Source organism: Columba livia, chromosome 4, assembly GCF_036013475.1.
Source record: "Columba livia isolate bColLiv1 breed racing homer chromosome 4, bColLiv1.pat.W.v2, whole genome shotgun sequence".
NCBI classification, from domain to species: Eukaryota; Metazoa; Chordata; class Aves; order Columbiformes; family Columbidae; genus Columba; species Columba livia.
In genome coordinates, this window is record NC_088605.1 from 58,523,083 (window position 1) to 58,574,874 (window position 51,792).

Below are 51,792 nucleotides of genomic sequence, written 5' to 3' on the forward strand. Positions count from 1 at the left end.
GTTTCAGTCCAACAGAACAATCACTTTTAGCCAAACGTATTTCTGTAGGCATAGCAGTTACACTAAAGATTGATGCATGGTCATGCATTTCCCTACATTTTTTGCCCTATATATTTTCCATCTCTATAATATTTCAGTCGTTTGTACATTCACATAACTCCCTGAGATAAAATATAATTATCTTTGCTATTTTATAGCTGGTGAAAATGAGGTACAGCCGGAGTTACACAGAGTGTACCTAGAAGGGCCAAGTGTGACCCCCCTGAATGGTGAGTCCCAGTTCAGACAAGACTAAATTTCCTCTTTCACACGAGACAGAAGCTCCAGGGGCCAGACCAAGTCCCCGACAACTATCAGCATGTGAGCTGTGCGTCCATCTCCCCTTTCCGGGGCGCACAGGGGACATTGCAGCAGATGGATCTGGGGAGACAGTCTAGGACCTTCCCCGATCACCAGCTAAGGCAGCAAAACAACAAACCTCTCTGTCCATTCTAGAGATTTTTAAAAAATAATCTCCTCTTTCCAGAAAATAACTCATTTCAGATGCAAATTTTAACTGATACCTGATTCTTAATAATTTATATTGCCCTTTATGAAAGTTTTGAGACAGTCATGTGATTTTCTTCTGCAGTTCTACGTCATGTTACTTCTGCTGTCAAAAAGCAGCAAATATTGGGGTTTTTTTCCCCTCTTTCTGCTTTCCTGGTCTTTCATCTGCTTTTCCTAAGGACACAGAGAGTTTAAGCACAAATGGTTTCTAACACTTTCATTATATTGGGAAGGTGAAAAAAGAAAGAGGAGCAAACTCTGGAGTTTGCAATGTGTACCACTACTATAAAACCCCAAAGCTGTTAACAGAAGTTCAGCCCTCAGAGGATCTTCCAGAGGGACGGAATAAATCTATTGACTTTCAACAGTAAAATGTTGCTACAACACCTCTGGGTCAAGATTGAAAACAAAAAGTCTCAATTTCTGTAAACCCCTCTACCTGGTTACATTAAAAGATCTACCTGCGTATCTACCTACACTTACATTTCATACGGGAACAAACAAAAGGAAGGAAAAAGAGCTGGCTGTCTCAGAAACTGAGCTGGAATCCCACATTTCCAGCTTGCTTCCCCATGTGGTCACTTGTTTCAAGTTCGCAAAGGGTGAACCCAAAAGCCCGAACCCAAAAGCCCAGCAGTCCAACTTGGCTCTCTTGTGTTATTTTTTATCATATCCAATTTAGAATGAGAATGACATCTGTGCTTAGGCATTCAGAATAGCTTCCTTTTAAAATTAAACATAGCTGTCTTTTAAAAATATCAAATTTTGGAAACACACTAGATAGAAAGATTCCTCCGGCCACAAGTATGCATAACTTATAATCACAGTCAGACTTCAAAGATCGTGGCTTTACACCCACACCGGGCTTCTTTTTATTGCAATACTTCTCTAAATAACTAATTGCCTGCTAAGCCTTATATAAGCAATTTACACTTTCCCTTTTATTCTTCATGGGGCAGTTGACGTAATGCTGAGAGCACAACTACCAGCTTAACTGACAGCAACACAATTTTGGTCAGGTCACTTGACCCCACTTTCCCAGGGACTTGAGGTGTGTATAATGACTTCTCTCCTGTTTCATCATGCTGTGAAGGTCAGTTGAGTAACTTTTACCATGTTCTACTTAAGGTCTAATTTAGCAGCTCCTGCCAAGCGACTATTCCTTGCTAAGGTTGACCATGGAGAGTTTAGTAATGTTTTCATTGGTGCTCTACTCCAGAAACCTGAGATTTTGTGCAGAAACTGCATGAGCACTGGCAAAAATTCTGCAGCTTGACTTGCACATTCGCTTCCGTGTCATTTCTGGGGCCCTGGTGAGACACAAGTGACTGTATGTATGTCAGCTTTTTGGAGTGGTATTTGCACTCTGCTGGAGCCTCCTTTCTTCTCGTCCTGAGCAGCACGTTTCTCCCCAAAGCTACAACCAAGGGAGGGGACTGGGTGGTCCCAGCCATCTCTTGTCACCATGCTCTGAAATGATGCCAAGTTAAAGGTTACGGGCACCACATCTTAGAATGCAGATTGATCCAGACAGATACGAGATTTCTGAAAGACAACACTAGGCTTGTGTTTCTGGCACTTTCTCCCACCCAGACTCTTCTGCTGAACTTCTCACTTAAGAAAAAAAAAATCCAAAAAACCCACCACAGAAACTTTCAGCCATTTGTTATTAAGTTACTCATCTAAAAGACAATAAGAGACGGATTATGATAACAAGATCACCAAAAAGTGAATATTTACTGGCACTCTCAGTAGATCATGCTTATCTTGAGACAATCCAAAAGCATTTTCTTGTATAGTGAGTAACTTTTTTAAGGTCAGCATTCAGGTTTTCCCAGAGTGCAAGACATTACTTGTGGATCAATGGCTCCCTTTAGACACAGCTGACATTGCAGCGTATTTCTGTTTGGCAACGTATAAACTAGTCACACAAAACCAACTGATCCAAATTACTACCAGGTAAGTAGAGTTTACTTTCTAATCACCTTGTTAAGTCAGCGTTGTTTACTGACATACAATTACATTGATACAGGCACTAAAAATAGTTCACCTAGATTCTTCTTTAAGGTCAACCCTAGAAACTTATGGTAGCTGTTTCAGTTTCTATGAGCTTTAGATCTTCCTGGAAAGCCACCAGCGCGTCCCTCCCTCCTGCCGCTGGCTGCAGAGGAAGCCTGGGCAATCTGACCTCCTCTCTCAGTGGCCTAAATTAGGCAAAATGAGTACTTTTACTCTCTTCACATTCCCAATTTCTGTTTTAAGGTTACAGTAACTTAAAACTCCTGTACAAAGCCTATCTGTTGGTAAAACCACACAAAAATCAACAGAGCCGGTTATGTCCTGTTGACCGAAGGTTGTTTGAATCCGCATTAACCACTCCCCCAGGCTGCTTTATAAAGTGCTATAAAATAGGCATATTTTGTAAGTTTTATAAATTTACTTTCTTTTAAGACATTATAGTTCTGTTGTTTATTTTTAATTCTTCCTGACTCCTATAAATATATACAGGGGTGTACAATTATCATGGGTAACTTTCCCAAAGTGTAATGCAAAGTGATCTGGGACTCTGCTCAAGGAGCTTCATCCATCTATCCATCTAAATATCCATCTATCCATCTTCCTTCTCAACAGTTTATTCCATACTCCTCCTATCTGATCCATGCCAAGTCCTCTTTCTCGTTTCCCTGGGAGCCCATGTTAACTCAATCCCCAAGCCAAATTTGCAATATAAGGACCCATCTCCGTTATGTTTGCTCCTCTCATGGTTAGTTGCCTTGCTTTGTTTTTATACTTCATATGCATTTTATGCATCATACAGAGATGTTTATTCTCACCTTCTCTCACAACAGTCAAACACAAGGAAATGACAACTCCAGAAAGAAATAATTCTCAGCACAGCATTCCTAAAAATGCTGCGAGAAGCGCAGATGGGGACAAGGGTGCATGTGTAGAATGAAAGCCTACTATGTTGAATGATGTATCAGTCCTCCTAGTAAATCCTAGGGAGGGACTGAGCACCAAAACAAAATGGCCAGGCTTTCCTGGGCTGGATGTAGTAAGGCATTTGAATCCAACCACAAGCAAGCAATCCGAGCATTTCTAGTACCTAGACCGCTGACAGCCAGGGAGACTGAAGTGTCTAAGGAAGGGAAACACTCTAAACAGGCTGAAACGCTCAAGGATTTTTGCTGATTAATAAGTACTGTCTGGAGGATACTGTCCTTACTAGCAGTTCTGGCTTGTTCTTGGTTACCATATAAAGAATTCCCCAGGGCTCAGTATGGTTTCAGGAACTCACATGAAATACAAATGTGCAGTCTCCTTCCCTGAAGCCACGTCACCAGGCACTAGAGATGAGCAGCCCAAAAATAATATTTTGGAAAGAGCACTGCCAATCCACCCTTCGTGTGAACAGTTTTCTCACTGGCTTGCCTTCAGATATTAAAAGTTAAGATACGACAGCCCTCTAGGCAGCCTTTCCCTCTGGGTATAGTTAGCTCAGCTGTTTGCTAATTTGGGTCTGCTGTGATGTCCTCTGTCACTCACCAGGCAGAGTTTTGGTTTCAAGTAGTACATTTAGCCAGCTTGTTCCTGAGCTGTAGCTTTTTCTAAATCTGCACTTTTCCTTGTGCACCTATTCAGAAGAGACTATTCTATTTCTTCTACTTGCTTTTCTCCCCATAAAAGGTATGTTTGGCAAAAAGTATTTCCCTTGCCTGTGTCAACCATTTCTAAGCGGGTACTTCCTCTTTTAAAAGTTTGTTTCCATGAGGCACGGTCCAGAAAAGAAAAGCTGCTTCCCATTTGCAGAAAAAACCCCAACAAAACACAACGCAAAGCCACCGTTTGTCCTCCCTCCCCTCATGCCCTGTGAGCCAGACCACGAGGCTGTTTTCCATTCCTCTGCTGACAACCACGAAAAATGCTTCCTTGTGCATTTATTTGGCAGCAGGTAGCACTCATGCTCCTCCTCCAGAGGCAAATCCTGCACCAGGTGTGGGGACCCTCGTGCAGCAGCTTCTGCACACTGGCAGAGGAAGGCGGGGAGCTGAGGGCACTAGTGGAGGCCTTATACTACTTTTTGCAAAGGAAGAGTAAAACCATCATCGTATCTATGCTTGTAACACATGCCCTGAGAAAGACATCAGTGTTAGACCTGGTTGGGCAGGCTGAAGTACCGAAGATCAAGGCTGCAGCTCCAGGCAGATGTACCGGCACAGGTACGCGGAGGAAGGGATGTGCACTACCTGTGAGTGGGTGAGCTGAAATAACCCTCAGCTCCAAGGGCAAAGCTAGACAATAGAGTAACTTGAGACGGACAAGTTTTCATCTGTAAACCTGAAGCATTCCCTTCCTCTGAAAAGATCCAGAAAAACCTCAGTCCACCACCCTTTGGAACAGTGAGACCCAAGCAATCCAGGATGCCGAGCTTTCCCAGAGCACTCAGACTGCCAGCATGCCTTTTAATGGCACGTGAGCATCACAAACTCATGGCCTTTCAAGCTAACACTACTGGCAGTACAAGTCTGGTACACCCTCAATCTTAAAAAAAAAAATAAATATCAAAATACAGTAATAGAAGAAGGAAGAAAGAGCTTTATTACATGTGAACACAGATCAAAACAATTTTCTATGCCTATAGGGGTTTGAGGAAAAAATGCAGCAAAACATAACTTTCAATTTGATGTAACTGATGAATGATTTACAGGCTATTTGTGTAGCAGTACTAAGCATAATAAAGTCTCATCTTGATAAATCAGCTCAAATTCCACTAGTGACATTAACGAATCAAGAGCAGGTCAGCTCCATTCTTAATGTTATTATCATGGTGCCTTCTGTCTGCTAATGCAAGTTTTAACATCTTCACACATTACTATGAGACAAAGACACATGTATTTCCTTAGTGAATTAATTAGATAGCAGGATTTTGCATCCATCTCCCCAATCTCTTCCACATTCTGGCTTTCTGAAAGGATGTCTGTAATAAATGGAAGGACAAGTACAAACACTCTGATAAAACTGAGCCAATTTAACATGCCAGCACTTCTAGAAACGGAAGGCTTCCCTCTCCCCTTCTGCAATTCCCTCTTCTCAACCTCTTCCTTTCGCTGCCCAGCTGTGCAGGTCACCCCCTCCCTTGCACTGACCCCAGTACTTGCCCAATTGCAAAGTAGCTTGATGCAGTTTACTATCCCAGCAGAACTTTAAAAAAGCCCAACACCCCACCCCACACTGTTTTGAAAACAAGCCAGAATACCTGTGGGATCATTCAGCAGAATAGGAAGGCATTTAAGTGCTTTAAATTGATTTAAATGCAGCCACGAACACCAAAGCCAGCTCAAGGGAAGAGGAGAGGATAGGATGATGTCTCTCCCTTCTGATAGCTGCAAGTTGCTTGTTTGGCTTATCTGCCTATGAAACTTTATCTTAAGATTCTATGACACATTCATGGGCTTAAGAATCACTAAAACCATCAATTGGTCTAATTTATAATTTGAGTTAGTCTCATTAGTTCCTACACACAAGTAATTCTCCACGTGTTCAGTGTGCTGGTCAACGCTCACCTGCAGAAAGGGTTGGGCACTGTGTTATGTCTAATACCTATTACACATCTTAAAAAACTTAAACCACTTGTAACATCAAGAATCTTTAAGATGACAAAAGAATTAATTTTTTTCATACCGTGTTGATGAGCTTATGTCTCTGAAGCAGGTGGGGGGTCTGGTCAGCATGCAGACTCCTTACAGCTTATTTCTAAGTACGTGTAACTGATAGGGAGACAGGGTACAGATAAAGGCTGAGGAGAAACATCTTCTACAGCCTCTTAGAGATCATATGGAAGAGAAGGGGGACTGAGAAATGTACAGAAATGTACACTGTGGAATTTAGAAACCTTAATACAAGTCCTAGCATGCTAGTCTGAGTGTTTTTTTTCTCTGCTTTTAAAACAAACAAACAACACAAACAAAACCAACTGGGTAGTGTCAACAACAACTAAAATTTCTACAAGGCTACAGACTACTGTTTAGTACTAATTTTGCCAAAACAGAAAATTATGTAAAAAACTATGCATAAAGCTGTATTGGTCAGACACTACCATAAACACGCTCCCTGCTCTGAAGAGTTTACAAAGAACTCCATCAGGCACTCCCCCAAAAATCAAACTACTTTCTATGTAAACAGCATACTTCAGCCCCAAATTTAAAAGTGCTTATTAAGCTGCACATTCACCAACTTCCTATCTCTGCATTAATCAAATTTTAAGTAGACTGAGGAATTAGATGACGTAGCATGAAGCTTTATTCCCACATGTTTCATCTTCTTGGAGAATTCACAAATAGTTGAGGCATGAGCAAGATTTGCAGGTGTTTATAGGCTTAGGTTCTCACTTGGCAGCCACCGTCACAGCATCCGAGCACCTTAAGAGCTAAAATCACCACTGTCAATCACCTCTCCTTCCTTCCTTCTTTCTTCCTTTCCTTCCGGTAGGCACAAATTACCTGACTTGGGTGACTGGGCTGGAGGGAAACGGAAGCAGAGCAACCCAGGAAAGCTCACAGGAGGAGCTGAATACTTCATGCCAAACACCCAGAGCCTATGGTCATTCTCGTGCCTCTTCTGACACACAGCTCCGAAGCCAAAGTCCAGCTCACACATTGATTCTGGCTCCTATACACAAATCTTCTATATTTAGCGCACACATCCGTGGCCACAGCAAAACACAACTGCTGCAGAAAGCCATACACGCACAAGCAGAACCATCCCAGACTGCCGGGGATAACCCAGCAAAGGGCTCGGAGCAGCAAGACGGCCAATGTATGGAAAAGGGCCTCATCAGCATATGGGACATCAGTGCAATGATCTTATAATGACCTGTATTGCTCAGCAGGCAATCTGCAGCAGGTTTGAACCAGATGGGGCTTTTTCAGGGTGTGATCTTGGTTCTTGCTAATGGAAACAATCATGCCTGGCTGTCTCGAGTGCACAGTTCACTGTGGAGGAGAGGATGAGATGCAAACTCCTAACCAGAAGCAGATGGAAACGTTTATTATTGTGGTCTTCTGTACTCACAGAGCCATGGGGGTCTAAAGGGTCTGAATGCCAGAGGTTGACAACAACTCTCTGCAGTGGGGGATGCTACGGAGCAGGCAAGTTATCTCAAGCACACACCTCTTTTCCAGCAAGAAATCAAGCTCAGCTTTTGTCCACTGCTGTTGTATCAGAAGTTCCCGGTTAAACAGCAATAATATTTAAAAAGTTTTTGTGACATACTGGTCTTCCTTGGGAAGACAGGAGAAAAAGGGATATTATCATATTCTGACTGCTTTATTTCCTTATATTATTGTTCATAAAAATTGTTTATGTACACAAACCCCTGTACAGCTTAGTCTTGTGACTACATATACATTTTAGTAATTATCCTCTGGCAGCCTTCCTCCCTCATTTACTGCTCCTCCCTAAAAGAGATCCAAAACAGGAAGGATCTCATTTTGTATCTGAACATGGAATAAGACGCTCACCAACTCTTTTCAGTAAAGAGAAAAGATAAAAATCATGAGATTACTTTACCATATAGGCTACACATTCTTTGGTGGCTGTGGAAATCACTTAACACTTCTTTACTCGAGTATAAAGAGTGTTAATCTCTTTCACCCTTGCAAAGATTTCTGTTATTATTGAATGGAAGCTATCAGTAAAAACAATGCAATGGGAAAATACCAGGCTCGGTAGGAGTTGGCGAGCACCAGACATAACTGTGGGAGCGACTCCCACAGAGGACTCTGGCTAAGATATGCCAGTTATGCATTTTTATTTTATCTTCATTGTAAACTGGATTTTTGACAAACACCCTCCCCCCACACAAGGTTATTGAACTAATGAAGTGCACAAGGTATTCTGCAACTGAAAAAAAGATTGGCAAGTGAGGTTTTTCTTATGATTCTTTTAAACTAATTGGCAAGACCTAATACTAATTTGTATATTTAGAGTAACGCTTATCCTGGGAAATGGGAGTTCAAGTGCTTTACAAAGGCACGTTCCCTCTCCACGGGTCCCTCGCTGGTGACCCCCCTTGAGGGAGAGGTGATGATCTGGAGAAGAAGAGCACCACGCCAGTGCACTGGAAGCCCAGTGTGCCCACCTGGCCCCAACAGCAGAAGTAATAAATCCGTCAGTTTATAGCTGCATTGTTAAAATTCAGCATGATGTTTCTGCCTCAACAGAAACTGTAATCGCTGCCAGCGTCCCATATGAGCAGCATCGCACCTGAGACCTATCTGGCCTCACTTTTTCACTTGCTATAGGAGAGACGCATTGAAACGAACAAGTTTAACTCCCCAGCATCTGCTCAGCAAATGCTCTCATAAATCAGGATGCAGAATATAGTATATTTGTCACACCCTGAATAGCAATAGTCATGCAAGATGAAGAGCAGGGTGAAATCTTCAAGTCCGTGGCAAGACTCCCATTAATCTCAGGCAGGCCTGTATTTTTATGCAGATTGTTACCAGATGGTAGATTTTAGGACCAAGTGACAAACAACTAAAACAAAAAACGATTAACTGATGGGATAGCTGCATTAATTAATTGTATGCATTTAATAAAAATGACACAATATTCACATATCTCCCAGCAACAACTATTACTGCCCTCTTAAAAGTACCCATTTTCATTGAGGAAAAACCCAAAATTCTTCTAACCAATGAACAGATTCTCCCTCAAGCAAGCAGATTTTCCACATCAATTTGATTTATTTGATTTTAAACATAAAGATGTGAGGTTTTTTTTTTCGTTACGTAAGTCACATAGTTTATTTAGATGACCAATTTTTGGTTGAAACAGTGTGCTGGAATGGCACTTGCTAGCTGATCGCTGCCCAACAAGTATACCAGCTGTAGCTAGGAATGGTTTATTATTAGTCAAGGATGTTAAAGGAATTAGGATCTTTGTAAGCATGTATTTTTCCCAACTGAACAAAGAAATGCATTAGCTCTGACTTACAGAACAGATTATCTTACTTTTGCTTAGATCTTTTCCCTATGTGTTGGATATAGTATTTTCTATTAGGAGTGACAAGGCTAAAACCTGGGAGTTTATTCCGAAATAATACTGCGGTATCATAAACCAAATTCAAACCAAACATCAATACCATAAACCTAGAGGTAATACTAAAAGTTTATCCTCAGCTTCACTGTGGCTGTGGCTTTTCTTTAAGCCCTTACAAACAATGTAATAAAGGTATTGTCTCCAGACAGTTATTCTTGAATTAGTCCAAGACTGAGATGAATTAGTATAACTTACGCTTTTCTCAGGGTGATTGTTTCACATTACCTGTGTATTTAGGAAGATTAATTTACACTGGTCACATAACTAAAATTCTTCTGTGACCCTAAGGGACAATTCAAACACCTTTTTCTCCTCCAAGCAGCACCTTCACACTCCATAGGCGAGGTTAGCAGTTCACTGAGCTATCATGAGAAAACTCAGATTGCTTGGCAGCATGGTGAGAGATGTTTTACCCAGGACACAAATGTGAGATACTCTCCCAAAGTTATTTTGAATCTGGTTTTATGGGTCTGTTTAGATGGAGCCGATAAGAAAATACAGTTTTCTAACATAGTAAACGGATTATTATTTTTAAACTGCTGGCAACAAACTCTATTTTACATCTTAAAGACAAGTGAGTCTCTCTTATTCATGCTACACCACCCATGAGACTACAATTTCAGCTTCAATAAACTATCTCATAGTCTTGGCTCTGAAGCAAAGACAGACACTGAAAGATTATTAACAAAAAGGGTTTTTAGCCACTGCTAATAGGATTTTGCCTACATACAAAGAGCCAAGAACCACCTTGATTATACCATTGACCTTTAAGGTACTTGTAGCACCAGCAGTCGGCCATTTATCCCGACAGTCCTAGCAGCAGCCACTCAAAGAGGGATGCTGAGCAACTTGCACATTAAAGGCCTTCACTTGGCTATTTAACGCAAAGGAGAGACTGGACTATGGATGCAACTCCAAACCATAGGTAAACAATAGTTTAGCATTTCCTGCAGACTCCTGCTTCATGTTATTTTCCTCCAAACTACTTATAGCTGAGCTTCAGCCATGCGCTGAGTTGGAGAGAACCCTACAGTCCCAACCCAGCCCCCCATTGCACAGTGCTCCAAGACAACACCGAATAATTTGATGGGAATGTCAAAAGATAGCAGTGTCATTAGTGCTCTCTACTGGATAAACACATAATTACTCCAAAATTAACATCGGGGACCTCATTAACAAAGTGGTGTAAAAACACTGGTTTTTAGAATTATAACATTTGGACTACATTTATAAAACCTTATACTACTCAAAGCAAGTTAAAACCTTACACTGAAGTGCAAAGGATGTACATAAGTCTCAAAACCAAAACACAGCTGAAGCTGCAAATCTGGTATCTGAAGGTCAATTGGATATAAACCAGGCAAGACCATACAAGAATATTTGAGTCACTCTAGTTTTAATCAGAAATATTCCTTCCTATTCTTCACATAATACATCAATATGCACAAATGAATTTACAGCTAACAACTGAGAAGTTCAATTTCAGAAGTTCTTCTGCCTTCAAAAGTAGTAATGCATTTAGAAATCACAAAACTTTCTTCATCACTTTTTCAAACCCTACCAATACGGAGCAGACTTCTACTTGGCAGGCCGAGTTTGCTGTGACTTCCAGGTGAAAAAAACAAGTGTCACCATTTCTGCAACGCAGCCCCCTCCCCATTGGCTCCAACTGAATGAAGAGAGTCATAATTTGCTGTTCCCTCCAGCCAACACTGCCTCATGGAGCCCCACCAGCACCAGAATGGTTGTGCTGCCCTGTGGTTCAGCATTACTCAGAGCCAAACACAGAACACCTGATTTGGCATTGAAGCCTTGATGGTTCAAGCACCTGCACCACAAACCTTTCAATAAAAATGAGTAGTGATTGGCCTTTGTGAGAACCTCTTAGTAATGCAGTTATCTACAAATACATAAAGCGCACCTACCACTGTGCTACTTCCTTCTACCAGTGGGCACACTGATTTCTCATCAGTTCTTAAAGGGTTGAAGAAACACAAAATTTTTCAGTGTAACAGCTATTTGCCTGAATTTTTACATGCAAATCGGAGGCTTTACAGAAAGTCATGTCAGGTTATGTAGATGCAGTAGTTCATTTTAAGTCTTTTAATTGCATTTTTGTTGTTTAATTTTTCAGATACATTTAGAAAGTTAGTTTATTACAGTAGCATTTAAAAGGTAACCAAGAAAGAAACACTATTACGTACAGCCCTGTACCAACATCCATGCAGTGCATTAGATAGCCTGTGTACTGGAGAGTTTAGCATCTGAGTCAACAAGGCAGCTGCAAGGGGCATGAGGAGGGGGAAAGGGAACGGGAAGAGGAAAAACACAACACGGATGATGCCACAGCAGGAAATATTTCATAAGTATCATGATAATTTATTCCACAATCTGTTCAGGGACGAATAAGATAAAAGAAAGAGTTGTCAGATGGACAGGGCAGAACTGGTGAAAACCACTATTGAATGCAGACCTGGGGAGAAATCTGACAAAATTACAGTTTTCTCTGCCTTGTGATTCTGCAGTTTCCCTTAGCCAGTGAGTGTCTGGCTGCATCTTCTCAGTTTTTAATGAAGGCACTTAGAGTAGGAGGGGGGTAAAGAGAAGAATCTTGCTGGGTCCCAGTGACCTGAAGGAGAATATCTATCCTAAAAAATTGTGGGGTTAAGGAGATATCAGGGATAAGGCTATTAATGACATCCTATTACATGCACACCTTTTTATATCAGAGGCTACGCATTGTCCTTTAAAAAAAAAGGGGGAGAATATTCAGGCAGAAAAGTTATCTGGAAAAAATTAAGGAGCTATCTCCAAAGAATAAGTTAAAAAGACAAACCCCCAAATATTTGCTTTTGTCCAAATTTGCTTGAATATAGCGCAGATGGATAGGAGGCTAAGGCATCAGCTTAGGTCATATAATGAAACACAAATAGGTGGCAACTACCATGACCAGATTATCGCTATACCTTTTCCTACATGATTTTTCTGTATGTATACATGACAGGTGAAGTTGGTAAGGTTTTCTTTAAACATCATCTCCTTGGTCTGAAAAAAAGCACGAAATTCACGCACTCTGAAGCTCTTGCTCACGTTTCCTCCCAGGTTTTCTTTCCTCTTTTTAAAAATCCCCTGGTTGTTTTACTCTCACCAAATCCTCTCCAAAGCTGAGCATTCATGCTCATTCCCAGAATGTGGGCTAGGGAATGTGAAAGAGCTGCTGCTCTACAGTCCATCCTGGTCTCTCCCGCTCAGCACACCCTTAGCACAAAAAGGGACCAAGATAAATATGAACTGACTCTGAGTTTCAAAGCAGCTTTGTCAAGTAAGCGTGAAGTTTCTCCCAGTTTGTGGCTTTACATGGTGCATTCACAACTGAAATACTGATCACAACACACAAACGTCGTATTAGATTTGCACCCAGGAAAATGAAAAGTTCCAGAAAGAAACACCCTGCTTTTCCATATCAGGGACTAAAGGAAACGTTCTTCATCTGACTACACCGAAGTCTGTGGCCTGCGAACAGAGGGTCCATTTCAGGCCTAGCCTACTAATGCAATTTGAGTGTTTCCATATTTGCCTTCCACTGTAGCACAGCCCACAAAAGCACGGGAGCAGCAGCGCTCTTGTAGGCTGCCACGCAAGATCACAGACACAGCCCCCAGGATCCCATGCCAGGAACTGATCCTCCTCCCGCAGAAACATCAGTAACTGCTTTTAAGAAGTTAGCTACTTGAAGCCTGTTTGTGTCCTATTCCACATCCTGAGATTCATATTGCTTATTATCCTCATACATGTTTCCATTCTCTTCAATCCCTCAGTGCAAAATGCAGCAGACAAACACAGATAATGAAATAATCCATCTAATTGCTGTTTACACCACGGCCAATTCCTTTCCCCAATGAATTCTGCGTAGCTGCTCTTTTCATGGTCTCATCAGTAGGAGACACCTCTTGCAGCCCTAGGATTTTGCAGCATAGCCAAGAACTAGCAGCTCCTATTGAAATCAAAGCTTTAAAAATAAAAAAAAATTACTGTTAGGTCCTTTGTTATGTTAAAGCTTGACCTGTCCTTTACCTTGGCAGCTAGGAGGTTCAAGGTACCTAAAGAAAAACTGAAAGAGCTCAGGTCAGGAACAGATCTTCAATTAGTCTGAATAAGGTCCTGGATGAAGGGGAGGTTCCCATGACTTCATCCTCACACACAGCACCAAGCTCAATCCCAAAACCACATAAAGGCAGCAGAGGGAGGTGTAGGCACCCAACTAGAGCAGACAACTTCAAACTACACATTTTAAGGGCAGCTCAAACTTTTCCTTTCCCTCCCACACAATTCACCACCCAGGAGTAATTTACCAATTATAACCAGCCTGTTAATTGTTTGAGTCTCCTAGGTATTCTTGCAGTAAAGAAAAACAAGCAAACCCCCCAAACATCCTTTCAGCTTGCAGTCTGGGAGATCTTGAAGAGAAATACACAAGTTGAAAACAGCCTCAGAGAACCTTGTCTTTATTTACAGGAGGCCTGAATGTTTCTGTGCAGTAACTTCCATTTTTATTGATAACTGCTGCATTTTAACCAATGATTATGTTCTTCAGTGATTGCACAAGTTGGAGGTACTTCACCTTTGCAGATTTAAGTAACATTCTTGACCCAAACAAACAACTTTGGCAGATAACTAACCAAAACCCCAGAAACCAAAACACCCTCCCATGCCAAGTTTACAGATTTTTCTTCATCTCCACTAAGAACACAAAAAAGAAAATCGGTGTGCTCTACAGTTCATTCTCAGTTGGAGTTCAGCAACAAGTGATGGATCTGAATTTGACAAACGTTTAACGAGAGTGGTTTGGGTTACGCTTTGATTCCACTTGAAACATTTCAATGAAGACTGCCCTCTCCCCTAAAGAAAACTAGTAAGTTTTGCTAACATCAGCTGAGAAGACAACTCAAATGAAACATCGTCATATGGCTGTAACTGAAATACAGATGAAATCCAGCTACTGCCAACACTTGGTTCTCTACATCTATTTGGCTCATTAAGAGTTCTCTGCTTGGACTTATTTTCCACATTTTTGTGTGTGATCCTTCAAGCTGAGATTTACAGAAATAATTGACAATGACAAAAAACCTCACTACTATATTTGACTTGAACATCTATCTTTCAACTCAAGCCAAACACATAAAAACGCAGGTACTTCCAGACACCTTCTGAGGCATTTAAAAATTGTATTTTGACTCCTTGATGCAGTCTGACATGTGTACAGTAAAACAGTCATTTGCCCCAGCCATTTTTAAAAACTGATATGAAATGCTATTAAATATTTATGCCAGTTTACAACAACGAGATTTAAGAACCAGCATATCACAAACATGACTTCAAGATTGTGTAGTCTGTAGTTCAGCAAAACAAACACCATGAAAGATACAGCAAAAAAATTAAATAACATTATTTTAAGAAGTTGAGCACTAAATATTATAATTCTTTAGAGAGCACTTGGGAAGGGGCAAGTCAATTGAAAGATGGTACCAACCTTTAAAGCCAAGTACTAACACACTCCTGTGTTTGGCAAGGGATATGCCCTTCCCTCAGAATCTCTGCAAACCACTTAAGGCTGATGCCTCTTTTTATATCATTTAACACACACTGTAGGAAAACAAATCGTGAAATAGTTCACAGCCCTTGCACCAAATTTTATAAGAACTCAGAATGAACACAGATCCAAAAAATGGTCATGCAGCATAAAGTAATAACAGTCTAATTTACTGAGTAAAATTAAGCATTACTATGAATAGGTCAATTTTGATAGCTGTTCCCATCAAGTTAAAACACTTTTTTCAAGACTACAGCCTGGAGAAATGGTCTCCAAAGCGAGGTGTGTGCAACCCAGTGGGTGTGCAAGACAATCCATCTGGATGCAGGATCAAAGTATTTTTTGTGCTATTAATAAACAAAATTTTAAATAATTTAAAAATAGTGTTTACTTCACCTCATACTTTATCAGAAAATTTCTACTCTTATGTATGTACATAATATATTAGGACAGTAGTACACATATCATTTATAAATAAATATACATATATTGAGTGCACACACTTAAAAGACTTTACTGATAGGGGTGTGCAATCGAAGAAAGTGTGGAGACCACTGGCCTCAAGGATGCTGTATGATCCTACAGCTGTTAGCTGTAATCAGATATCCTGTTGCTGAATCCAGTTTTCAATGTCAATCTGAAACATTCTCCTCAGCAGCATATTTCCCGTTTGCGCATTGACAGGTTTGGTTTTTTGCTTTCCCACGCACCAACTCCATGTGCAACCACCCGAGCTCTGCGAGCTGCTGGCCACAGGTGCCTGTCTCTGTCAGTGCTGCCCCAGTTACACACTCTGGGCGCAGAGGTGTCACCGAGGGGGCTGGGGACCATGCCCCACTTGAGCCAGCACCTGAACGGTGGGGCTGGATGTTACACCTCAGATTTCTCCTGCAGCCACTGCTGCAGAGACAGGAGCTGATGCAGCACCCCAAGGTGACTGCCTCTGGCCACCCACAGATGCAGATGAAGGTGAAGGTACCAAATAGCCAGCCAGCAAGGCACAGGTCACAGGCTACAGCTGCTCTTCCCCTTAGTGTCCAAGGAAACCAGCCAGCAAGTAACCCGCCGTTTCAGCGCATGTGGTAGGATGCTGTTTGCCAAGGCAGCAGTGGCAGGCTGTGCATTTTGACGTGCCTATCCCAGCACTTTTACAACTGATGCCTAAAAATTTTACCTGCACTGGAAAGAAAAGGAACAAGGAATGTGTATCCTGAAAACACACACTTGCCTAGAATCCAGCAGACCTAGAAAAAATACTTCTGTTTCTAAATAAGAAAGCAGTATATCGTATCTTAAAATGTTCATCTCTGCTTCACTCTGGCTAGTTTTTTGTTTTCCCTTTCATCTGGATACTTTAATTCAAGCAAAAGCAAGACTCACAGTGAATGGAGGTATGCACGTGCGTTCAGAAAACCAAAAAGCATGTGTGGTAATCCGGTGCTACACCACACATCACAGTCAGCACCCTGATCACAGGCCAAGTCTCCTTCACCCACTTGCTGAAAGAAGGATACTCACTAGCTCTGAAGTCCATGCAGAAGGTAGGACTTGTGTAGGTACACAAGCCAAACGGTGCCACACAATTTTCAGTTCTCAACTGTTACATTTGGCCTGACACCTATGTAATTGAAGAGTACATTACTCATAGCTGTGATTTCAGATTAAGCTAGACCTATAATGACTGGCTGCAGAGAACATGAAAGCTTTTAAGATAATATATTCCAACCCCTTGTTTAGATCACAGGTTATTTACTTGCCCACTGAAAAACTCCAATGATTTACATTTGATTACAGCCTACGAAGTATTTCAAGTATTACAACCCACTACATCTCATAGCAGGTTGTTATCAGGGTAATCACCCTCACGTTAGAAATTGAGCACATTTCTTTGGCTCACAGGTCTTCCTAGCTTTCACTTTCTATAACGCAATCATTTTTATGCCACTCTCCACTACATCAGAGACCAACAACACCCAAAATTGAGCAGTCAACTTTTGTTGTTGTTAGATCCTAGTTCAATATTCCCTTCATCTACATGTTAAATCTTTGAGCCTTAAAACAAAAAAATGGCAGTGTGTCAAGATGGGAAGCCCAACAGAAGAGCCTACCTCTAAGAAGGGACTAGACCTGACCTCCCGTTTATAAAGACTAGTTGCCTACTATTCAGACTCCACTTTGCATTTAAATTCTTTCACAGATAAACATGGCTCTTTCTTCAAAGCAGATCTCTGCCTGGAAGGCTGTTTCAGAATTAGTTCTAGTAACTAGGAACTTTGTTTCTAACCTAAATTTTTATTTACAGAACCTTCATACCCACTTGCTGTTGTTCTACCACTCCTTTAGCTCAGAGTGCTTCTGCCCCTCACCTGTCACTAATACAAAAAAACCCCACAGTAGTATTCTGACTCCATAAACAACCTTATTGCTACAGAGTGTAAAAAAAGAACAAAAAAAAAAAAAGGCTTACCCACAAAACTAAACTTCCAGAGTATACGGAAGATAGAATATTATTTAACTTTCCAGATTACGGAACAAGGGCGAAAAGAAATGAAGAAAAAAGAGCAACCCAGAAGTTGTGACTTTAGTTATCCAAAGAAGCCCTTTCTCTCCTGATCCTAGAAAAACAGTGTTTAGACACTGTAATCACTTGTTACAAGGATGACATTCACCGCAATCCATTGTAATGCTCCACACGAAAAAACTGTACAAAATGAACCGTATGGAAGAATATCAATACAACTCCACCAAACATTAAAACAAAAACCAAAAGACAATCTCTTGTTAAAAGGAAATAGGATTTTAAGAGACATACCAACCTTGAATTTGGCACAATAGTGTATCCTTCATGAAAGAAAACAACAAAAAACCTGAGCTTCAGAAACAGCGTTACATATTTTGTGTCTTTGTATTGATTCAATTTAGAGGGAAAACGAAGTAAGAATGGAGCCAAAAACATCAATAAACAAACCAACCAGTATTCATCCACAGGCAACAGAAATTCAAGTACCATATATACACTGTTCTCTCACACTATGTCCAGAAGATAGAAGCATGCAACACCACTACTGTAAACAATGACAACAGATGTATATTTTAGTGTGAAATACTTCTCCACTTCCACTAGTCTGATCAAAACCTTCCATGTTAGGCATGAATCAGCCTATGATGGTTGTCAGGTCAGCAAGCAGGCTTGCAAGTAGGTATTGTGAACTTTAAAAATCAATTTGTAAAACCCAAAGTAACCGTGTCAACAGTTGGGGATTGGACTAGATGATCTTTCGAGGTCCCTTCCAATCCCTAAGATTCTGTGATTCTGTCAACAAAGGTCAACAAGTGGAAAGAAACAAGTTATTTTCAGTTTGAGACACACCATCATTTTATACCTAAGGAGATCCAACCCTATTGGCATTACTCACATATAAAACAGCCATATTTAACACCTAATTTAGATCAGGCAAACAAGGGTGTACAAAGCCTTCTAAGAGACCATGAAATAAATTTAGTACAATAGGTATACAAAACTCATACTGTTTGTTATTTTTAGGTAGGCTACATAATTTGTATTTTTACTATGAGAACATAAAAACAAAACTGACCTTTACAAAACTATGTTTTCATATAGAGCAAACCCACTTGCCCCTGCTTCTACTTACTAGTGTTTTAAAATGAACAGTGAATTAATACAGAGAGACAAAATACTCCCATTGTAAAGCAAACAGTAGACAGCTCATAATTTGGGAAAGGAAAGCCAAATTAACCTATCATACAAAACATTTTAAAACCAGAGCTAATTGGCAGAGAAGCCTAAAAGGCAATAAAAAAACCAACTCTCTTAGACTGGAAGTTATAGAATTTCAAGGCGAAGTGAGCTTTCAAGAAAACCTCATCCAAGCCCAATGAAATGAGAACAGTCTTCACGCCAGTCTCATCACATTCCACATTTCCCCAGCTGAACCCCCAGCTCAGAGACCTACAACTGAGACAGCAATGAAAGCAGAGCTCCGAGCCGAGGTACCAAACAAAGCTTGGAAACTATTAAAGAAATTAAAGCGAGCTCTCCAGCTTTCTTGAGCAGTAACGTGTGAATCTGTAGCAGAGGAAGCAACATTGTTTTAGTGATAATATAAAAATAGTTTGCAAGCTAAGTTACCTTTCAGACTAAACTCCATATATTTTATATCATATGAACAAGGTTAAATTTTTCTCATCTTATGCTTTTTAAAGGCATTTTCTTAAGAAATTTGTTTATTTTGTACAGTTAAGCTAACACCTGCCAGGTTTGCATGCTTTTTAAGGATGCACTTTGTCACCTAGTAGAATATAAAACCACAGCAAAACAGTGCAGAAATTTGTAAAAATACTTTAAATAAAAATTTACACTTCACTATAAGATTATTCAAGTTAAGAATTAATCACCAGATTCATCAGTGCAACTCCTTTACTTCTTTTATCCTCATTGCACAAAGTTGCTATTTCTGCCAAGACTGAAAGAGTAGTTCCTCAACCTCTGCTGGCCTAAAAAGCAAACGCTGCCCCATAGACAGCATCATTGTGGTCTTCTGCAAAGTGAAAACCTCAACTCACCAGAAACTTCTCACTACAAGCAAAATGAGAAGGCAAAATTTCAAAGGTCTGCTAGAAGCACAGATCCTCTGCAAGGATCAGGACAGGCAGCCCCTCTGTGATTTCACAAGCATAGCTCGGTATTTATGACCAGCTTTTTTCTTCACAACGCAGGCCACGCAAGTTATAGATCACTAGGTATATTTTTTTGAATCAAAAATAACAGACAAACTTACTGCATTTCAAACTACCAGATTTTTACTTCTGGAAACCTAACAGCTTTCTATAAGTGTGTTGATTTCTAATACTGATAAAAAAACCTCAATATTTTTTCCCCTTTTCTGCAGCCTCAGAAAGTTCATTTTAAATTACAGTACTGCAAGGCACATACAGAATCTCTTCCTTTCCAATATATAGCAGATATATTCCCTGAAATAATTTTAAAACCCTCAAAACAATTAGAAATGCTACAAAGTTAGTAATTTCTATTTAAAAACGTTGTTCCTACAGAACATGCAATCTTTTGGAAAACAACTTAGCAAGTATTTATAAATTATTTTTAATTCTTTACATTTATACTGGAAATACATTGAATAATTTCTAATCTGAAAAGCACTGTATCATGTCACATTTAAATTATTGCCTTCATTATAAATTGCATCATCTCTAGAAATCCAGAAAGGTACCGGATTTGTAAATAAGTGGGGGTGAGAGATTATGTATGCAGGTTAGACCATCTGAAAGGATTTCCACATAAAGCAACACCAGAGTAAAAAATGAACTTTCTTCATTCCATGGATGAGGACAATAGAAACAGATGTAAGTGCGTCTGTTCAGTTTAATGCAGTGTCGTTAGCAACTACTTAAAAATCTCTATTTTCTGTCTTTTGGGCAAGCATCTCTTACTATAAAAGCAACTGAATTTTTAAGAGGTAGTTTTTTTTTTCCATTATGCGCTTATTTATTTCAAAACAGAACCAAAAAAAAAAAACCAAACCCCAACATTAGCTTTTGAACAAAGATCAAGTCTCAAAACTTGGTACAATATCTGACAAAGTTCAATATTTTAGTTGTCCTCAGCAGTAATGGGCTGCTTTGGAACCAGTGTATTCCAGGTTGTCTTCATAGTCAAAAGACTAATCTACCAACTGTACTGAACCCACCCCCTCCTCCTCCACCTGTTGGTCCACAACTTCCCGGGGGGTCATTGTCATCAAATCCATTGGGTCGGAAAGAGCACGAGGCTGAGGCAGCTTGAAGTGCTTGTGTTCGAGCACTAAGCTCCTGCTCCTGAAATGAAAGAGTAAAGACAATTTACAAAAAAAAAAAAAATGAACAAACAAAACAACACAACAACCCCCCCCCCCAAAGTCCTAGAAGCACCTTATTTCTAGTAAATCCTTTTAAACAGTCTTTAAAGCAACATTACTAACTTCTGGACTGCCAAGTCTGAACGGCTACTTTGTTGAACATCCACAGCCAGTCTGAGATGGACAATTTCAATGAATGTCAGTAAGCCTACATGAATCATAGTTAAATCCATTTAAGTTTATGCCAGAACTTTATAGCAGCATGTGATGTTACTGAAGAATCAGACTGCTGATCAAAGCTTTTGAGATACATTTCACATGAATTTTCATCCTAGCAATTTAAAGATGCCCTTGTTCTTAGTTGCCAAATGGAAAGGTAAGACTGTTAAATGAATATTAATTATTTAAAAGCAACTTTTTTATTCCACTCAGATAACTGTGTAGAGTAACTAAATACTCAGATGAAAAGCCAAAAAGATGGAGAAGCTATTTAGATTCCATTCAGTGCAGCTTAACTTCCAAATGTTATTGCTTTTACCAACGTTAAAATTGAGTTAGCGGTCTCAAACACTATAAAATCAGGCTCAGCCGCTGGAAGAAGTACCTGCACAAGTAGCAGAAAGAAGCAAGCATCGCCTCCTGCCAGCTGCTTTCTCAGCTGATTGCCCTGGTGGCTTCTCTAGACATGTAAGAAGGGGATGAACAGAGGCTTTTCCCTCATTAGAGAGATCATAACCTATTTTCCCTCTGGCCAGCTAGCATCACAAACCTTGCAGCAATTTATTGTCTTTAGTTTCCCTTTCTCAAACTGGCCATGCACTTCGGAAACTGGAAGGCAGGTGTTAGGCTCTGGAAGACTGACGCGAAAAAGACAGCAGATCCATACAAGCTTTCTTTAGGAAACAACGTGGAAGTATTCAGGTGCTAAATCTCATACCGACAGTCTCCTTCATGTGACAGTCACTACACACCTCGCTAAAGGCAACAGGAGCAAATTTTAATGGGGTTTTGGTAATTACACACGTTACCTTGAGTTGTTCCTTCTCCACCTCCTGGTGAAAGCAAGGAACAGAGCCAAGAGTCTGGAAGACTGTTTCTATTATACTATCATGAAAGCACTACACTTAGTCTCATCCAGGTACTTTCACAGGTGCTAAAAATAGTACTTGTGTGTTTAAATTGCTCTGTCCTCTTAGAAAAAACATAGCCCAAGTTTAAAACTAAGGCTAAAACTAATCTTTTACACTAAAGACTGAAATGCATACCCATTTCCAAAATTATGTAAGAGATATTTGGAGGATATTGCCTGCACAGATATGCTGGCTGTATTCCTGAAAGACAGTATTATGTTATCTCCAGCAATATGTTGATTCTCATGTATCTGCTAACTATAAGATACATCAAAAACTAAGTAAATTTACTAGGAATAATGAGGGAATATGAAGAACTCACTTCCAGTACCAGAAATCAATGGAAAAATTGATTAAAATGGCAGGCCTTGTAGGAATAGCTTGTTGAGCTGAAAAACTACACTGCAAAACTGTTTAGAATAGAATTCCTTCTTAAAAATCAAACAGTGGGAAACTCACCACTGTGTATTTTTGTAAAATATTTTTGAGACAATGTTTGGTTTAATGCATCACAGAACCAGACCAAAAATGGGAAAAATGGGAGTTTTTCCTTACTCTCTCTTTCACTTAAATCCCCCTAGAGAACCATTTTCTGGCAACTTCTTATCTTTTAAACCCCAGTAGTTGAGTTTTACCTAAGAAACTGTACTATGAAAGAATACAAGCATCAACAATATCTTTGCAGATTATGCTATATTAAAAACTGTAGGCAAAAGGAACACTAGAGTCTTAGGCCTATTTTTTTTTCTGCCAGCTGTAGATAAAAGCATTATTTATTTTCATTTGCCTTACTGCAGTTATTGAATAGCACGAGGTTTTGGCATAGCTATACACCTAAACTATTTCATGTATGTTTCATATCACATACCTTTCAGAATACCAATTAGCTACAACATGATTGTTCTGTCACTAGGCTTCCTTTGAGGGAGGGGACAATTCGAGAGGAAAAGCACAACTACGAAGATCAACATCATGTGAGTGATGTACAAGAGATGACTCCCACGGCTCAGGCGCCGTGCATCAGCACATCACGTTCGTACAGAGTGTAAATGACTTGCAGCTTTTATCAGCCACTTAAAAATACTGTTCAGAAGTAGCCAGAATGCACCGAGAATAGGATAAACCTCATCTGCAATCTCAGCTTCATTGCTATCATGTACAAAATGTTCTCCGTAATGGATGAAAAGTATCTCTATGTATGCACACACTCATGAGAAGTGTGGAGTAGTGATCAAATTACCAATTCCAAAAGTTTCTTGACAGAATATTAGTAGTAAAAACCACACGCTTATTTGTGTCTTCAATGCTAAAAGTGAAATTATTTAGCAGCTTAAGATCTTTCATGCTCCAATCCTCCTGTTCAGTAGTTTGAGCTAAATGAGCACATTTCTTTCTTCTCTCAAGGTATATACTGACTTGATGAATACTAACCCTCATTAAATGGTTCTAGTATAGCAGACAACACTAGCATTTTTTCAAGAAAAATCCTTGTTTCTAAAAAAAAGGTCAAGTGTTTTATCCCAACAAATTCTAAAATCAGGTCTGTAGACCTTCATAGTCAATACAGTTCTCTGGACTAAGAAAAATGCAGAGCATTCCCCCTGCTTTCCACTTGTTCCCAGAATAAGGTTTTTAATTTGTTTTAACTGGAGCAGGAGCTACCCACATTGCATGTTTTGTTATTTCAAATGGAAACACTTTTGTTTACCATGTGGTAAGCTGGTATGCAATAGTAAAACAAAAGTAATAAGCTAGAGATTTTTTGGAACATTTCTTCTGAAAAGTAAAGGCTTTCTCAGGACAGAAAAGTATTCTTAACTTAGCAGGAAAATACTAGTTTAGAACTCTGAACGACAATAAAATGCAACATCTCAAAAATACAACCTAATCTAGTGAATCACAATATTGGTACTAATTTGAGAAAAGCAATAACTGAGCATTTCTAATCAGACTCATTTAAATTGAGAATAGAACAAGATCTCAACAACCCTGAGATAGGCAGAGCACTACAAAGGCCAACACTGAAGAATCCAAAATTGAAAGGTAGGTAAAAGATCAAAAATCAAGAAAATAAAATGAGCAAAAATACCCCACAAAAAACCACTAAAACCCAAACAAAAATTAAATAATTGGATTGTTTTGTCATCTGGAAGACACTATATTTCTTTTTTCCCCTTCTTAATTCTGAAAGAAAGGTTTTCAAGAAACTGTTAACTTGGCTTTCACTTGTAAATAATAAGAGAAAATTACTCTGTGCTTTATATAACTTCAGGTGCAAGTTCTGTAGAGAAAGCTTTAGTCTGGAAGATTATGAGAAAACAATCTGCGTATACAAGCAAGTGACTCTAGTGTTTACAAAATCACATTGATTTTTCACTGGTTCTAGGCCTACAGCAGCATTCAAAAAGCCTAAAGTAATAATTTCTTACCATATTCCAGAAATTTCATCAAAATTGTCTTTATAATATTAATGCAGAATAACATATTTAAGAATAACTTCATTCTTGAACAAATTATTTTCTTAATACCCTGAGAATGTTGCTTGTTCCATATGGCTAAGGCATCTCTACAGATTTGAAAAAAAAAGCCTCAGTTAATGCATACTCAGATAGTCACCTATTCCATTATTAACACTAAAATATGTGACTGCAAGAACTGAATTCAACAGGAAAAATATGCAAATAAGAACAGTTACTACGATTTATATTCTATGTGGATGACACTGTTCCTTCTTTAAATGTTTGGCTTAAAAAAAGGCTACAATATCACTGTAGTTGTTGTACTACTTTTCTGCAGGTTGTGTTCTTAAAGCAGATTTTTTTCCCCATTACTCGGTTACCTAGATGCTGCTGCAATTATATAGCTAAAATAATCTGTCTTCAAGTTAGAAATTTCACAATTAAAGCACTCATGCATCAATGGAAGTCACAGCAACTGAGTGAAAACATGTCAGCTGAGACTGCTGCTAAAGAAACCAGTTTTGTTCTACCCTATCCAGTCAGGAGGAGAGGCTGTTTGGGACACAAATGCTTTAAGCACAGAGTCTGACAACAGGACAGTTGCAATTTAAACTCTCTGTTCTCTTGTTTATGTTTGTAAAACACAGCTGTTACAACAAATCCTTCACAGTGAGACTTAGCTGTTCTTTTCTAATTTGAATTTACCTGTTTTTCTAATTTGAGTAGTTCTGAAACTCCTACAGGGACAGCTTAACTGAAAGAGCACACAGTAAAATACACCTTTCATGTTCCACCACCCAGGTCGTGCAGTAATGTTCAAAGGAAACTACATTTATATGTGGGGAGCAGTGATTTTTTTGTAACAGCAACTGAAAAGAGACTACAGTGAAGTGAATTTCTCAGAGCACAGGGGATGTGTGGCTGGCAGTGCAGGTCCCACAGAGGGAGGCGAACAGGCAGAGAAGGGAAAACGGAACCTGGGCACGAGCATCTGCTCTTCATTTATTTAAAAAAATACACTTCAAAAGAAAATGTGCTAATAAGAGCACTGCTAAGAGGTTTCAAAGTATGCTTTAGCTACTCTGGTGATTTATTAAAAAGGCAATGAAAACTAGAACTGTACAAAAAGCCTCCCCTGTATAGAATTACAAGTGGTTAAACAACCTATGCAAGCATCTCCACTAAAAATCTAAACTGAAAACAAGCTTAGGCCAGCTTCCTTTACTCTTCCCATATAATGGTGACAACCTTACCATGATGCCCGTCTAGCAACATCAAGATGGAAGTCAGGTTGGTGATATACAAGGTTAATATTCTAGAATACTTAATAAATTTTTCTTCCTTTTAGACTGTCTCTTGTGAGTTTTAAGGAGACCACTCTCTATATACAATTTCTGTCTTACCTGCAAGTACAGTTTGTTATCTTTTGTAATTGCATCCATGAGGTCTTTTTGTAGGGGAGGGTCTCCATTTACCCAGAGTCCATTTGCTGAATTGGTGCTGAAGCCACTGGTGCTATTCTGTTTTTTGTAAAACAGAACATAAGCAGTGTCCTTTGGAAATCTACTGGTAATTTTCTGGACTGACTGAAATGAGGTAAATGTCACTCTGCTGTCATTGAACAGAAACCATTCTCTTGGCATTTCAGGGTCCAACTCATTTTCTAAAACAGTACAAGGACTCTCCTCTGTCAGCAGCTTAGCCTGAGGAGAAACTAAAGAAAGAGCTGTAGACTGGTGGCAGAGTCCTGACGGCCCTGACCCAGTAACATTTCTAGCATATGAATAATAATGTCCGCTTTCAGAGGATACACCAGAATGCACCACCACAGAGCTTAACGTGTAGGGCACTAGTTGTGGGCAGGTCACTTCATCAGCACCTGATGGCTTCAGTTTTTTAGCAAGATTTTCTCCAATATCAGAAATCTCAACACCAACAGACCAACTGCCGGAAACCACAGCCAGAGGGCATGTTGCTCTTTTGACTGGCAGTTCCAAAACCAGTGGCAGAGACACATTGTCCAGGATTTTGCGCCTTATATGACACTTAGGATCATAAGAAAATCTCAAAAGAGTGAGAATGAGGTATTCAGGTTCCTCAATGATTTGCATAGTTTTCTCAGCATTCTGTAGAGAGGCACACTTTTCACAATAATACTTATTGTCTCCACTGAGGATCTCAGGTGCCAGAAAATAATTCAGTAAGTCTGTAACTGATGGAGTGTTTTTACCTACTAGCCTCTGAGACATATCCCCATTATCTTGAACTTTGTTGAGTTCTGAATTTGTGGTATTCTCAGAGTCTGGCTCAGTAGAAAAATCTTTTATAGTTCCTTCATTCATTACTGTGTCATGTCCACCATTTGCTTCCAAATTATTGAGAGGTGTTTCTCCAGCAGGACTAGTTGCTGTAGTGTTAGTTTGCACCATGTAGTCATCTTTCACTTCAGAACGTTCCACACATTTTGGGTCAACGTTCTCCAAGGAAGTTGGAGGGCAGAAAGCCAGAGAAAGATCTGTAAAAGCTTCTTCCTTTTGAGATGTACTTTTGCAGTTCAAACAGCATATAGTAGTCTTCAATTTTCCTCCAAACATCTTCTCTATCAGAGTTCTTTCTTCACTTCCCACACAAGGTGCTTCTGCAAATACCTGTGCTTTATGGACAGCTTCTTGTGTCTGGGACTCTTCATTTGTTGTACCTTCAGAAGTCTTTGTTGAAGACAACGCTTTCAAGGTTCTCTCTTCTTCATGCAGCCTGAATACAAAGAAAAAGAAATTCAAGTAGCTGTGCTATTTTTCAAACAAATATTGCTGCACCACTTCAGAGGTTTTTTTTTTTTCCAATTATGTTGAAAAATACAGATGGTAAAGTGGCTAGAAGTGTCTCATGTTAAAAAAAGCTATTTGCTATTTTTTATATAAACAAGTTGAACCATACCAGTCAGTACTACCCAGAAGACAGTATAAGAAAAGTACAAATGCATGTAATACGGGTCTCAATATATATAAGTCAAAACAATGGATATACTAAGAGAACTGACAAGTATTAAAAAAACCTGACAAACAATGCTTTTATTATTTATCATTACATTATCTTAATAAATCAGTTCTCCAACTGACTGGTTCTGTATGTCAGATTTTGTAAGAGAACAAGTAGCTATTTATATAGTGCCAGACTATTTCCAAAGAAAAGAAAAGGTCAGGAATTTGCAGCCAAGAAAGTTAAGAAACTACAGCAAGAAAAATCAAACAAAAAAGAAAGACACAATTATCACAATTTCACTATTGAGATAAACTTCTCCAGAAGCGGAACATGTCATAAAGCAATATTGCTTAAGCCACATCTCAGCAAAATTCTCAACGAGCCAAAATTAAAGAGGGCTACTAATAAATTTCTATTTGTTTGTTTTATCTGTGCCACAGTTCAATTACTTGCTTATTAAACTGGTTATAAATGCAGGTACATCTCTTCATGACTTATCTGACTCCACCAACGGGAAATTCCAGATGCACAACTAAACTGCTTTCAGCAACCACATTAATTTTAAAAACGGGACCATGACTAACATAACACCCAAGTTTAGATATGTTAAAATGGAACATTACTACCACTACAACCTGCTTTAAATGTGGAGACAAGATGGCATCCAGATTTTACCACAGATTAAACCTATGAAGAAAAGTGTTTCATGGACCATGCAGAAAACCAGAGCCAGTCAGGAAAGAGGCCCAAAATTCCTGGTTCCCACTCATGCAGTAGAACTGTAACATGACTGCTCCTAAGAGATCAACAGTATGTGATAAGACTGTAGATTCATTTCCATTAACGGCACAATAACTGTACCTGTCTAGCAGGAATCTGAGATATTCCGAGCAATCCTGCTGGGATCGAGGGGTGAACCACGGTGGTCTGGAGGCCTCAAAGAAAATTCTAGGAGCATATGCTTCCCTCTGTTAGCATAAGAGAGGAACAGATGAGGTTACGTAAGAATTTCTTAAGAAAATTGGTTGTAGTAGTTGGATATTGACCACTGAATTTTTGATTACATTATTCTAGAGGAGCTGTATTAAACATATGGCACATGTAAACATTTAAACCACTCAATCATAGGAGGAGGGACCCATTAATTTTGTGGTAATCACCTCTAGTACAAATATATAAGTATTGGATCCTGCAGGCAAATATTAAATGTGTAGGGAGTGTAAACCAGAGATGTTATAACAATAGTCACTGTGTTCTTGCTGGCAAGCTTAAAAAAATAAATGTTCTTTCTTCAGAAGAAAACCAGTATTTCATATGCACCGATTTATTCCTAAGGTGATTCAGCCTCCCAGCAAGTTTATTGCTAGTAATCAAAGAGAACAAAAGTGTCTTATGTATTTCTAGCACTAGCACAATATTCCCAACATTTAATAAAGTTCACTTGAGAATTTGAACAGAAATAAAATTTAGTTTAAAAATCACTGCAGAAAGTCACAGTTTATCCTAGAAAGTTGCATAGTCAGCTCTCATACCAGGGTCTTATCTGGATTTTTAAAATTTTGACTTATCAAAGAAAAGCTGTTACTGCCCATTTATAAAACCAATAAAGTGCCACAATATTCTTCTTATGAAAAACATTTCTCTAAATCCATCCATACCATCTGAACGTTTGGACTCATTCCCCTACAAATCTATCATATTTATATCTTTAACATACTCAACAGGACTCCCATGGCATCATGTTTGTTCCTAAATTTTGCTATACAGATCTAGACTTAAAAAAAGCAGATGAAATAAACTGACATACCTGGGTATGGGCCAAAAATGCAAAAAGATGCTGTAATTTTCTCATTAGTGAATTACACCCATTTAGATTTAGAGATAAAACATGTCTTCTAAAACTGGAAAAAAAAAAACAAAAACCTGGCATTAGTTTCCTTGCTAGATTTCTAACAATGCAGTTATCATTCCAGCTCAGATATTTACTTCAATTTAAAGAAAGCAAAACATGAAACCCTACCCTACAATACCTGGATTCCACTCTAGTACTGATGAAAAACTACTATAAAGTAGGAACTAACTGTACAAAACCCTATTGTTTTAAACATTTAAATGTGTAAGAACAGGCTACAGACAAGCAACAAAAACATCAGCATAAACATTTTTACAATACTGAAGGGAGCAAGGACAGTGAAGAAAAAGGGACTAAAGGACTTGTCTACGATATAAGAGTGAGAGATATTATTGCCATTAATGGAGTTGGTACTAAAAGGCTACTGTTAGCTCAATGCATATACCTTTTGGTACTGGACAGAAGGATGAGGATTTTTAATGGCTAAAACTGCAACTCCACAGAGCTGGACTTCAACAAAGCAATCAGTAACTGCATGCAAAGAAACCCACTAAGCTCTAGGAAGCGAAAGACCTCAAGACATGTTAATATTCTGTGAAAAGCAAGAACGCAACAACTGCAATGGTGAATATACAATGAAAAGTGCTGTTAAAACTGACTTACTCTGTAGCCATAAAAAGTGCCTGAATAACGCTGTTCATGTAGCAAGTATTTCCTAAATTAATTAGACCTGTCTTCCCCGTTTCAGACTTTCCAGAAAGTCTAGATAGACAAGATGGCAAAGAACTGGATTGAGAAGTCCAGGCACTCTGACTGAGAATCAACTTAATTTTCTCTTCACTGGGTTTGGGCATATCCTGCAAGAGAAACATTTAACATAGTTAATAGGGTTTTGTATTCGCTTTTATAATAGGTCCTGCCATTCAGTAGTCTTGTATCTTCACTTGCTCCCATATTCTCCTTGAGGGTCTTGCTGTACCTGATAGCCTAGAAGATACAACCCCTCCCAAGCCCTCTTCTAAACTTTTCTTTACTCAACTCTCAAATTACAGGAATAAAGGGGCTGGTGGTCACTTTTGACCCATATATTCACAGAATTCTTTCTGCCACCAAAAACTACCTCTCGAATTTGAAGCTTTAACCGACCCCTAAATCATCCTTTATTCTGCTAGAAATACATGCCGCCTCTGTTAAATCACAATCTAAGAATGAAACAATAAAGTCCAAAAGACTTGCAATTAAATTGATAGGGGATTTTTAAACTTCAAAACATTTAGCTACAATACTACTGCTATCAAATCAGTCAGTAATACCCAAGTGTTTGTTTGGGGTTTTTTTTTAGGGTTTATTTGATTTAATTTATATTTTTATATATATATATATATATATATATATAATTTTTTTCTTCATTTGCCATCTATGGAATTATAGCTTTCATAATTGGACAAAAACAAACAAAAAAACCCAACCAATAAACACAAACAACCAAAACATTCCACCACCTTAATATTTCTAATATACCTTAATAGCTTCCAGAATGGGTTCATAGAGCTCTGGAAATCCTGAATAATGATACATCATACAGTGTATCAACTCTGTTAGCTGCATCAAGAAGGCTGTACTGGAAGGTAAGCCATCTCTTTTGAAGGACTGAACCAAACTGACCACATGTGGGACAATCTGAATGGGGAAGAAAAAAAAAAAAGCATTAAACAGCAATTGCATATTTCAAGTTTTTTTGTTCTACAAACAACTTCACTGTTTCACACCTGTCAAATGACAGAGGACCTTTTGTTGTCTTTGTAGGACACGGCTGAGAAACCACGATTAGAAAAACATGCACTATTCCTTACCCATGACAATTTTCAAACAGCACAATTCGTTTTTGAATGCTCTCTTTAGCTCACATATCAAGTTATACAACTTTATGAAGTTAGAAAATGCATGTTAAGATTTTAAATGGTCAAGTGTCCAAAGTATTCATCATATTAAGTACCTCAACAGCAAACATCTTGTTTTTGTGCCACCACTAACAGTGCAGTATCCTCTTCTAATTTCACGGATACAGTTTTTAAAACAAAATCTCTCAATTTTTCTTCAATGGAATCTAATGCTTGCGATATGAAGCCAAGGAACATATTCATCCTATTTCAGTCTACAAGATGGAAACTGGCTCACAGCTCCACCTAGTGAGAGAGCTGGGCTAAATAAACCAAGACATCAATGTACATCGAGCTAAAAAAGCATTCCACAGATATGGTAATCTATTTGAGGATTAGTTCAGATTAATTATAAATCAGAAATGTTTACTCCACCTCCTCCAGTGCAGCTCTGTCTGTATTTTTAAATGCATAAGACTTTAATATTAGTCTTAGAATATCAAGTAGGAAGTTATTTCAATGCAGTCTTAAAGAGTAGGGACTTCTCACTGTGAACCAATATATTTTTGGATACCTCTGTCAGTTTCTAAGTGATCAAAATGCATTAACTGTGAAAAAAACTGATGTAATCCTTTCTTACCACAAATGAGTTTACAAATTGTTCAGTAGGAAAGACATGAGATAAAGAACAGCAATTATAAGAATATAATGATTTTAGGAAAATGTACCAATCACAAGAACTAATATACTTCAAAACACCAAAGTAAAAGTGCCCAGATGCAAAACAGTCATTTGCTGCTTCTTCATATATCAGCTGTTCTGTAAGCATAAGGAATATTTTTACATCTTGGAGAAAGAAACCCTACTCTTTCAATAAGGAAGATATCCACTGTTTAAAAATACCAAGAGGAAGCAGTATGTACTACAAAAATCAATAGTGGAAGCTGCAATTAAAAAAATTCCCTCGTTCACTTTATAAACGTGGGTACATGGCAATGAGAAAGAAATTGTTCAAGCCCAAGCATGAGATTTGTACAAAGCAGATCTGAGATACGATAATTTCGCACACAGAAAGCACATGGGAAGACTAGAAAAAGTACAAGCTCTCTTCAATTGAGAGGCAAATTCTTTCTTACAGCATGCTGCATAATACAGACAGTTACACTTTGAATACATACAGAGTTACCACTTTTGGCTTGAGGTTGAATTAAAATTTCTTATGTTGGTAGGCTTTTAGAATTCCATAGTACACATCATGGTAAGTTCAACACCATAAGTTCAAGGCAGTGTTTTTCTTCTATAAAAAACCCAAGTCATTTATGCAAACAACGCTCAAGCATAGGGAAGGGGAATGTTAACTCAGATGAATTGCAAACCAAATTAATTTATATTCATCAAATGTGCATTTAACCATTTCGCATTCAGACCATTTATTATAAAAAACTAGCTTAAGTGCAGGAAAACTTTACAGGATACTAAATGACAGCAGTAGCTCAAAAAATGACAGTGAAGAAGGCTGTTCAAAATGGTGGGAAAATGGTCACGAAATCCTGAAGGCAGCCGTTTACACAATACTGCATGCAGCTTATGGTAAGAGTTTTCCTTGTTAAAGGAAATGCCTATTTCTAGAATAAGTCTTCTCATATTTTACATTTTTCTTGTGGATGTTTTGTCTCTCTCAGGAACAAAGAAAAAAACCAAGACAGTAAATATATTCAATGTGTTGAGCATATTCAAGGCTACTTGGCTGTTTCATTTGCGACTCAATTTTCTATCCTAGGCCAAGACTAAGGCAGCAGAGGGAAGAGAGAGAAACTTCAGACTTCTATCATTATGAAACTGTACCAGGCATAAAGCAACTACTCAGACCCTACTCAAAGGGTTTGTGATCCCTCAGGCCCAAGAGCCTTGAAGACAGCTTAGAGGAACAGTGTGCCAGGCTGTTACTATCGTTAAGTCTGAAAGACACATATTTCACTCAAACTTTAAGCTAAACACTGAGTACAAGAACAGGGAAGGCACCATACAACTTGCTGTACTAACATGAACAATCATCATCATACCCCAGTATCTACCACTTTAGCTGGTGAACTGCATTTCGAAGAGCAACCATTAAAAACAGTATCCTTCAGTTTGCCCATGTATACACTGAAACACAGATGTGCAGCTTTCTTAAAGTCCCATACTTGGTCTTGTGCACCTATGCAGGTTATATAGAGCAGATAATTGGTTCTCTAAAGAACAACTATTTGGGGAAAACAAAGGCTACTTGCAGCCCAGCTTTCTCAGTTGACTTTACACAACATAAAATGGATTTCTAGAAGTATATGATCAAAGACAGAATGCAGTCCTCACATACTACTACCAAAAATATGTAAATACCAGAAAGAACAATGCTTGTTTCCACTTACAGATTAAGTGGTTGAATCTGGAAGTTAGAAAGCCTAGCGTTCTTATTCTGTAACCTTGAAACAAAGAAGAAATCCAAGCGCGTCAATTCTGTTACTCTTCAGGTGCACCCACTTCAGAAATAACAAGTGAATGACATTTCAAAGAACCGAAAACCATTTATATAGTTACTTACCAAATGAAAAGCTTCTGGAGAATGCTGAAAACTAAGCAACATGTGAGAAAGGACAGCAAGGGCACCAGGCCTCACTAGAGGAAACCAAAGTCGATTAAAGACCTAAAAAAACCACATTTATTTCAGTAAATCCAGAAAGTGAAATTTCCATAAAAATGTAAACAGATTCCCAAATGCACAACCATTTGAAACAGTCATTAAATGCAACTGAAAGCTACAGATACATCTTCTTTGCAGAATACTACGATAATATATGTTGCAATACAAAAGATGCTATGCAATTGCATAGCTGTAATAAACTCCTTTCCCTCTCCTTCAATTTTGAATGTTCTTTTCCAACCTACCAATTCAATCTTAAGCAGAGTGACATCAATGAGGATGGTAAACTTCTGGACTGCGGCCAGTCCCTTCAGCAGTGCAATCACCCATGTTTCCACATGCTGAGCCAGAGGCCAGGACAACCAGTCTATCATTCTGAAAATTTAATGAACAAACACACAATCAAAAACAAAGGAAAAAAAAAACAATATACCACTTATTTTAACCTAAACAAAATATTCTATATATTACCCTGATAGTTGCACACTTACACAGAGACTCACAAGTAGTAATGCAAGGATGTTAGCAAGTAGGAAAATAACTTTTATTATATTTCAGGTCATTTATAATAGTGTTCTAGTTAAAACATTCAACATAAATATAAAAAACCTGAAATATATAAGCACATAAAATTACATGTTATGTACTCTTGTTATTTAAGAATATGAAACCTGGTTTTATAGACATTAGCATTTTTATTTTGAGTAAAAAACATACTACTTTTTCAAAGGGCCTGTACCTGGGAACCTCCCATTCTATACCTTTTACCCCAAACCAGACCAAAACTGACTCTTCAGTTTAAATTTGAAAAGGAAGCCTCTTGAACTTAGAACTACATTCCTGGAAGCCAATTCAAACACTCTCAGTTAAAGGGGTAAAATCTAGTACTTTTAAATACATTGCAGCAGGTGTTATAAGGCTCTCAAAATAGCCAACAGCAGCCTGCGGTCTAACTGTGCCCCAAAAGGAAGAATTTCACTATAGTTAAGAAAAAGGCAAAGTGAAAGGACTTTAACTGTGCCTAGAAAATAAAGTGAAATATCAACAACAGAAAATAGAGGCCCTTCTATCCTTTTAAATTCATAGACAATTTACCCCAATACTTAAGGCAGACAGGTAGATTAGTTGAAACAATTCTAAGACACAGATGATTTCATAAAGCAGTACCAACTAAACCATGAAATTTAGGCTTTGTTTTTCTGATATTTTACTTGGCAATATTTCAGATTTTCTTTAATTTTTCACTAGATCCCCTTCTTCAAATCAGAGGAGGCATCACTCATTACTTGGAAAGAAAAAATTTTCACCATGAGGGTGGCCAGACACTGAAACAAGTTACACAATAAGGCTGTGGCACTTCCAGCCTTGCAGAAAACTCAATTGCACAAGGTCCTGAGCAACAAAGTCTGACTTTGAAGCTCGCCCTGCCCCAAGCAGGGCTGGACCAGATGACCTTTAAAGGCTCCTCTAAATATATGTAATGCTACGATTTTATTCTATAATTCAATGAAAACAAGAAGTTAGAAGTATATTACCCCTCTTGTGAAAAAGCTCCTGATACAGATTATTTTTTAAGATGATACATTCTAGCACAGAGCTGAACAGGTTACAAGTATCCAGTCTAATACACATAGCTGTCACTACAAATAGGCACGATCTGTGATAATCAACCTGAAGCAGAACTATCAGTCTCCATGTTCTTCCTGGAGATTAAAAAAAGCTCCGACTAAACTGAAATCAGGGTTTCAGTTCTCACATTCCAAACTGAAAAGAAAATCATGGTCTTTAGCAACACCACACATGTATTCTGGGCATGCTGTATTATCATAAACAACCCAGAATTTACTAACAGTTTCTAACATTGAAAGGCTTCTCTGAAACAAGCAATCATTAGGACTGCCTTTTTAACAATTAAACACAGATCTTACTGGGTTTCTTCCATGTTACTACAAAATAAAGATTCAAGAAAAAACACAGCAACATCATAACTGCCTGAAATTTACACAAAACTCTCACTTGCTCAGGTTGTTAAATTTAAACTGTTTATACTGATCACCCTTTCAATATACTTTCTAAAATGGCAAATCAAAAAGTAGGTAAAAATTGTTTTGTTTTTCTGCAAAGAATTAACCTAAAACTAGGCTCCAAACCTCACAGTCTTATGGCCTTCAAACCTTCCCCTCCCTCCACTCCACCATCATAGACTTGATATTTTTCAGCTGTGACCCAAACACCTGCACAGGTAATTTAAGCCTAATGACAATATACTTGGTTTTCTTAATTAATCTTTCAGACAAGCAGAGTATCCTATGGATCCCTACATTAGAGTCACTGTTCTAAAATATCTGATTATCATCTTTATACTATATGCACTTTCAACCACATTGACTCAGAAACCCCAAATGAAAAACAGCACTTTTGGGCAAGAGCTGGGGCTCCCTGTGTTCTATCCCATCATTCTGGATATGTGATGAGCCATCCTGTGCCACCACTAGTCAGGATAATTAACTACTAAACTATTCAACATTGTTACTAATAAGACAATGGCTATCATTTACATATGATTAACCTTGTAAAAAGAAGCCTCATTATTTGTATAACAGATACAGACAGAATTCCCATTCTTAAAATCTGTTTCTGCTCTTAAAAGCAGAATCAATGCTCTTAAGGGCAGAAACAAAAACTAGAAGGGGAAACAGAGCTTAACTTGCAGAGATGCTCGAGACTGTCCTAAAAAGCATCAATTTTTTTTGATACTTTCATGATTCCCCAGCTTGGCACAGAATACCTCGTTGGTCAATTTGGGTCACCTGTTCTGTCCACCCTTCACTGCAAGTATGACCCTTTTACAACCACTCACTTGTGGGATATCAGAGATCTAACAGAAATCTTGGCTGCTACAGCAATAAACTACAAACTTGGGCCTTTTCTGCACACAATTCCTACTCTTAGCTCAGTAAAACTGTAAACAGCAGGTGTTATCAGCTCTGGAGCTGATTCTGTCTGAAAAATACACATCCAACTTCAGAAAAAATGTAGTTACTTATAAGAACTTAGCTGAAAGAAAAAATAAAAATCACTAAAAGAGACTTGGTCTTGTCTTAACCAAAACCAAGACATCAGCAAAGATCAGAGATTTTGTTACTAAAACCACTCTGCATTGCATTTACTCAGCTCCTGCTCTGCTGCAATCAATAACCACACTTTAATACGATGGCAGATATTAATATGGGACATGATGCTCACAAATAAAAACAGAGGAAGCTTTTTGTGTTTGACCAGATTAAGAGAACCTTAAAGGCCTCAAGAGGACCTTCTGCCTCACATTATCCTAAAATGAGCAGGTCTCATCATGGATATATGTGTGCAAACAAGCACAGTATTTCTGATATGTGTGGATAGAACAAGTTTTCTCAGTGCAACATCAGACGGTACCTTCTTTCTCAAAAAATATCTTCTTAACCACATCAGACAAAGAATCTGGCAGTACAGGTTACAAATCTCTCATATTCAGAAAAACTAACCAAACAAAACCAACCAACCAAACAAAAACACATTAAAAAAAAATCCTCAGGCTCCCAGGCACCCCCCAAAAAATTAACATATCTTACAATATTGTACATTTACCAACAGGGCAAAGGGCCTGGTCATGTCTGGAGTTTTTCTTGGCAAAATTTTCAGTTTTTCTTGCCAAAGATCCCCTGCTTAAAGTGCAAACGAGCATTATATGTGTTTGGAGACTGAGCATAAGCCATCAACCTCCTCTGAGACCCCTGAAGCAGAGCCTTAAAGCAATCATATATTCCAGAAGAGATTTAACAATTTTCTGCTTTTTTTTACTGATGCTTCAGGTAAGATTTCATGAGACAGCTGAACCAATTAAGAACAGCTCAATGATGCCAAAAAGCAAGCACCTTTTCTTACACAAACTTGGGTCTAATATAAGCCCCACTGAACAGACACAGTTTGTTAGTCTTCTAACTACAGATTATTTACTTATTTGTGTTCAACTTCAGGCAGACTCTGCAGTGTCATGAAAGTTATCCTTAGTAAGGGAGCAACAAGGCCTCTAATTTGCGGTTGCCAAAGCTCTGCTCTCATCAGGAGACCTTGTTGTGCCTGGAGTTCTGCACCTCCTGGGAATGATGCAAGCCTGATGACAACACTGTCATGCGGTGCTCCAGACATTCCAGCTGCATTATCCACTTTACAATTACCACAGAAGAGAGTAATTACTGCAAAGGATTGACAAAGGTAGAAAAAGAAACTGGATACAGTGTTGACACAAGGGTATCTCCAAACAAAAATAACAAGGGGAACCTAAAAAGTTAATTCCATGGAACAGAACTAGATGTTCTTAAAATCAAGAATTACTTCAAAGAATGAACAAGGCAAGTAAGACTGTACTGCCCTCTTAAAAACAAGAGGAAAACACCTACCACACAGCTAGTATTATGAAAGAGCACTTATCTGAGAATAACAGCTCCTATTACACCCAAAGCTCAGCACTACTTCCCTAAGCAGAGGCACGCAGAGATGCCATTCTAAAGCTACAATTATACAATCACATTATGTTGAAGCAGGTAATATAAATGTTAAAGTTACACTAACATGAAAATTTATCACCAGTATGTCACTGGTAAGTTATTAACATCCACAAATCCTTCTGAATTTTCAATCTTTGAATTTCAGATCGGGCAAGCAACTTCGCTGAAATCTGTTCGACTGAAGCAGATTCAAGTCCCTAAACAATATTTCTTAACCCAAATTAAAATATCAATGCTGCTTCTTCTCATTAATGTTCTCAAACGAAACACAGCTTCTCAATTTAATGTAAGTATGAGGAATGTTTTCGGTGTGAAAACTCTGTATTTCACCAAGATATGTAAGTGCAACACTATATAAATGTGCAAGTATTACACTACACTGACATGCATGTAGTTCAAAAACAATATAGCAGACATTAAATTCTTGAAAAGACTTTTTCTAAAAACCACACATTTCTGACAGCCTGTTTAACTGTGTTACTCAGTTTTTTACCATTCAACGCTCAACAAGAGATTCTTCCATAGGCTTTAAAAACACTTTCAAAGAATTTCAAGGCCTTCATCTTCCTCCCATTGTCATCTTTCTGCATCAGTATTGTTCAGACTTCTGAAGATACCAACCAAGAGTACAATCGGAATCACAGTCCATTAACCGTGCCACAAATCTCAATGTTTACCCATGTTGAGATGAATGACAAGAAGCACAACAAGCAATTGTTTTTACATCATTCTGACTCTTCTATTATTCAAAAAAACTTCTGAAGGTTTGAGTGAAGATAGAAATAAGAGGCTGTCCGCTGTGAATCCTCCTAAAGACTTTCATTCCCTTTATAATTAAATACAGTACCTGCACAGAGCTTGGGTCATACTTGCATCTTTCACATTTGGATCTGTAGTAAGGCTCCTGATGAGTACTGTAATCATCTGTAATGGGATATGCTGCACAAGACTTGCCAGTGCAACAGAAGGTTCGAAGGAAGTATCTGTAAAAATTGCATGTGACATAACATAATAAACTAAAAAAGAAAACCCCACAGAAAAAATATGCTTTGTTTTCTATCCTACAAGTCCACCATTGCTATGAAGTTTTCAGATAGTTAGTCTACCCTACATCTAGCATTCTAGCATTCTATTATCACAAACCAGAATAAAATAAACATTTTTCAGTGGTTTCAGTACAATGAATAGCATTGAATCACAAACTCCTTTTATTCTTACAGTAGCCATGTGAGAAAGTGACAGTCAACTTCCTCCTCCACCCTCAAGGGAACGGAGAAGCATTTCTGTTCTAAAAAGAAGTATCATACGATTGTTTATCGTACTTGATATTAAGCCTACTGATCCAACACAGATGATATTTGCCATACATCCTAGCTCAACAACTGTCTGCTAAACACAGCGGTTATGGAAAAATATGTTATATTGTTAAGGCACTTTCCAAAGTGAGCTAATACAGTACTGCATAGATTCCTGAGGTCAGAAAGGACCTATTTACAATTGTGTCTACATTTCTCAGGCAGTGAACTCTTCTTACAATACCTACGTTTTCTATATTTCCTACACATCCCCCAGTTTTGTAGACTAAGCAGTTCCAAGACCTAAGGTATCTCCTAGAGGAAGCAAGGAGGAAGAGTAGCTTCTGGTACTGAGAGTTTCAGTTTTTCGTAGCAGGACACCCAAAACTCTGTTCTTGTGTACCATTTAAAGCATTGTAGTGGGAGTTTTACCAAAACCCATGCAGAGCAAGCGCTAAACAAATCACCATTTCTCCTCTACCACTTTTTTGGGAAACAGAAAGGATGGCTTTCACCTCTTGCCGACCAGAAAGCTGCATTTTAGTATCTGGGTAAGGAAGCTACGGCTCCAAGGCAACATCCGCAAAGCTACTGATGCTCAGCGGTCGGGTTTTCCTTTCCGCCGGCACACCCGCCGCTCGCGTTATCCCACACCCGTCCCGCCTCCTCCCCCCGGGCCCCGGCCGCGCTTCCCGGCGGGCGGCGCTCACCGGCGGCGGAGATAACGGCAAAGAGCTCCTGCAGAGATGGCAGCAGCGTGTCGGGCTCGGCCTTCCAGACGCTCCGCAGCAGCCCGCTGACCTGGGTCACCTGCGAGACGTAGAGGCGCAGCTCGGCCTCCCGGCTGCCCTGGCTCTGGAAGTGGGCGATGCTGCGGACCAGCTGCTGGCAGAAGGCGAGGGAGAGCTTCCTGCCGCGGGGCAGGCACTGCGGGAAGTCGCCCAGCAGCTGGCACAGGCGGGCGCAGAGCGGCGGCGCCGGCCGCTCGCACACCAGCCGCAGGGCCTCCACCTGCAGCAGCTCGAAGAGCTCCAGCACCGAGGGGCAGCTCATGATGAGGCGCAGCCCCGCCTGGATGTAGTCGAGGATGGCGGGGTCGCGGCTGCTCAGCTCGCCGTAGCCGCGCTGCAGGAGGCCGAGGACGAGCCCACGGTTGAAGAAGGCCTCGAACTCGTCGCGGTGGTAGCGGCCGTAGGCCTCCAGCACCTGCCGGCCCACCTGCCGCTGGAAGGGGTCGGGGCCCTGCAGCACCAGCCGGGTGCTGAGGACGAACATGGCGCGGCACTGCGCCTGGCTCAGCGGCGTCTCCGCCGACTCCACCACCCGCCGCACGATCACCCGCTTCAGCGGCAGCGGGTGGGACGAGCTCACCAGCCCCTCCAGGATCTTGTCCATGGCGGGCGCTCCGGGCGCATCGGCCCAGCGGCGGCGGCGGCGGACCGACCCAGGCCTGGCGGGAGGAGGCCGCCGCCGCCGCCGCCTCCCCGCGGCCTTCCCCTCGCCCCGCCGCGCTATGCCGCCCCGGCGGCGGCCGCCACTCCCGCGGCCCTCCCGCCCGCCCCTCGCCCGGGCGGCGGCCCCGCTCCCCCGGGCCCGGCTCGGGCAGCACCGCGGCCCCAACTGCCACCGCCGAACGCTGCCCCGCCGACCCGGAAGCGCAGCGGCACAAACAGGAAGCCGGGCCGGGCGGCCACCACGCGTGCGCCAGCCGCCTGCGGCACGCCCCCTGCGCACCGCTGCGCCAGCCAATGGGGAGCGAGGGCGGGGCGGCGGGGTGGCCGTTAGTGCCGGTTGGCGGCGGCTCCTGCGTGCCCCGCGGCGGGCGGCGGAACCCGGCCCTGAGGGCCGGGCCGGGGGCGGTGACCCAGTCAACCTGGGGGTCCCGGGCGGGCTGCGCTCTTCCGAGGCGGCGTGTATCGTACAGCTTTTGGTTGCTCCTCCGTGCGCACAAGGTCCCACCGGGCCCCTGGCCGCCCAGTCTCAGGGATACACCGCTGTGCTGAGGTGATGGCCAGGCCTATCCCTCCTTTAAGCGGCCTGCACAGCTCGTCTTCTCCTCCCGGGGCGAGTATTTATTGCTTTATCGCTCGTTGTCGCCTGTAAGCACACTTAGAGAAGCCTTTTCTCTTCAGCGGTTTAACGAGTAGCAGTTACTGTTGATGTACATGTGCACATTGCGAGGGTGTTCCCTGCTTATCCTTCACTTCGACCCGGTTTACCTCCAGTTTCCAATGCTCAAATTTTGTCAGCGTACCTTGCATTTTACTAGAGTATGCTTCCAGCAGAAGAAAGAGTCCCACAATTTCCAAGAACTGTGAAAATTATCTCTTGAGAAGGAGGTAACAACAAAGGTCACAAAATCATGGTAAAACTGTCATTGGCAGTAGGCATATCAAAAATCAAAGTCCACCTTAGTCAAATATAATCCTTTAGGTCAGCTCCCTGGGTGTGCTGGCAAAGCCCTCTCCTTGGTTCTCTGTTTCTCAGTGCAAACACCTTCATGCAACGTGACTGACTAATACCTGTAATTTGACATAAGGGAAGTATGGAAAATGAGCCTAATTAATTCCCAATAATAGTTGTTGTGTAACAGGTGCAGAATCTGAGCTGGAGTTTAGGTTGTCAATAGATACAGTTGAGGGTAACAAACAATACCCAGAAACCCTACAGGGACAGCTGTATTATATTACAGCTGTCCAAAACCAAAACATGAAACCAAGAAGTTTGCAGTTACTTGAAAATTGAGCCCATTGTTTATAAAATATTACAGATGTTTAGTTTAAAGTGTTCAAATAACCCTAACTTTGCTCCACTGTGCTCCAGGTTTCTGTTTGCTCTTCACAGATGTAAAATACAGTTCTAGAAATCACTGTACACAAAAAGTTGCAATTGCTGAATCACTGTATTTAGTGTAAATTGCATTGACTAAGGGCTTTTTCTGAGAACTTTACAAACATCAGAGACTATTGCCACCAATACCTTAATTATCTGAACTATCTTTGTAAAGTGTACTATATTGGAATGATATCTAAATAAACTTTTTTCTTTTTCTTTCTCCCCGCCCCCCGCTAAAGGACACCATAGTTAATACCCATAAAAAACTTAACCTTGAGGAAGGTGCTGGATTACATAGTTTGTATACCTGTGGAGAATAATGCTTTGCTTTTCATAATCTGTATCAGGATTTTTTTTATTATTATTTTACTTAAGTTGATGAGTACAATTTCTCCTTTTTTTTTTTTTTTTCCCCACAGTGCTATTCATGGTATCTTCTGAAGCCAGAATGGGAGAGGAGTCTTGTCAGGAGTCCAACCAGAACTCTGAAAGTAAGAGGGTAAGAACTGAAATCAAGATGCCATGTTTGGGGAAGGGTAAATTGAGCCGTTAATGTGGAGGGAGTTTCATGTGGAGAATGAAAGGAGAAAGAAAGTTTGGAGGTGTCAGAAACTCCAAAGGTGCTCAGATGTGTCAGGGTGTATGAGACAGAGAACAAAGGAGAAGTGGAAGAAGGTGGGTGGTATAGCAGGCTTGTGGGACGTACAATGTAGTACAAAAAACAGAGGGATGACAAGAGGAGCAGTTGCCATGAACGGCAGAGAAGCAAATGCAAAAGAACTGGAATGCTCATTTGAAAAACTGGAAACATACTGACGGCTTGCAGGCACATGGAAATATGGGTAATGCAGAAAGCATGAGCAGCTGCCGATTAGCAGCATCAGAGCCTCTTGTGAACTCAGAGATCAAAGGTCTGAGCAGGTTTTTTGTGCTTTGTGTAGTGTTGTAGATGGGAGGGGAGGCAGTGCCTGCTGCTTGGGCTGAGGGATCGGTGTTCCCAGCAGTCCTGGAGCATTATACCTGGCAACCTGATCACAACGATCAGTGCATAGATGAGGTAATTTCTCCAAAAAAGCCACAGAAAGGTCTGGAAAACTACAGCCCCAAGAAAATCTTAATTTGATAGCTGGAACTATATAGTTGGAGGGAGAGTAAGGTACCTCTAGCGTAGGAGCTTGGAAATAGTATTCTTGTTTGCATCCAGATTACCAAGTATGCATAATCCTTATTTAATGAATTTATTTCAAGTAATAGAATTAGCAATGAAAAACAAATGGTTAAGAGTTATGATGATTGTGTCACTGAGTATGTTTATGTCCTCAGAGCTAAGGATTACCTGAGCTGTGGGGATGATCCTAATTACAACCTTACTATTAGATAGGCAATTATCAATATATAATTATGAGATAAATTTTGGAACACAGACTGTTCCTCTGTTTTCAGTGAAAACTAACTCCTATATATAAATATATCAGTGAGTTGTGAAAAATGAAAAATCAATGAAGTATTCAGTGAATAAAATATGTTTTTAAAAGTTTTCCCTGAAAAAGAAAAAAAAAAACCAAGTCACGTTTCATCAAAAGCAAATGCTATTGACAAATCTGAACAATAATCACTCTTGTTGTGAAAGAGCACAAATGGCAGCAGAAGGTTAACCATAGTGGCATTTCCTTCGTGACTCAAAAATCTTAAAGACAGTAGGGCAGAAAGGAAACTTTTTACTAAGAACCCTGGATTAAACATATCCTGTCAGCCTACAGACGTTTTATATCTTATGCACGAGATGACTGCTTTCTAGTAAAACATTTTGTAGGTAAGGGGGTCATGCTGCACAGCCATCCTAAGGGCTCTATGTGCAACATTTGCCCATTCCGTATTCCAGCCACATGAAGAAGTCTAACATGCTGGACTTCCTGCTGATGCACAGAGGTATCCATATTGGAGGTGTGTGGGAAATTATGGCAGGTCCATGGATTCCCTGACAGAAGGTATGGGAACAGAGATCAGCCTTGAAGATACTAAGGTTTATCTATGAGAAGGATGGGAATAAAGGAGTATCTGAAGATATTAACATGTACCTATGAGAAAGAAGGGAGTAAAGAGTAACATTGATGATAGCAAAATTAGCCAATGAGATGTTACTGCTGTAACTTGTAACCAGTAGTGAAGAGACACATGAATTGGTAAAACTGTATAAAAATGCACTTGTAACAATAAATGGCATCTACTACTTTCATCCTGGAAGAACTTGGTCCATGTCGTTTGTCCATCTCAACCGCGGCACAGGTACAGTGAATTCATTCTCCCGGAGAGGTAGGATCCCCGAATATCTGCAGTAGGTTTAGGGTGTCTGATATTGAGCGTCATGTGGCTTGACTGTGTGGTTGCATGACTGCTAAATCTAGTGCAAGACGGGCAAGGGGAGCCCTGGGGAGATGGCGAGCAGGCCTCCCTTCTCAGTCACAGCTTGCTGGTTGCTCAGTTTCACTGTAACATGAAACTGCACCATGAGTCAGGAGCTCCTGAGTGCTAATCATGGCTCTGATATCAACTCCATCTATGGCTGCAAGCAGCTTATTTAACTGCAGGGTTGGTGTCTGTCAAGTTTGAATAGCAGTAGCTAGGTACTTGAGAGCACGGTAAGGTTCAATTAGGTAATGTTTATTGAGTATTAATTAAATATTTTAATTTCCAAAGTGTTGATTAAAAATGCCTGAATGTAGAGTCATCATGTTCTAGTTGTACAGTCACATGTCCCAAAGGTTTATTCATCTAATAAACATCAGGGCACAGGTTTATTTATCCAGAAATCAAGACAGCACAGCATGTGTCCCCAGTGTCTTACTGAAACCAGTTATCATGATGGAATTGTTTATTTTTGAGGAGAGAAACTTTGATTTGAAAGAGCTGTTTTGTCTCCTGTGGATACAATCTGTCACAATTCAATTTTGCATATATAGTATATGTATTTGCCAGGTAAAGAAGGAATATCTGACTGAATGTGACTTCATTACTATTTCTGTATTAGTTTTCCACTGCATTTGGTATTCAGAAGACCTATGTAGTAATTGCCTTGAAAATACTGGGCATCCCTCCCTAGCTTCAGCCAAGTGACTGACTATTTACAACTCTAATTAAACGCTGCAGTTCAGTGATGGCGGGAGACTTAGGTAGTTCCTCAGCATTCATGTGGCAATAATGTGCCTAGGTTATTAGGTTGAGATGCTAAAAAGTTGAAGATGACTCAGGCCTCTGTTGGGATTAAGAGACGTACAGTGGATTGCAGGGCCAGAAAGCTGATGTCTTAAAAGGCAGGCATATCCAAATGAGATAAACTGATAGAAGCATCCCTGTGGTCTAGCATGCCTCAGATTAAGTTTGGCTGAAATACTGTGTTTCAACGGAGGCTTCTTTGCTAGATAATCTGCCCTCTTTACTAAGTACCTTGTCTCAGTAAGAGGTTCAGCTGGTGCACTGTGATGAGTGTATTTCATATTTCAGTCCTTTTACTCGAAAGAATAACTGGCAAATCTTTGTACAATGTCTTTCTCTCAGATCTCCATTACACGAATAAACAAAATTGCTTGTTACTGAATGTACTATTCTAACTGCTGTCTATCTCATTGCAGACCCTAAAGAAAGTGAATGTACTAGCCATGGTGAAACAGTGGTGGTTAGATTGATTTGGACAATTTGAAACTTAGCTGTGCATTAAAATCTCCTTGATTGCTTTTCACTTATGTCTTTATGAGATTTATAATTATGTCAGGGAAGTACCCCAGAGGTCAGAAGGGTTTAGGGTACCTAGACATTAACTGCAGATACCCAGAGGCAAGGTATATGCCAGCTGCTCATGTTTCACAGCAAGACGCGCATAAATTTTCAAAGCCCTGACAGCCTAAAAAGTGAACTTTTGGAGGCCCCATATCTCTTCCTTTTCTTGCACTGCACAGAATGTTCACAGTAAATGTCCCAGATTTTAAAGTCAGCATAAACTTATTTATGTTTAGGATGCATAAGGCTAGATGTTTGAATGTGGAGAATCAAACTGTGTTATGCCAAAACCTCTTAAATTTGTGCAATCTTTTATATTTTTTGTTTGTGCAAATGCCCATTTTGCATGCATACATTTGCAATACAAATGCAACTTGAGTGTGTTCATATGAAAATGTGGCATTATGTAGGAATTTATATGCAATTATACATACTATTTTCAGGAAAAAAAAATGTAATGGTGATCATCTCTTTCAAGTACAGACTGCTCTTAAAACAAGAAAAGCCGTGGTTATATAAAGAACTTCCTTTGATAAATGATACATTTGATAAAATTCAGATACCTGCTGAGGAAATAGCCTGTTTATAGAAATGAAGTTATACATCAGCCCAGCTATCTGACAGGAAGTAATAAAAGTAGATTGCCTGCAAGGTCATTTGTGACTCCAAAATTAGACAGAATATGGACTGTGGAAGTCAGCTGTGAGGCCATGGCAGAGAACAATGCATACTTCATTGAATCTGCCCCGAAAGATGTGTCAGATATCACACCTTTCTCTAGAAAGAAAAGATTCAGTAGGTGAAAAGAATATTAAGCATTGTACTTCACTGCATATTATGCACAACTGACTTAACAGGTTTTTCACTATGTGATATTTCTAAAATTTTAGTGAGATGTTCAGTGGTTACACATGCATCCAAATAGATAAAAATTCTAATTTGTAAAAATATGACAGCATACCGAGTGGAAAAGTAGTAAGTTTAGCCTAAGTTAGACTGCTGTTTCTTTTATCAGTTTTTAATAAGACACTAGACAGAACCAATACTGAAATTCTTACAGCAATTTGCTGACACGTCTGCCGCCTAAGGAAGGTGTAAATTGTATTATGAATCTCCTATTTTTATTGCTGTTTCTTCATATGAGGAGTGCAAATCACCTTTCGAACTGGCAGGTTTCTGCTGTCTCCTTCTTCATGTATTATCCATGTGCATTGTATATGATACTATAAAAGAATGTCATTTGTCCTAGACCAAAGTTGCTCATGCTATCAGATCTTCTGGATATATATATTCATATATTCATGTATTTTATGGATGACATTTGAAGGAATAACTGAGGACCAAATGCACATTATCATTAAAAACAAATCCAAAAATATATTTGAAATCCAGAAAAAAAGTAGGAATTTAAATTTCACGGGACAAAAATTTTATCCCTGAGGGATATGACCATGGCTTGATTGGTGTGTACCTTAAAAGAGGTGTTTCACCTTATTAGAGCTTGGGGTTTTGCCAGTATTAAAAGATGTATACATTGTGTGAGATATCAAGCATCTCTATGTACTTTTTCTAGTTATTACATCACATCTGTAACACTTTTTGCAGTATCCCAGCATTTTGGCTTGTAGGAAATCCTTTGCCTTGAGCTAGTGGAACAAAATGTGGACTGTGGAAGTCAGCTGTGAGGCCATGTGAGGCCATGGTATATGCCTGGTATATGGGGGATAAAAGTATATGCCTGGTAATGTGGGATAAAAGAAGTCTCTGTTTTCAGTGGAACTACTGTGATGCTCAACTGGTCATCATTGCCTGGGACTTTTCTGCTGTATGACATGTGCAGACTCCTCCCAAGTGAAGTCTTGCATTTTGGTTTGTTTCTAGTTTTGCCTTGTGTTTGCTACAGCATATAAGATCTATGCACCATTTTTAAACTCTAGCTGAGGTCTTGGTGCTTTTCTTCTCTTAGTTCTTTTTGGGGATTTTGTTTGGGTTTTTGTATAGAATACACAGAGTCTATATTTTCTCTTCCTTCCATAGTGCTGTCATTACCACTAGTCAGGCTTCATATTTAATGGACTGTATGACTTCCTTTGTTCTAATTATTTTGTCAAAGTTTAAGCATTGCTTTTCACAGGGTCTGAGAGTTTTGTTCTAGGTCATAACCATGACTTTCTTTTTCCAGTTAAGTCATCAAAAATCCAAGATGGGATTGTTAGTAGTAAATCAGTCACAAACTTCTCTTAGCATCTTTTGTTTTGTTTTGTGACGTATTGTTTTTTTCTCTGTTTAAAAATATGCTGCTCGGACTTAAAGGCAAACTTCAGATGTCTACAGTTTCAACATTAGCTTCCTTCTGATTCCTGACTTTTTCCTGACAACTAGTTTCTTACAGTAGTGAAGCAAGTAATTGTTTAATTTATTCATGTTTCATTTTTATAAGAGTGCTGATAAGTCCCAACTCAATATTGCCTTAGTTATGCTTACAATACTCTGAATTATTCAGTAAATACTCTGTGTCAAAAGTGTCTGACATCCTCAGTCATCTGACTGCATCTAACCTACATGCCATGGTGGAGATACCCAGCTTACTTTCAGCCTGAGCAAGTTTGTCTGCACCCTGCCTCAAATAATAAACAATACAATATTTTCATTCATAGGGGGACAGCTGGGCTGCTGCTGCTTCTGGCACTGAAGTTTGGCCACCATCAGTTTAAATATTTCTGTACTGTGCTTTGTTGTGGGGTAGGTAGGTCCTTCATTGCCCAAAGAAAGTCTATTTGATCAGGTCACATCAGCTTTCAGAGCCCAACTGCAGTGTCATAGAATCAGAATCATTTTGGTTGGAAGAGACCCCCAAAGTCTTCAAGTCCAACCATAACCTAACACTGACACTAAACCATGTCCCTAAGAACCTCGTATACATATTTTAAACACCTCCAGGGATGGTGACTCCATCACTTCCCTGGTGTTGAAGCATTACACCTCTGAAATCTCTACCTCTTGTCAAATACAAGTGAAATCAGCCCTTGTATTCTGATGCTTATGATGAGCAAGAGGAGGGCAAACACATGGATGTGACCACATATTCCTTGTTTCCTTGCAACATTAAGGAAAGGTGTCTGACTTCCAGCTTAAGAAATCCCAAAACACTACAGAGATCATACACATTGTGTACACTGGGTAAGTTCAACCAGCAATGAAGAGCTGGGGAGTGAGGAACACAGTAACTCTGGACAATAACAAAGGACAGAAAACAAAGAGTATTTTATGCAGACATGCAAACATGCTTAATGAAACAGAAGTCAGATGCAGACCCGTTAGCACAGATCCTCCAAAATCAGGGAGAGCATAAGTGCATTATGTTGGTCTTGTACAGACGTCCTCGAAGATTTCACACTTAAGTGAGCAGATCACAAGGAGTAATTTAGCCCTAAGATACAGTGTAGTCACACTGGTAATCAGAATGTACAATTAGTTTCCATCTTCTGCTAGAAATGTCAAAGCAGTTTAGTGATTTTTTTGAAGAGTTTACACAACTGGTATTTTGTTTACCTTTTAGATTGTGGGGCTTTTGGCTTTTTGAATTCAGCTCAAATATTTGAATCCCCAGAAGAATCCTTAGCAACAGAGTAAAACATCTAATTCAGATTACTTTGGTTTGGATTCTGTGATAATCTTTCAAAACAAGCCAGCCTTTTCATATTTCAACACTTTGTGCAGTGTTGCATGCATTAGTTCAGATACATAACAACAAAGGAATAGTAACCATTTTTTGGTTAGAATAGCTGAATACTTTCATAAAAATTTGGGTCACTAAGAAAATTTTCTGTACCTCAAGTATGCTTAAGATCCATTAAAAAAAGAATTGTGGGGTATACAAAAGCAATACGGGGCCAGATACATACTCTGAAATGTGAAATTGTGTAAACACATTTTAATTTGGATTCCATTTTAAATTTCAGCACAGATGGAGCCTGTGATAATTCAATAGTGGTGGTATTTTGTCTTCATCTTAAACCAGGATCTGACATGTTCTACGCTTACAGTAACTGCTGAGGGGAGCTTAGGTTAATGTGTAAAATAATTGGTTCTTTAAACAGTTGGGCACAGTCTCAATCAGTTCCAGTTTAAGTATCAGGTTTCTTTTAATCAGAGGGAAGAACAGCATTTTTCTGATGCTCTGTGTGCTCTGAAATTGGTTGGAAAGAAAATGCTTTGAGCAGTGCAAGCATAGAAGCAAATGTTCAGTGTTATAAATAACATGTGATTGGACAAATATACTAAGCTCATAGAGCTTATTTATGTTGAATCATGTGTCAGGGTGTGCAGACTTTTCTGCCCTGATTTCAATGATCTCATTCTTCTGGGAGAGGACCTATTTAAAGCAAAAGTTCATTTCGCGTAAAGCATAAATACATCTAGAGAAATAATTATTTTTCTTTACTGAGTACAATTTTTTTACTACCTATTATCTACAATATGAAAAAATGAAAACATATTATTAGTGGTCCAAAACATTTTTTTTTTTAAATTAGGTATATGCAGCCCCATTTTTTACATGTTTACGTGGTGTATACCAACAGCTTGATATGGAGAGGAAGGATACTTTATTTCCTGTAGTTGTTATATATATTTGAGTGTCTTAATTCTCCTACAATGATTTAAAGGCAACAAGCGAATCACAGAAGGTTTAGATTGTCATAAACTGCTATGGGAAAATCTGGATAACAGAGGGAAATTGATTTTTATTTAAGTGTCTATAAATTGCTTTTGGTTTGTTAATGCTCATTTAATGTAATTAAATCAGACACCTAACAAATACATGTAATGTTCTTTCTGATAAAAAGAGTTGCCATTTCAGTTTTTCAGCAAGTATCTGGCCACGGTCAGTTCTCTGTGGAGGACCTGAAGGTACTTGCCACCCTCCTCGTCACCTTAGGCCAGTCACCTTCCAGTCCAGCTGTTCACCAACCAGCACTTCAGTTCTGACAGGAGGATTTTTGTCTCCTGTTGATTCTTCCACTGCTTATTATCACTGTAAGTGTAACAGCCTCCTAGCTCATGCTTGCCATCTGAGTTTGCTGCTAGTATTTACCTGCTGTGCATCTGAATTTCTGCCAGTGCTAGAGAAGTATATTCCTCTTAGAGTAGACAGATGCAGGTTAGAAGGGATTGCCAAAATCTGTCTACCTCTGAGGGCAAAGTGCTCAAATTCTTGATTCTCAACAGTATTAGACA

At 39.5% G+C, this 51,792-nt stretch overlaps 1 protein-coding gene and 1 long non-coding RNA gene across 2 annotated transcripts; one reads left to right on the forward strand and one right to left on the reverse strand.

The window, feature by feature from the left end:
- Positions 1 to 9,328: 9,328 nt before the first annotated feature.
- On the reverse strand, positions 9,329 to 41,490 carry USP38 (ubiquitin specific peptidase 38). Its single transcript, XM_005499895.4, has 10 exons — positions 40,656 to 41,490; positions 39,498 to 39,633; positions 34,349 to 34,478; positions 34,005 to 34,106; positions 31,062 to 31,220; positions 30,204 to 30,397; positions 29,496 to 29,589; positions 28,550 to 28,656; positions 26,110 to 27,460; positions 9,329 to 21,097 (listed from the first exon to the last, which is right to left on the reverse strand). The coding sequence occupies exons 1-10, from the start codon at positions 41,338 to 41,340 to the stop codon at positions 20,936 to 20,938; spliced, it is 3,120 nt and encodes a 1,039-aa protein (XP_005499952.3). The 5' UTR covers positions 41,341 to 41,490; the 3' UTR covers positions 9,329 to 20,935.
- Positions 41,491 to 41,655: 165 nt separating this feature from the next.
- On the forward strand, positions 41,656 to 46,717 carry LOC135579385 (uncharacterized). Its single transcript, XR_010472380.1, has 3 exons — positions 41,656 to 42,284; positions 43,200 to 43,279; positions 44,663 to 46,717. It is a non-coding gene; the product is annotated as an uncharacterized LOC135579385 (long non-coding RNA).
- Positions 46,718 to 51,792: the final 5,075 nt, after the last annotated feature.

What these genes read in the sequence shown, in the direction of transcription:
- USP38 (XM_005499895.4), bottom strand. Translation starts at nt 41,340, where the DNA reads ATGGACAAGATCCTGGAGGGGCTGGTGAGCTCGTCCCACCCGCTGCCG. An exon ending in ATGACCCAAGCTCTGTGCAG is followed by an intron (nt 34,479 to 39,497) that starts GTACTGTATTTA and finishes TTAAATTTTCAG; the next exon opens with AATGATAGACTGGTTGTCCT. An exon ending in ATAACAAACTGTACTTGCAG is followed by an intron (nt 21,098 to 26,109) that starts GTAAGACAGAAA and finishes CTTTCATTTCAG; the next exon opens with GAGCAGGAGCTTAGTGCTCG.